Source organism: Ranitomeya variabilis, chromosome 7 (assembly GCF_051348905.1).
Source record: "Ranitomeya variabilis isolate aRanVar5 chromosome 7, aRanVar5.hap1, whole genome shotgun sequence".
Classification (NCBI taxonomy): domain Eukaryota; kingdom Metazoa; phylum Chordata; class Amphibia; order Anura; family Dendrobatidae; genus Ranitomeya; species Ranitomeya variabilis.
In genome coordinates, this window is record NC_135238.1 from 187,762,285 (window position 1) to 187,834,373 (window position 72,089).

At 43.9% G+C, this 72,089-nt stretch overlaps 1 long non-coding RNA gene across 1 annotated transcript; it reads right to left on the minus strand.

Annotated features, from left to right (window-relative positions):
* Positions 1–33,231: 33,231 nt before the first annotated feature.
* Positions 33,232–40,503, minus strand: LOC143785843 (uncharacterized). Its single transcript, XR_013218111.1, has 4 exons — positions 40,297–40,503; positions 37,266–37,288; positions 35,455–35,730; positions 33,232–33,547 (listed from the first exon to the last, which is right to left on the minus strand). It is a non-coding gene; the product is annotated as an uncharacterized LOC143785843 (long non-coding RNA).
* Positions 40,504–72,089: the final 31,586 nt, after the last annotated feature.

Here is a 72,089-nt window from a genome sequence, read left to right on the forward strand (position 1 = left end):
ATCAGAGGCTGGGTGTTTCCTATTTAGAAACTTCACCCTCTGTGTTGTGTCGGGTGGACGACACACACCTTAATGATTTTTCTGTAAAGTGGCTTCTCCCCTGATGACATTGCCACAAGGAAACGCGTTGGGAGAAAATATGAATGAGGGACAGAAGTAGCAAGTGGCTGAATTCATGCGAGTGAGGTTTGGAAAGGGCACCTAAGGAGCCACCTCATGTATATGGATTTCTTGGACCACTGCGTCTCTATGAAGCGATTTACATTCTGGGTGAGATTGTTCTGAAACGTATACAGCAATCATAATATCCCTGTTCTTGTATCTCTATGATGTACACTTGTTAGGGGCTCTATGACAGATGTTGCCTCTTATACAGTGTCTGTTTGTATAATAAGGTGGTGGGGTATTTCCACCGTGCTGGTTTTTTGGAGCATTACGTTGGGCTCATTAGTGTTAATTGCCAGCATTGATTAGAATGTTGTGATTCATGTTTTTTATGAGTCCGAGCGACTCTTTTTAGCAATATTTATTAAAAGTTATATTTTATCTTATTATATTATTTAACTACAGTCCTTCCTTGCTGATAATATATATATGTGTTTCCTATTTAACCTGGCTTTCCTGTCATTCCCTTGCCGGCTATCAATGTACTCAGATGTGCTCAGTTTGGTTCCTGACTACCTGCTCCCAGATCTCTCAGGATAAGCTAAGTTCTGTTTTTCAGTTGTTTGGTTTTTTGTCCAGCTTGCTAATTATGACTCTATGCTAGCTGGTAGCTCTAGTGGGCTGAGGTTCTCCCCATGTGCCATGAGTTGGCACATGGGTTCTTGTAATCTCAGGATGGTTTTTGATTAGGGTTTTTTGCTGACCGCTCAGACCCCTTTTGTATCATTCTGCTTTCTAGTTATAGCGGGCCTCATTTTGCTAAACCTATTTTCATCTCTATGTGCGTGCCTTCCTCTCATTTCACCGTCAATACATGTGGGGGGCAACTATACCTTTTGGGGTTCATTCCTCTGGAGGCAAGCTAGGTCTTTATTTCCTCTGCAGTGCTAGTTAGCTCTTAGGCTGGCGCGTGGCGTCTAGAATCAACGTAGGCACGCTCCCTGGCTATTTCTAGTTGTGTTTGTCAGGAGTAGGGCAGCGGTCAGCCCAGGTTCCATCACCCTAGAGCTCGTCCGTTATTTATGTTATTTTGCTTGTCCAGTGCGATCCCCAGCCATTGGGATCCATGACAGTATAGCCGGCCCACAAAGTGTTAATTGTTTGGGCTGAAGCAGGAGAAAAAGAAGTGTTTAAGGGAAATTTTTTTTTTTTTCCCCCTCAGAGTTTTGCTGCCTAGCCCTTAATTGCTGTCTAGCTGCTTCTTACCTCCTCTTAACCCTTGAATGGCTCTGACCTTAGCTGTTTAACATGGATGTCCAGAGTTTGGCTTCCAGCCTGAGTAATCTTGCTGCAAAAGTTCAAAACATGCAGGATTTTGTTGTTCACACTCCCATGTCTGAACCTAGAATTCCTATTCCAGAGTTTTTTTCTGGAGATAGATCTACCTTCCTGAATTTCAGGAACAATTGCAAATTGTTTCTTTCTTTGAAATCTCGCTCCTCTGGAGACCCTGCTCAGCAGGTTAAGATTGTAATATCTTTCCTGCGGGGCGACCCTCAAAATTGGGCATTTGCATTGGCACCAGGGGATCCTGCATTGCTCAGTGTGGATGCGTTTTTTCTGGCACTGGGATTGCTCTATGAGGAACCTAACCTGGAGATTCAGGCTGAAAAGGCTTTATTAGCCCTCTCTCAGGGGCAGGATGAAGCGGAAGTATATTGTCAAAAATTTCGGAAATGGTCGGTGCTTACTCAGTGGAATGAGTGCGCCCTGGCTGCAAACTTCAGAGATGGTCTTTCTGAGGCCATTAAGGATATTATGGTGGGGTTCCCTGCGCCTACAGGTCTGAATGAGTCTATGGCTATGGCCATTCAGATTGATCGGCGTTTACGGGAGCGCAAACCTGTGCACCAGTTGGCGGTGTCTTCTGAACAGGCACCTGAGACTATGCAATGTGATAGAATTCAGTCCAGAAGTGAACGGCAAAATTATAGGCGGAAAAATGGATTGTGTTTTTATTGTGGTGATTCAGCTCATGTTATATCAGCATGCTCTAAACGCACAAAAAAGGTTGATAAATCTTTTGCCATTAGTACTCTGCAGTCTAAGTTCATTTTGTCTGTAACTCTGATTTGTTCACTGTCTTCCATTTCCGTCGATGCCTATGTGGATTCGGGCGCTGCCTGAATCTTATGGATTGGTCATTTGCCAAACGCTGCGGTTTTAGTCTGGAGCCTCTGGAAGTTCCTATTCCTTTGAAGGGAATTGACTCTACACCATTGGCTATGAATAAACCGCAGTACTGGACACAAGTGACCATGCGCATGACTCCCGTTCATCAGGAGGTGATTCGCTTCCTTGTACTGTATAATTTACATGATGTACTAGTGCTTGGTCTGCCATGGTTACAAACTCATAATCCTGTCCTGGATTGGAAAACAATGTCTGTGTTAAGCTGGGGATGTCAGGGGGTTCATGATTATGCACCTCTGATTTCAATCGCTTCATCTACTCCTTCTGAGGTCCCTGCGTTTTTGTCTGACTATCGGGATGTTTTTGAGGAGCCTAAGCTCAATTCGCTCCCTCCTCATAGGGATTGTGACTGTGCTATAGAATTAATTCCTGGCAGTAAGTTCCCTAAGGGTCGTTTATTTAATCTGTCAGTGCCAGAGCATACTGCTATGCGGAATTATATTAAGGAGTCCTTGGAAAAGGGACATATTCGTCCATCTTCGTCCCCTCTGGGAGCAGGTTTTTTTTTCGTGGCAAAAAAAGATGGTTCCCTGAGGCCTTGTATAGATTATCGCCTTTCTGAATAAGATTACAGTCAAATATCAGTATCCATTGCCATTATTGACTGATTTGTTTGCTCGCATTAAGGGGGCTAGGTGGTTCACTAAGATAGATCTTCGCGGTGCGTATAATCTTGTGCGGATAAAACAGGGTGATGAGTGGAAAACCGCATTTAATACGCCTGAGGGCCATTTTGAGTATTTGGTAATGCCTTTTGGACTTTCTAATGCTCCTTCAGTCTTTCAGTCCTTTATGCACAATATTTTCCGTGAATATCTGGATAAGTTTATGATTGTGTATTTGGATGATATTTTGGTGTTTTCTGATGACTGGGAGTCTCATGTTCTACAGGTCAGGAAGGTGTTTCAAGTCCTGCGGGCCAATTCTCTGTTTGTGAAGGGCTCAAAATGTCTCTTCGGAGTCCAGAAAATTTCTTTTTTGGGGTACATTTTTTCTCCTTCTACTATTGAGATGGATCCCGTCAAGGTTCAGGCGATTTGTGACTGGACACAACCTACATCTGTTAAGAGTCTTCAGAAGTTCTTGGGTTTTGCTAATTTTTATCGTCGGTTCATTACTAATTTTTCCAGTGTTGTTAAACCTTTGACTGATTTGACTAAAAAGGGTGCTGATGTTGCTAATTGGTCTCCTACGGCTGTGGAGGCCTTTCAGGAACTTAAGCGCCGGTTTTCTTCTGCTTCTGTGTTATGTCAACCAGATGTTTCACTTCCTTTTCAGGTTGAGGTTGATGCTTCCGAGATTGGAGCGGGGGCGGTTTTGTCACAGAGAAGTTCCAATGGCTCGGTGATGAAGCCATGTGCGTTCTTTTCTAGAAAATTCTCGCCCGCCGAGCGCAATTATGATGTGGGTAATCGGGAGCTTTTGGCCATGAAGTGGGCATTTGAGGAGTGGCGTCATTGGCTTGAGGGTGCTAGACATCGTGTGGTGGTCTTGACTGATCACAAAAATCTGATTTACCTTGAGTCTGCCAGGCGTCTGAATCCTAGACAGGCTCGCTGGTCGTTGTTTTTTTCTCGTTTCAATTTTGTGGTTTCATACCTGCCAGGTTCAAAGAATGTGAAGGCAGATGCTCTTTCCAGGAGTTTTGTGCCTGACTCTCCTGGAGACTCTGGGCCTACTGGTATCCTTAGGGATGGGGTAATATTGTCCGCCGTCTCCCCAGACTTGCGACGTGCATTGCAGGAGTTTCAGGCGGATAAACCTGATCGTTGTCCACCAGAAAGACTGTTTGTTCCGGATGATTGGACCAGTAGAGTCATCTCTGAGGTCCATTCTTCTGTGTTGGCTGGTCATCCTGGAATATTTGGTACTAGAGACTTGGTGGCCAGGTCTTTTTGGTGGCCTTCCTTGTCAAGGGATGTGCGCACCTTTGTGCAGTCTTGTGAAGTGTGTGCTCGGGCTAAGCCTTGCTGTTCTCGGGCCAGTGGGTTGTTGTTATCCTTGCCTATCCCGATGAGGCCTTGGACGCACATTTCCATGGATTTTATTTCAGATCTCCCTGTCTCACAGAAAATGTCCGTTATCTGGGTTGTGTGTGACCGCTTTTCTAAGATGGTTCATTTGGTACCCTTGCCTAAGTTGCCTTCCTCCTCTGAGTTGGTCCCTTTATTTTTTCAGAACGTGGTTCGTTTGCATGGGATTCCGGAGAATATCGTTTCGGACAGGGGATCCCAGTTTGTGTCTAGATTTTGGCGGACGTTTTGTGCTAAGATGGGCATTAATTTGTCTTTCTCGTCTGCATTCCATCCTCAGACGAATAGCCAGACGGAGCGAACTAATCAGACCTTGGAAACTTATTTAAGGTGTTTTGTTTCTGCTGATCAAGATGACTGGGTTGCCTTTTTGCCACTGGCCGAATTTGCCCTTAATAATCGGGCTAGTTCTGCTACTTTGGTCTCTCCTTTCTTTTGTAATTCGGGGTTTCATCCTCGTTTTTCCTCTGGTCAGGTGGAGCCTTCGGATTGTCCTGGAGTGGACGTGGTGGTGGACAGGCTACGTCAGATTTGGAAACAGGTGGTGGACAATTTGAAGTTGTCTCAGGAGAAGACTCAGCAGTTTGCTAATCGCCGTCGCCGCGTGGGTCCCCGACTTCTTGTTGGGGACTTGGTGTGGTTGTCTTCTCGTTTTGTCCCTATGAAGGTCTCTTCTCCTAAGTTCAAGCCTCGGTTCATCGGTCCTTATAAGATCTTGGAGATTCTTAACCCTGTGTCTTTTCGTTTGGATCTCCCAGCATCGTTTGCTATTCATAATGTGTTCCATCGGTCGTTATTGCGGAGGTATGAGGTGCCCGTTGTTCCTTCGGTTGAGCCTCCTGCTCCGGTGCTGGTGGAGGGAGAATTGGAGTATGTTGTTGAGAAGATCTTGGATTCTCGTGTTTCCAGACGTAAACTCCAGTATTTGGTTAAGTGGAAGGGTTATGGTCAGGAGGATAATTCCTGGGTGGTCGCCTCTGATGTTCATGCGACTGATTTGGTCCGCGCCTTCCATAGAGCTCATCCTGATCGCCCTGGGGGTTCTCGTGAGGGTTCAGTGACCCCTCCTCAAGGGGGGGGGGTACTGTTGTGGATTCTGTTTTTGGGCTCCCTCTGGTGGTTACGGCTGGTACTGGGTGACTTTGGTGGGTTGCGGTCTCTGGTTTCCACCTGTCCATCAGAGGCTGGGTGTTTCCTATTTAACCTGGCTTTCCTGTCATTCCCTTGCCGGCTATCAATGTACTCAGATGTGCTCAGTTTGGTTCCTGACTACCTGCTCCCAGATCTCTCAGGATAAGCTAAGTTCTGTTTTTCAGTTGTTTGGTTTTTTGTCCAGCTTGCTAATTATGACTCTATGCTAGCTGGTAGCTCTAGTGGGCTGAGGTTCTCCCCATGTGCCATGAGTTGGCACATGGGTTCTTGTAATCTCAGGATGGTTTTTGATTAGGGTTTTTTGCTGACCGCTCAGACCCCTTTTGTATCATTCTGCTTTCTAGTTATAGCGGGCCTCATTTTGCTAAACCTATTTTCATCTCTATGTGCGTGCCTTCCTCTCATTTCACCGTCAATGTGGGGGGCAACTATACCTTTTGGGGTTCATTCCTCTGGAGGCAAGCTAGGTCTTTATTTCCTCTGCAGTGCTAGTTAGCTCTTAGGCTGGCGCGTGGCGTCTAGAATCAACGTAGGCACGCTCCCTGGCTATTTCTAGTTGTGTTTGTCAGGAGTAGGGCAGCGGTCAGCCCAGGTTCCATCACCCTAGAGCTCGTCCGTTATTTATGTTATTTTGCTTGTCCAGTGCGATCCCCAGCCATTGGGATCCATGACAACAGAGAGCCTGGTGTGGGTGGGGTTAGTTTTCTCAGCTACGCCCCATCCTGTGATAAGCACCTCACTGCCTATGGATTTTTTACACAGAGAGCCTGGTGTGGGCGGGGTTAGCTTTCTCAGCTCTGCTTCATTCTAAATGTAAAAGCTCTGATTGTGTCAGAACTGCTGCACCCAGTAATCTAAGTGACCCATCATTGGAATCGTGATCTCATTGCCTACATCATGCTGCTGTCAGATGAGGTAGCAAAAACCTGAAAACAGATTCCCTTTAACCCGCTAAATGCCGCTGTCAGTCACTGACAGCTGCATTTAAATTACGGTACATGTAGTGACAGTTTTCTCACGTACCGGAAACACTGACACACGTAGACCCATTCAAATGACTGGGTCTATGCACATGTCAGCGTGTTTTCACGGACCGTGTGTCCATGTGCAAAACATAGAGACATGTCTGTTTTTTGCCGGCAGCACGTACCATACATGTGCACACGGAGAACCAGCCTTAAGGTGAGTCGGGAATTAATGCCAGCATGCCTCATTTAGTCTGATCTGTCAACTATTACTAGCATCATTGAAAGGGTTAAAAGGCCCCTGTCAGCTTGGAAATGCAGGGCAAACCACCAGCAGCATGCCAGCAGCTGTTTTTGATAGTAGGTTAGGACTCGCAAGTTAATGAGGACCCTTGGCGTTGGGTTGCGAGCTTATCCATTTTGGCCAAAATAGTAACCAATACCTCATTTAATGTATTATATGCATTAATTAATTTTTTCATATTTTTTGCACTTTTTATCATTTTTTGCAGGGTGCAGCAGGGCCCCTTTATGTTGGCTTGGCTTTTGTGTGGCGCATTAGTGCTGGACGGCCCGCCTGCTAATACTATGGGCGTGATCAATAGGTTGTCCAGACACTGTGCATCACATCTATCTGTGTAAATATTGTCTTATGCAAGCCCTACCTGTGTGCATTTTTGCTACTAGGCAGCCAACCCCTCTATTATTTAGGTGAGTGAGTGGTTGTTCTCGTCAGTAGCTTGCACCTGTGCTGCTCCAGCCTTTATCAGTGGGGGCCTGCTGCACCCTGCTAGTGCATTTGTCATTTGACAAGGTTTTGGTGAGTCTCCTTTTCAAGATGTGTTTTCATGAAGCAGGGGGAACTGAACAGATTAATTTGGGAAGAGACCCAGTAAAACTTATTTTTTATTCAATGTAATCTCTGCTCTTTCTGTGCACTTGGGTCCAGTGGGCAGTTTCCATCAGTGATTGACAGCTATCTCTGCAGGCAGTTTTACAAAAGACAAACTGTCAATCACTGATAAGGATCGCCCACTGCACCTCCATGTGTAGAAAGAGCAGGGATTTCATTGAAGAAAATATAAGTTTTATTGAGTCTTTTTTTTTACAAAACTATATATTAATCTTCCACGCTCCCCCTGCTTTATAACATGATGCCTGCAGATTACACTGCATGTCAAGTTGACAGGTTTCCTTTAAGGCAAGCACATTCAGTGGTCTAAGGGCTGTCCCACACGTCCAGATAATTCCGGTACCGGAAAATTCGGTACCGGAGTTATCCGTGTCCGTGTGCCCCTACGTTTCTTGTGTACATCAGTGTGTCACACTTGCGGCACACGTGTGCCGCCCGTGTTCCCACTGGGTACCACACGCACCGTGCTGGGTACCACACGTAGGAGCATCTGGTGCTGAAGCTGCGATCCATATGTTCCCTGCCGCATCGTTTGCGGCAGAGAAGATATGAATAATAGTGTTTAAAATAAAGATCTATCTGTCCGCAGGCCCCCCACCCCCTGTGCGCCCCCCCCCCGCTCTTCAGAAAATACTTACCCGCTCCCTCGCTGCTTCCTGGTCTGGCCGCGGCTTCTAGTGTATGCGGTCACGTGGGGCCGATCATTTACAGTCATGAATATGTGGCTCCACCTCCCATAGGGGCGGAGCCGACTATTCATGATTGTAAATGATCGGCCCCACGTGACCGCATACAGTAGGAGGCGCGGGGCAGAGAGGAAGGAGTGACAGCCAACGTGGGAGCGGGTGAGTATTTTCAGGACAGCGGGGGGGGGGGGGCGCACAGGGGGTGGGGGGGCGGCGGACACCTAAATCTTTATTTTAAACACTATTATTCATATTTTCTCTGCCGCAAACGCTGCTACAGGGAAGATATGAATGGCGGCTTCAGCACCATGTGGGGGGGACAGCGCTTACTGTAGCGCTGTCTCCTGCACGCACACGGACCCCAGACGGAGAATGTCCGTGTGAGGTGCGTGTTTTACACGGACCCATTGACTCTATTGGGTCCGTGTAATACGTGCGCTCCCACGAACACTGACATGTCTCCGTGTTTTGCACACGGAGACACGGTCCGCAAAAAATCAATGACATCTGAACAGATGCATTGATTTTTATGGGTCTACGTGTGTCAGTGTCTCCGGTACGTGAGGAAACTGTCACCTCACGTACCGGAGCCACTGACGTGTGAAACCGGCCTATGACAGTAAAGGGTGATAGTAATATTCCTGGTGGTTCAGTGTATTCAAGAGGTCACTATTATAAATTACATCAAACTTGGTGGTTTGGAGTCGTAATGGAGTTAATATTAGCATCCCTCATAGTAAAAGGCTTAATCTCAATATTCTTGGTGGTTTACGGTAGTGAAGAGGTTAATTTATTCCTTTCTGTCTGGTGACCTAGTCAGAATAATCTGATCTTTCGACAGCATGAAAATTGCATATGTTACGTCTACCCAAGAGTGGACATGTCCAATTTCCAATCCGCCCAGTTGCACACATGCCCAGTAGGTAACAGACCCACTGTCACTGAAGAAAAATGCATCCTATTTATTAAGAGTCATGCACCTCTTAAAGATTTTTAGCGCATCTTTCATTTACAGTGCGACACTGTTGTAATTTACGCCACTTTTAAAACGTTGGCGAAGATGGCTGAGTGACAGAAAAATCCCAAAAGTTGCAATTTTTGGCGCAACTGTGAGTTGCACAAAAAATTTGTGACATTTCACATATTTTTTTCCAGAATATTGTTGAAAACTGCTTGATGAATTGGGGCAAAAATGTTTGTAGTTTACACTGATTAAAACTTCAGTCCCTGCGGGCCGCGACCTTTCATACTGTAGGTGTGGAAGCATATGAATTTTTCTTTCCACATATCATTTTATAGAACATGTCCTATGAGTCAGCTTAGAAATGTATGTAGGTGGCCCTGACGATTCTTAAGTTGTTTGTTCAACTTTGAAAACCTTCTTTACAGTTTTTCTATAAAACAAACCCGTGCAAAACATTGGTTATTTTTGTGAGTACATTGCTTTAATGAGGATTCAGATCATTCTATGTTCTCAATCTTTTATATGACACACAAGATAAAACAGCAGACTGGTAAAACAGACAAGCAATAGCAGACAGGAGTCCAAACTTCCATCTTTGAGACTCTGTTTGCCTCAATAAGTGAATGGATAATTCAGGGGCATGTGTGCATTCTTTATATTCAAATGTAACCTCATGGACTGAGAGTTCAATGAAGAAGATAGTGAGATGTGAACCCTCCATTATGTGAACCAGGGTGTGTGTGTTTTTTACTTTTTACTACTAGGTTAGTAATGGGGGTTGTCTGATAGACACCTCTCCACTACTAACACCAGGACTTGATGTCCGCTGTGTTTTTGGACAATTCACAGCTGACATGGCAAGAGGGAAGAGCAAAGGGCAAAGCACCAGAATTGCTGCACCTACTGTGATAAACCACTTATGAAGCAGCTGCAGGCTGTGTATTTTTAGGGAGGGGCACAATAACCATGCACCTTCCCAGCCTGATAATATCAACTCTCGGCTGTCTGCTTTACCTTTGCTGGATAAAACAAAATTGGGGGGCCCTGTGTACTTTTTTTCACTTATTTATTTATTCATAAAAAGTAGTGATGAGTGAGTATACTCGTTGCTCGGGTTTTCCCGAGCACGCTCGGGTGGTCTCTGAGTATTTATGACTGCTCGGAGATTTAGTTTTCTTCCCTGCAGCTGAATGATTTACAGCTACCAGTGAGCTTGATTACATGTGGGGATTCCCTAGCAACCAGGCAACCCCCACATGTACTCAGGCTCGCTAGCAGCCGTAAATCATTCAGCTGCTGCGATGAAAACTAAATTCTCAGAACACTAAGGCTGCCGTCACACTAGCAGTATTTGGTCAGTATTTTACACCAGTATTTATAAGCCAAAACCAGGAGTGGAACAAATAGAGGAAAAGTCTAATAGAAACATATGCACCACTTCTGCATTTATCACCCACTCCTGGTTTTGGCTTACAAATACTGATGTAAAATACTGACCAAATACTGCTAGTGTGACGGCAGCCTAACAAATACTCGGAGACCACCCGAGCGTGCTCGGGAAAACCCGAGCAACGAGTACACTCGCTCATCACTAATAAAAAGCTGTCTGATTGTGCAATTATATGTTTGTATGTCTGTCGCTCTATCTTTATGTTGTCTGTCTATATGTTTGTCTATATGTCTGTCTGTCTGTATGTACAGTGGGGGAAATAAGTATTTGATACATTGCCGATTTTGCAACTTTTCCCACCTACAATAATGGAGAGGTCTGCAATTTTTATCGTAGGTACACTTCAACTGTGAGAGGCAGAATCTAAAAAGGAAAACCAGAAAATCACATTGCATGATTTTTAAATAATTAAATTGCATTTTATTGCATGAAATAAGTATTTGATCACCTACCAACCGGCAAGAATTTTTGCTCTCACAGACCTGTTCGCTTTTCTTTAATAAGCCCTCCTACTCTGCTCTCCTTACCTGCATTAATAGCACCTGCTTTATCTCGTTATTAGAGATAGGCGAACCTCTGGATGTTCAGGTCCGGCGGATTTGGTCAAACAGTTAAAAAAAAGTTTAGTTTGGGTACCAGAACAGTACCTGAATTCGAACATGGGCCTAATTTCTTTGAATGGGAGGCCCGAACATCCAGTGTTTGCCACTCTGTCATATGCATGACAGTGTGGCAAACACTGCCTCTGAATGGCGGTAAAATCATTACCACCGGTCAGACAGTCACAGTTCCCATGCTGTCAAATTACAGCGTGAGCCAGCAGCTGTGATCAGAAAGGGGTCCAGTCCATTTCTGCTCTCACGGAAGAGCTAGAGGAAGGTGAGTTTCAATGTTCCTTTCATTTGGTAATGGTGTTGTGTGGCGGCCATGGTTGCTGTGTTTTGTGCTGGTGGGGTGGAACAGCACAGTCTGGAGTCATGGGGACTCAGTCTTGCAGCATGGGCACTGTGAGGCACCATGCCATCTGCCCTTCCAGTGCATTGTTGCTGCGGTGGTGGTCAGCCACGGCTCCTCTCCATTAGGGCGATAGGAACCCTCTAAGAGGTTTGCTGTGACGTGGCAGTGGACTTCATACAGTCTTATCAGAATGTTAAACTAAGAACCTCATGTTCAGTTATATATATTTTTGCCTAGCAGCTTTAGATCATTGTATGATTTTTGGAGGTGCTGTCCATTCTCTTTTTCAGCATATTGCTTTATTTTTGGGTTTTCTGATGACTGAGGAAGGTACAGCGAGGGTCCAGCAGCTTGTTGGTGATCTACGAGGTCTGGGCATGTCAACAGTGGAGACAAGAAGGGCTGGTACCAGGGGCAGAGAAATGCTGGTGGCTCCTTTGGCTGAATGCTATGGCGATCTAGCTTCCTGAAGAGAAGTTTATAGTTATGATCTACAGCTGTGACATGGGTTCATTTGTGAGTTTAGGACCAGTCATCCTGTCTACGTAGAGAAGTAGATGGTCGAGACAGAACACCTGGGTCAGAGATTGAACTCTGTCATGCCAGGTATGAGAGTAACCTTCTTTAAGATAGACGGCCCCCACGGATGGAATGTGGTTAGCGTAGTGCTTGAGAGCATGGCTGCTTTTGTGTGGTTCTGGAAACAAAGGGCCTGGGAAAGGACCACGGAGGCTGGCCAGCCTGAAGGTGCAGGGGGAAGGGAAGTGTCATCCAAACGCTTCTTAGAAACAAAACTTGGAGGAACCCCCCAGGATGTGTGAACCATGCTAAAGAGATTCCGGAGCTCAAAGAAGTCCACAAACTGCTTGCCGCACCCTCGTGTCTGGAGCACTTCCGAAGTTCCAGAAGGACCAAGTCCAGCAGACCTATAATCCAAAAGCCTGGGTCTCCAGTGACCTGATAGCCACTGATGACTGAAGTTGTTTACCCCCTCCAGTTTTGTTATGCTCATTGCATCTCCCTCTGCTGGATTGAAACATGTTGCAGATGCTGGAGGGTCGTACTCTCTCAGTTATAGACTAATCCCAAACCAGAATGGAATTTGCCTCTAAGGGAATGTGTGCATGTCTCGCGGACATGAGTGGAGCTAAAGGACTTTTACCCCCGTCCTAAGGACTGATGTGAGACAATGGAATGTGCCCTTGACATAAGGGGATAATAAGGAAAATGTAAGAAGATGGAAGTTCTGCCCACGTTCCCCCTTGAAGACACATGTATTGTTGCAATATGTTCTAATGTGTAATGTGATATGCATTATCAATGTCGGTGCTGTGTTCTGCCCGACAGTAGAGAGAGTTAGAGTTAATGATTTGGACTAACCCAGGGTGGGAGGGGATAAAGTGAAGAGACAGAGACAGTTTCCTGTCAAGAAGTTAGATAGGGCCTAGCGTGCAGTAAAAGCAGTTCTTTGGTCTGACTAGTCAGCAGAGTCGCACAACGTGGGTGTCCCTGATGTGAGTGGAGACCGAGGCAGTGGATAGCGTGATCTTCTGTAAAGAGAGAGAGAGGGAAAGAAAGAAGTGATTGAAGGAGAAAATGATTCACTGGAGACAGGTCCTGGGACCGGACACTTAGCAGTACCACCCTGAGTTTATAATTCAGAGAGGTAACGGGCCAGGACGGAACAGGGAACGTGAGATGAAGAGAGTGCCTCAGGTGGGAGTTCCAAGGTGTCAGCAAACTGAGAAGCGAAGTACTGGCTGTATTGACATACAAGTTCCATTAAAAGTTAAGAGGAAGCAGAACCGCAGGTTGAGGATAGAACTCTCAGTTACCGAACTGTAGTACTGTGCTGGGTAGTGGTGAACATGTAGAACTGAGTGAGGCAGAACCAAGCCACTCTGAGAAGAACAGGAACACCTGATCCTGGCCAGTTGAAGTCACCAGCATCATGCAGCCTGCAAGGGAGTAGAGCCCCCCATAGCACAAGTTCACACACCCAGCCAGAACCCCCACCTTCATGTAATGTGCCAGGCATAAGAGACGAGCACTTCGCCCACGACTACCGCCTGATGCCACATTACACTTTAACAGAATAAGCATTATGACTCAGCCTAGAAATGTCTGTAGGTGGCCCTGTCGATACTTAAATTGTTTGTTCAACTTTGAAAACCTTCTTTAGTTTCCCCATAAAACAAACTCGTGCAAAACATGAGTTATCTTTGTAAGTAAATTGCTGTAAGGAGGATTCCGATCACCCTATGCTCTCAATCTTATATGACGGACAAGATAACACAGCAGACTACAAAATAACAACAGCATATAGGAGTCAGAGTCCAAACTTCCATCTTTGAGACTCCGTTTGCCTCAATAAGTGAATAGATGTGTGTGCATTCTTTGTAATCGAATGTAACCCCAACGACTGAGAGCTCAGTGAAGAATACAACAAGATGTGAACCCTCCATTATGTGTCTTGCACTGATACTGCGAGTATATTAATATTTCTGCAGGTTTCCAAGTCTCTACATCAGAAAATAAACAGTAATTTAATTTATTTGTATCTAATTTACACCACTGAAGTATAGAAGGTCAATGAAAGGCTATATCTCTTGATATGTGTGTCTTCAGCTAGGGTCGCACAAGTGTATATTCTTTTATCCAAGGGGATTGGGTCGATTATGCAAATCACACTCTGATCAAACAGAGTTTGATAATAGTGTGATCCGATTCTCTCGAGTGAGGAGAAAATGGAGAAAAACATTTCTCTATCTTCTCCACTGCGTCAGTCCGTGGAAATCGGACTGTACTCCGATGTCAGTCCCATGTTTTCCATAGACTCATTGACTTGAATGGCTGGATAACACTGGGGCATTCTGCAATTTTTTCCCAGGGAAAAAAATTTGTCATGTGCACGGTCCCATAGTATAACACTGATCAAAGTGCAATTCGCTATTTTGTCGGACAGACTCGGATCAAAAGTACGAGCCCTTCTAGTTTCAGTACCTACCAGTAGATCTGTGATTGACACTTAAAGCTGAAGGTCAACATTTACTCTGCACAAGCGCTTGTTAAGCAATGCAAATGTTCATAAAGTAAGTCTACAAAAATTAAAATGGTGCTCAAAAAGGGAAACATACCCTTTGTGTGACTTGGATCATTTTGGTTCTTGAAGGTCAAAATTATATACACAAGTTTTTTTCTGCATTTGAATTTCACTCCAACAGGATTTGCAGTTAATGGAAAAAGGATCATTTATTTTCCAGTATCCTGACATCAAATTAATATGGCTAAGTTCACTCTTCTACCTTGCTTTCTGCTGAGCATAAGGGTTTCGGTTGGAATCCCCAAAAACAGGATTTTGACGCAAACTCCATCGAATAAAATCAACTGAGTCACTTTAGATACTGTCTGGCCTTGGCCCTGGCTGTATTTGTCCTTGTCAGTATTTTTTGGCATATCAGAATATCACTGATGGTAAAAAATGGACACCCTGACCAAAAACTGATGAAAATCTGATCCAGCAAACAGATAAAAATTTGGGGGCCGATTTTGAAAAAGCATCTGGCAAAACGGCGTCGTCAGGGGCATCTATACCGAAGAGCACTGGGCACTTTGTAAGTATGTTTACTCTTTGTGGCTTGATTTACCTAAAACTTTACACTCTGTAATGTATAATATTTAAATTTTTATACAATATGAAGGCTCTGTACAGGGGGCATTCATTCATTTTTTTTCTAAGTAAGCCACTATTGTTCTAACTGCTTGACCTTTTAATACTATTTTAATATGATTCATTAAAAAATACTTTTAAATGTATTTTGTGCAATGGATCCTCTCTTCCTCTTAAAATAGTTATTTATTTAGGGATGTGTTTGATATTATACTTATACATCCTGACTAGTGATGAGCGAGTATACTCATTACTCGAGATTTCCCGAGCAAGCTCAGGTGATTTCCGAGTATTTGGATGTGTTCGGAGATTTAGTTTCTGTCGCTGTAGCTGCATGATTTGCGGCTGCTAGCCAGCCTGAGAACATGTGGGGATTGCCTGTTTGTTAAGAAATCCCCACATGTATTCAGGCTGTCTAGCAGCCACAAATCATGCAGCTACGGAGACAGAAACTAAATCTCCGAGCATATCCAAATACTCGGAGATCACCCGAGCATGCTCAGGAAATCTCGAGTAATGAGTATACTCGCTCATCACTAGTCAGGATGATGTAAAATGACTATGCACTAGGCGGTCTTGTAATGATCTACCCTTTGTGTAGGTAATCTTTGGGTGTGGCGGTAAGAGTTCTCCAATATCTCAGTCGATTTTGAGTATTGGCCAGTGTCTATTGAAAATAGTTTTAAATTCATCAACGCCATTGTTAGGCTTCTTTCACACTAGCGTCGTACCGACGCTAGAGTTGTTTGCGCCGCACAACGGGGGCAGCAGATGCTGTTTTTCCACGCATCCGCTGCCCCATTGTGAGGTGCGGGGAGGTGGGGGTGGAGTTCCGGCCGCACATGTGCGGTCAGAAGTGGCAGACCGTCGGCACAAAAAAACGTTACATGTAGCCTTTTTTTGTGCCGACGGTCCGCCACAACACGACGCATCCGTTGCACGACGGATGCGACGTGTGGCAATCCGTCGGAATGCGTCGCTAATGCAAGTCAATGGTGAAAAAACGCATCCTGCAAGCACTTTTGCAGGATGCGTTTTTTCGCCAAAACGACGCATTGCGACAGATGCCAAAAAACGCTAGTGTGAAAGTAGCCTTAAATGTAGTTATGAAGCACAATCCTGCATTATTGTTGGGTCTTTTTCAGAATAGCAGAAAATCCATCAGTCCTGATTTTCGTCAGGGCTCCATGGTACACTTTTATTAAGATCTTATAGGGGTAACCCCTTTCAAGAATCTTTTACATAAATCTCTTGTTTGTCGCTTAAAATGTTTCATATCAGAACACTTTCTCTGCAATCTCAGGTACAGCCCCAGTTTATTGATATTCAATGCTTCAAAGAAACTTGAAAAACTCTCATTTACACCCCTCCAAATGACGAATAGGTCGTTATTATACCTTAAACAGATTAAGTAGCTATCACTGCCCATTACACTGTACTCACCAAAAGTTATAGTTTCCTCCCACAAGCCCAGGAGCAGATTAGCTTACGAGGGGGCAATAGGCCTCCCCATCTCAGTGCCCCTGAGCTAGTGGAAGTACTTACCATTAAAAATAAAGACATTTCTGGTGAGAAGGAATTTAAGCCCCTCCAGCACAAACTCATTATGTTTTATGAATTTACAAACTCTTCTTTTTAAGAAATACTCAACCGCCTCCAGGACTTTGGAGTGTGGGATGGAGGAATATAATGCTTCCACATCAATTCTAGCCAGGATAGAATCCTGTTCCAAGACTGGTCCTTCGGTTGTGTTCCGAGTATATACAGTGGGGGGAATAAGTATTTGATCCCTTGCTGATTTTGTAAGTTTGCCCACTGACAAAGACATGAACATTCTATAATTTTTAGGGTAGGTTAATTTTAACATTGAGAGAATATCAAAAATAAAATCCAGAAACTCACATTGTATAAATTATATAATTTTTTTTGCATTTTGCAGTGAGAAATAAGTATTTGCCCCAAAAATTAAAATTGTAGCCAGCTAACCCAGTCTATCATCTTAAGGAGGTCCGCTCAATGCCTGGAAGCAGCACAGAGTTGAAATGGGAGAGGCACACCCATGATGCAATAGCCACAAGAACCAAGAAGTAATTCCAGCGGATCTATCCTACTTGCCAGTTAAAATCCATTTTATTATTTCATCTTTGAAATAATCAATTTTGCAGAAATCCTTGATGCACACAGGGGGAACAAAGAAAGGGCACACTGCTGCTTTATGCGTGCAGACAACACGTTTCGACCTTCTTAGTTCTTCTTAGAGACCTAGAAGAAGACCTAAGAAGGTCGAAACGTGTTGTCTGCACGCATAAAGCAGCAGTGTGCCCTTTCTTTGATCCCCCTGTGTACATCAAGGATTTCTGCAAAATGGATTATTTTAAAGACGAAATAATAAAATGGATTTTAACTGCCAAGTAGGATAGATCCGCTGGACTTACTTGTAGAAATAAGTATTTGATCCCTCTGGCAAACAATTAATACTTTGTGACAAAACCCTTGTTTACAAGCACAGCAGTCAGACGTTTTTTGCAGTAGATGTTGAGGTTTGTGCACATGTCAGGAGGAATTTTGGTCCACTCCTCTTTGCAGATAATCTCTAAATCATTAAGATTTTGAGGCTGTCACTTGGCAACTCAGAGCTTCAACTCTCTCCATAAGTCTTCTATGGCCACTCCTTGACCTTAATGTGCTTCTTTTTGAGCTACTCCTTTGTTGCTTGGCTGTATGTTTTGGGTCATTGTCTTGCTGGAAGACCCAGCCACAACACATTTTTAATGTGGTAGCGGAGGGAAGGAGGTTGTCACTCAGCATTTTACGGTACATGGCTCCATCCATTCTCCCAGTGATGCGGTGAAGTAGTCCTGTGCCCTTAGCAGAGAAACACCCCCAAAACATAATGTTTCCACCTCCATGCTTGACAGTGAGGATGGTGTTCTTTAGGTCCTAGTCAGCATTTCTCTTCCTCCAAACACGGTGAGTTGTGTTAATGCCAAAGACCTAAATTTTTGTTTCATCTGACCACAGCACCTTCTCCCAATCACTCACAGAATCATCCAGGTGTTCATTGGCAAACTTGAGACCGGTCTGCACATGTGCCTTCTTTAGCAGGGGGACCTTGCAGGCACTGCAGGAGATTAAACCTTTATGGCGTAATGGTTTTCTTGCTGACTGTGGTCCCAGCTGCCTTGAGATCATTAACAAGTTCCCCCAATGTAGTATTAGGCTGATCTCTCACCTTCCTCATGATCAAGGATACCCCACGAGGTGAGATTTTGCATGGTGCCCCATATCGATGTTGATTGACAGTCATTTCGTATTTCTTCCATTTTCTTACTATTGCACCAACAGTTGTCTCCTTCTCACCCAGCATCTTACTTATGATTTTGTAGCCCATTCCACTGCATTATACTATACAGGCCTATGGGGAATGCATTATACTATACAGGCCTATGGGGAATGCATTATACTATACAGGCCTATGAGGAGTACATTATACTATACAGGCCTATGGGGAGTACATTATGCTATACAGGCCTATGAGGAGTACATTATACTATACAGGCCTATGGGGAGTACATTATGCTATACAGGCCTATGGGGAATGCATTATACTATACAGGCCTATGGGGAATGTATTATACTATATTGAAGACTATCTGGCACATTATACTATATGGAGGCTTTCTAGGGGGGCATCATAGAGTGTGGGGATTACAGTGAATGGGCCATCATACAGGTTGGGCCTATCATGTAGTTTGGGGGTTACTAAGGGGTCAGTATACTGTGTGGGGGTACATTACAGTGAGGAGGCATCATGTTATGTATAAGAGACCATCATGCTGTGTATAGGGGAGCTGTACAGGGGGAGACTTGGGACATTATTCAGTGTTAAGTGGGCACTTATTGTTATAGGGGAACTCAGGTTACTGTGTGTTAGGAGTCGAGTTCCCGCCGCTGCACAGGGGCATCTTGAACCATGTCTGCTGCGGTCTCTCATTCGGCATCAGCTGCAGTGGAGCCTGCTCAGCGGAGACGTCGGTCCCAGCGTCTCGCTCAGTCTGATTCTGTGCAAAGGGTTACTGCTGCCTTTCCAGGCTCTGCCATTGTAGCCTGTACTGAGCAGCGGCGAGCAGACGTCTCTGGGACTAAGTCCTGCTTTTCCTCTTCTGAGCATGCCAAAACGAAGACTTCTCAGTGGAGGTCTGGGGTCACATGCTCAGGTACTGCAGTAGCTCCTATTGGTCCTCTAGGAAGGTTCTGAAGCTGCTCAGTTACTGTAGCAGTTCTCATTGGTCCTCTAGGAAGGTCCTGAACTTGCTGCAGCTATGAAAGGTTTGGTAACAGAGACCCCAAATACATAATGTGAGATAGGAAGTGTGGCAGAAATTAACAGCCACCCTCAGATTCACTAAATCAGCTCCAAGAATATCATATTTGAAAAAAAGGAGGAAATACGGAGCATCGATGAATAGAATATCAAAATTTTATTCAATAACAAATTTTTTATTGAATAAAAAAAGGTTTGCATGGCCGCACGACCATGCGCTAGTATACACTTGTTTATGTGTGTGTGTTGTGAGTGAAAGTCGCTCTTTAATCATCCCCTTCCTTGTGTTTGAATGCTCGCATAAGGAGGATGATTGTAATCTAGCGCCCGACTTGTAACCAACACTGGTACACAAACAGCGTCTATTGCTGTGACCGCCAGTGCGGCGCCGTGCGCTATCACCGCGCTTTCCAAACCCAAGTCTGAGTGGTTAGTGGCATCCGCCAGTGCGGCATCGCTTGCACTCTCGTGCTATTCAATTATTATTTCTGTTACATGCGGTACTGCGGCCCTGTGACGCAACAAGGTTCGCTTCTTTCACGCAGGGTGAAGCTAACCCATGTATATCCTCATTGTACCGCCAAATAGTCTGTCATTGCTTAGCAGCAGGTTTCATCTCTGCACGGTGAACCCTGGGCTGCGAACGCACTTTATTCCTTTTCTCTAATTATTTGGTGCATTCTGCTAGCCCTAACATTATACTAGCGCCAGGCTCTGGCTAAGTAATGACGGACGAACAGCGATTGCAGGGGTACATCCAGCTGCTGGAGGGCCGGTTTGCGGCTCTCAAGCATGCAACCTCAGCGGTGGATGTTACCGCAATAGCTGTTCAGGCTGCTAGTGTGGCTGCGGCAGCTTTACCCACTGCCATCTCTGTTCTGACCTTATCTCACCTCCCGCTGCCAGAGAAATACTCTGGTGACAGTAAATCCTGTAGGGGTTTCGTGAGCCAGTGCGGTATACACTTCGAGCTCCTGGCTGCACGTTTTCCCACAGAGTGGGCAAAGGTGGGATTCATAATTTCTCTGCTGTCAGACAGGGCATTGGAGTGGGCTACGCCGCTGTGGGAGCGCGACGACCATGTGGTGCAGATTGCTCCTCGGTTTTTGAGCACTCTAAAACAGGTCTTTTTAGGACCCCAAGTCACCCATGATACGGTGCTCCAACTGCTGGCATTGACTCAGGGTTTGTCCATGGTCAGCCATTTTGCAGTCTACTTCCGGACATTAGCGTCTGAGCTGGAATAGTTGGATAAAGCCCTTATCCTGGTATTTTGGAGAGGGCTGGCTGACCATGTGAAGGACGCTTTGGCCCCTAGGGAGATTCCCGCCACACTGGAGGAGCTCATAGCTATATCAACCCGCATCGACCTTCGTTTTCACGAGCGAAGGTTGGAGTGAGCCCAGTGTAGGCAGAGGTTTCGGCTGGCTCCCACCTTCGCCTAACCTCAGGAATCTACGGTCACATGAGGCCATAGAGGCGTTGTGTGCGGGATCTAAGTCCCGGTCCGCTCGTGCACCTATGGTCTGTCATGTTTGCCGGCAGTCAGGACATCTTGCCTCCAAGTGTTCTCAGCGGTCGGGGGAACGTTGGCGTCTAGTGGTAGTTGGAGGAGGTACACTAGACACGGAGATGTTTTCCTCTAAATTGTCCTTCAAGGGGACAATAACCATAGGCCCATCCACTCTTATGGTAGAGCTTTGCCTGGACTCCGGGGCGGAAGGCAATTTCATGTCATCTGCTTTCGCCCAGCATCACGCAATACTCCTGGTGATGCTCGCCAAACCTGTGACCGTTCGAGTGGTAAATGGGTCGACACTACCCTCACAGATTACACTGTCATGATCTCAATGGCAAGAGAACATAGCATCAGCATATATAGGAACTAGCTCTTGGAAGCTGGGAACTGAGCTTGACCATGAACTAAACCTACCGCACAACTAGCAGTGGCCGGGTAGCATTCCTACGTTTTATCCCTAGATGCCCAGCGCCAGCCGGAGGACTAAATAATGCTAGCAGAGGAAAATATTAGTCCTAGCTCACCTCTAGAGAAATACCCCGAAAGGAGACAGAGGCCCCCCACATGTATTGGCGGTGAATTAAGATGAAATAACAAACGTAGTATGAAAATAGGTTTAGCAAATTTGAGGTCCACTTACTAGATAGCGGAAGACAGAAAGGACACTTTCATGGTCAGCTGAAAACCCTATCAAAATACCATCCAGAAATCACTTTAAGACTCGGGCATTAACTCATAACACCAGAGTGGCAATTCCTGTTCACAAGAGCTTTCCAGACACAGTAACAAAACTACAGCTGTGAACTGGAACAAAAATGCAAAAACAAACATGGACAAAAGTCCAACTTATCTAGTAGTTGTCTAGGAGCAGGAACAAGCACAGAGAGGCTTCTGATAACATTGTTGACCGGCAAGCAACTAACAGAGAAGCAAGGTTATATAGCGACTCCCACATCTTGATGGGAACAGGTGAACAGAGAAGATGAAGACACCAGTTCAATTCCACCAGTAGCCACCGGGGGAGCCCAGAATCCAAATTCACAACAGTACCCCCCCCTCAAGGAGGGGGCACCGAACCCTCACCAGAACCACCAGGGCGATCAGGATGGGCCCTATGAAAGGCACGAACCAGATCAGAGGCATGAACATCAGATGCATTCACCCAAGAATTATCCTCCTGGCCGTATCCCTTCCACTTGACCAGATACTGGAGTCTTCGTCTGGAAACACGGGAGTCTAAGATTTTCTCCACAACGTACTCCAACTCACCCTCAACCAACACCGGAGCAGGAGGCTCAACGGAAGGCACAACCGGTACCTCATACCTGCGCAATAATGACCGATGAAAAACGTTATGAATAGAAAAGGATGCAGGGAGGTCCAAACGGAAGGAAACAGGGTTAAGAATCTCCAAAATCTTATACGGGCCGATGAACCGAGGCTTAAACTTAGGAGAAGAGACCCTCATAGGGACAAAACGAGAAGACAACCACACCAAATCCCCAACACAAAGCCGAGGACCAACACGACGGTGGCGGTTGGCAAAAAGCTGAGTCTTCTCCTGGGACAACTTCAAATTGTCCACCACCTGCCCCCAGATCTGATGCAATCTCTCCACCACAGCATCCACTCCAGGACAATCCGAAGATTCCACCTGACCAGAGGAAAATCGAGGATGAAACCCCGAATTACAGAAAAACGGGGACACCAAAGTGGCAGAGCTGGCCCGATTATTGAGAGCGAACTCCGCCAATGGCAAAAAAGCAACCCAATCATCCTGGTCAGCAGACACAAAACACCTCAGATATGTCTCCAGGGTCTGATTAGTCCGCTCGGTCTGGCCATTAGTCTGAGGATGGAAAGCGGATGAAAAAGACAAATCTATGCCCATCCTAGCACAGAATGCCCGCCAAAATCTAGACACAAATTGGGTTCCTCTGTCAGAAACGATATTCTCAGGAATACCATGCAAACGAACAACATTTTGAAAAAACAGAGGAACCAACTCGGAAGAAGAAGGCAACTTGGGCAGAGGAACCAAATGGACCATCTTAGAGAAACGGTCACACACCACCCAGATGACAGACATTTTCTGAGAAACAGGCAGATCTGAAATAAAATCCATCGAGATGTGCGTCCAAGGCCTCTTAGGAATAGGCAAGGGCAACAATAATCCACTAGCCCGAGAACAACAAGGCTTGGCCCGAGCACAAACGTCACAAGACTGCACAAAGCCTCGCACATCTCGTGACAGGGAAGGCCACCAGAAGGACCTTGCCACCAAATCCCTGGTACCAAAGATTCCAGGATGACCTGCCAACGCAGAAGAATGAACCTCAGAGATGACTCTACTGGTCCAATCATCAGGGACAAACAGTTTATCAGGTGGGCAACGATCCGGTCTATCCGCCTGAAACTCCTGCAAGGCCCGCCGCAGGTCTGGAGAAACGGCTGACAATATCACTCCATCCTTAAGGATACCTGTGGGCTCAGAGTTACCAGGCGAGTCAGGTTCAAAACTCCTAGAAAGGGCATCCGCCTTAACATTCTTAGAACCCGGCAGGTATGACACCACAAAATTAAACCGAGAGAAAAATAATGACCAGCGCGCCTGTCTAGGATTCAGGCGCCTGGCGGTCTCAAGATAAATCAAATTTTTGTGGTCAGTCAATACCACCACCTGATGTCTGGCCCCCTCAAGCCAATGGCGCCACTCCTCAAAAGCCCACTTCATGGCCAAAAGCTCCCGATTCCCAACATCATAATTCCGCTCAGCGGGCGAAAATTTACGGGAAAAGAAGGCACAAGGCCTCATCACGGAGCAGTCGGAACTTTTCTGCGACAACACTGCCCCAGCTCCGATCTCAGAAGCGTCGACCTCAACCTGAAAAGGGAGAGCAACATCAGGCTGACGCAACACAGGGGCAGAGGAAAAACGGCGCTTAAGCTTCCGAAAGGCCTCCACAGCATCAGGGGACCAATCAGCAACATCAGCACCCTTCTTAGTCAAATCGGTCAATGGCTTAACAATATCCGAAAAACCAGCAATAAATCGACGATAAAAGTTAGCAAAGCCCAAAAATTTCTGAAGACTCTTAAGAGAAGAGGGCTGCGTCCAATCACAAATAGCTTGAACCTTGACAGGATCCATTTCAATGGAAGAGGGAGAAAAAATATATCCCAAAAAGGAAATCCTCTGTACCCCAAAAACACACTTAGAACCCTTCACACACAAAGAATTAGACCGCAAAACCTGAAAAACCCTCCTGACTTGCTGGACATGAGAGTCCCAGTCATCCGAAAAAATCAGAATATCATCCAGATACACAATCATAAATTTGTCCAAATAATTGCGAAAAATATCATGCATAAAGGACTGGAAAACTGACGGAGCATTTGAAAGACCAAAAGGCATCACCAAATACTCAAAGTGGCCCTCGGGCGTATTAAATGCGGTTTTCCACTCATCCCCCTGCCTGATACGCACCAAATTATACGCCCCACGAAGGTCAATCTTAGAGAACCACTTGGCCCCCTTTATGCGAGCAAACAAATCAGTCAGCAACGGCAATGGGTATTGATATTTAACAGTGATTTTATTCAAAAGCCGATAATCAATACATGGTCTCAAAGAGCCGTCTTTTTTTGACACAAAGAAAAAACCCGCTCCTAAGGGAGATGACGATGGACGAATATGTCCCTTTTCCAAGGACTCCTTTATATATTCTCGCATAGCAGCATGTTCAGGCACAGACAGATTAAATAAACGACCCTTTGGGTATTTACTACCCGGAATTAAATCTATGGCACAATCGCACTCTCGGTGCGGAGGTAACGAACCAAGCTTGGGTTCTTCAAAGACGTCACGATAGTCAGACAGGAACTCAGGAATTTCAGAGGGAATAGATGATGAAATGGAAACCAAAGGTACCTCCCCATGAGCCCCCTTACATCCCCAGCTCAACACAGACATAGCTCTCCAGTCAAGGACTGGGTTGTGAGATTGCAGCCATGGCAATCCTAGCACCAAATCATCATGTAGATTATACAGCACCAGAAAGCGAACAATCTCCTGGTGATCTGGATTAATACGCATAGTTACTTGTGTCCAGTATTGTGGTTTATTATTAGCCAATGGGGTGGAGTCAATCCCCTTCAGAGGAATAGGAGTCTCCAAAGGCTCTAAATCATACCCACAGCGTTTGGCAAAGGACCAATCCATAAGACTCAAAGCCGCGCCAGAGTCGACATAGGCGTCCGTGGTAATAGATGACAAAGAGCAAATCAGGGTCACAGATAGAATAAACTTAGACTGTAAAGTGCAAATGGAACCAGATTTATCAAGCTTTTTAGTGCGCTTAGAGCATGCTGATATAACATGAGTAGAATCACCACAATAGAAACACAACCCGTTTTTCCGTCTAAAATTCTGCCGCTCGCTTCTGGACAGAATTCTATCACACTGCATACTCTCTGGCGTCTTCTCAGTGGACACCGCCAGATGGTGCACTGGTTTGCGCTCCCGCAAACGCCGATCGATCTGAATAGCCATTGTCATGGACTCATTCAGACCCGCAGGCACAGGGAACCCCACCATAATATCCTTAATGGCATCAGAGAGACCCTCTCTGAAGGTCGCCGCCAGGGCGCACTCATTCCACTGAGTAAGCACAGACCATTTACGAAATCTTTGGCAGTAAATTTCAGCTTCATCTTGCCCCTGAGAAAGGGACATCAAAGTTTTTTCTGCCTGAAGCTCCAAATGAGGTTCGTCATAAAGCAACCCCAAGGCCAGAAAAAACGCATCCACATTGAGCAACGCAGGATCCCCTGGTGCCAATGCAAAAGCCCAATCTTGAGGGTCGCCCCGGAGCAAGGAAATCACAATCCTGACCTGCTGTGCAGGGTCTCCGGCAGAGCGAAACTTCAGGGACAAAAATAATTTGCAATTATTTCGAAAATTCTGAAACCCAGATCTATTCCCCGAGAAAAATTCCGGCAAAGGAATTTTCGGCTCAGATACAGGTGCCTGACAAACAAAATCTTGCAAATTTTGTACTTTCGTGGCGAGATTATTCAAACCTGCAGTTACACTCTGAAGATCCATTACAAACAGGTGGACACAGAGCCATTCAAAGATTAGAAGGAGAGAAAGAGAAAAAAAAAAAAAAGACTGCAGCATAGACAGACTGGCAAGAGGTCCAATTAAGAGCACACTCAAGAGGAAAAAAAAAAAAAAATCTCAGCAGACTTCTTATTTCTCTCCTTTCTCAGCCAAGGATTTTAACCCTTTAGTGGGCCGGTCAAACTGTCATGATCTCAATGGCAAGAGAACATAGCATCAGCATATATAGGAACTAGCTCTTGGAAGCTGGGAACTGAGCTTGACCATGAACTAAACCTACCGCACAACTAGCAGTGGCCGGGTAGCATTCCTACGTTTTATCCCTAGATGCCCAGCGCCAGCCGGAGGACTAAATAATGCTAGCAGAGGAAAATATTAGTCCTAGCTCACCTCTAGAGAAATACCCCGAAAGGAGACAGAGGCCCCCCACATGTATTGGCGGTGAATTAAGATGAAATAACAAACGTAGTATGAAAATAGGTTTAGCAAATTTGAGGTCCACTTACTAGATAGCAGAAGACAGAAAGGACACTTTCATGGTCAGCTGAAAACCCTATCAAAATACCATCCAGAAATCACTTTAAGACTCTGGCATTAACTCATAACACCAGAGTGGCAATTCCTGTTCACAAGAGCTTTCCAGACACAGTAACAAAACTACAGCTGTGAACTGGAACAAAAATGCAAAAACAAACATGGACAAAAGTCCAACTTATCTAGTAGTTGTCTAGGAGCAGGAACAAGCACAGAGAGGCTTCTGATAACATTGTTGACCGGCAAGCAACTAACAGAGAAGCAAGGTTATATAGCGACTCCCACATCTTGATGGGAACAGGTGAACAGAGAAGATGAAGACACCAGTTCAATTCCACCAGTAGCCACCGGGGGAGCCCAGAATCCAAATTCACAACATTACACATCAGACCATTCCATTCACTCTTTCTATGTCTCCATCACATCAGGAGATTATCTCCCTATTAGTCATTCCTGAGGGAATTGATGAGGTCCTGTTGGGGATACCATGGCTTCGCTATCATTCTCCTCATATAGAGTGGTCCTCAGGGAAAATTTTGGGATGAAGTAAATCATGTGAGGGTAGATGTGAGAGGGAGTGCATTCAGGTTGCTTCTACAGACGTACCCGCAGATCTTTCCTCTCTCCCCAAGCACTATTGGTCCTATGCGGACGTGTTCTCCAAAAGGGCTGCGGAGACCCTTCCTCCTCACTGCCCCTATGACTGTCCTATTGACCTCTTGCCTGGTGCAGAGCCTCCCCGGGGTCGAGTCTATCCATTATCTCTCCCGGAGACAGAGGCAATGTCCCAGTACATTCAAGAGAATCTGGCAAGTAGATACATTAGGAAGTCAGTGTCACCTGCAGGGGCTGGGTTCTTCTTCATGCAGAAGAATGGAGAACTATGTCCATGCATAGACTACAGGGGTCTTAACGCCATCACCGTTAAGAATAAATACCCACTACCCCTGGTATCTGAGCTTTTTGATAGGCTACAGGGAGCAAGGGTATTTACTAAGTTAGATCTGCGGGGTGCTTACAACCTGATTCGCATCCGTGAGCGGGAAGAATGGAAGATGGCTTTTAACACTAGGGATGGGCACTATGAATATCTGGTGATGCCCTTCGGGCTCTGTAATGCCCCAGCCATTTTCCAAGACTTTGTGAACGACATCTTCCGGGAGATGCTCACCACCTTGGTCGCAGTCTATCTGGATGATATTCTCATCTACTCTTCAGATATTGACTCCCATCGGAGAGATGTTCGCAAAGTTTTTGACCTCTTATGAGCAAACTCCCTCTACGCCAAGTTGGAGAAGTGTGTGTTTGAGCAGGAGTCCTTGCCTTTCCTTGGCTATATCATCTCTGCCCAGGGATTGGCTATGGATCCTGCCAAGCTACAGGCTGTGATGGACTAGCAAGAACATCATTCTCTTAAAGCGGTTCAGCACTTTATGGGGTTCATTAATTACTATCGCCAGTTCATCCCACTTTTCTCAACTTTGGTAGCTCCCTTGGTTGCCCTCACCAAGAAGGGAGCAAATCCCAAGTTGTGGTTGGAGGAGGTCTCCAAGGTCTTTCTCTTGATTAAGTCACACTTCGCTAGCGCTCCCATCCTACATTGCCTCTATGTAGATAAGCCATTTATTACGGAGGTGGATGCCTCATCCGTTGGTGCTGGAGCAGTCCTCTTCCAAAAGGATGCTCAAGGTCAGAAGTATCCTTGCTTCTTCTTCTCCAAGACCTTTTCACCAGCGGAGAGGAATTATTCCATCGGGGACAGGGAGTTGCTAGTCATGAAGTTGGCTTTCTCAGAGTGGAGACACCTCTTGGAGGGAGCTCTCTTTCTCTTCCAAGTGTTAACAGACCACAAGAACTTGGTGTACTTACAGACGGCCCAGCGGCTGAATTCTCGCCAGGCTAGATGGTCCCTGTTCTTCTCTCGGTTCCATTTTACTCTCCATTTGCTCTCTGGGGAGAAGAACATTCGTGCCGACGCTCTCTCTCTCTCGCTCCGTAGTGTCATCTGAGGAGGAGGAGCCTCGGCTTATTGTCCCTTCTGAGAGCCTGAGAACTGTGGCTCCGGTTTCGCTAGAGTCTGTGCCCCCAGGCAAGACTTTCGTTCCATCTAATTTGCAACCGGAGGTTCTCTCTTGGGCTCACCTATCCAGGGTGGCTGGACATTTTGTGACCAAGAGGACATCTGAGCTTTTGGCGAGGACGTACTGGTGGCCGCATATGGCCCGTGACGTCGGGGACTATATTCGGGCGTGTGTCTCTTGCGCCAAGACTCAGTCTCTTCGGCAACGGCCTGCTGGGCAACTTTACCCCCTGCCGGTGGCAGACAGGCCATGGGAGATGGTTGGGATGGACGTCGTGGTGGGCTTACCCAAGTCTCATAACTGCACCGTTATCTGGGTTGTCACTGATCATTTCTCTAAGATGGTGCACTTGGTGCCGCTTCCACGGTTACCTTCTGCAGGGGCCTTGGCGGCATTGTTCATTAAACATATTTTCCGTTTACATGGCATGCCTGATAAAATTGTCAGTGACTGGGATCCCCAGTTCGCATCTCGGTTTTGGAGAGAGCTCTGTCGTTTACTCAGCATAGAACTAAATCTCTCCTCTGCATACCCCCCCGAGACAAATGGGTTGGTAGAGAGTGCCAACCAGACTCTGGTGACATATTTGCGACATTTTGTCTCTGCTAGGCAGGATGACTGGGGATCTTTGCTACCTTGGGCAGAATTTGCTCTGAACAACGCCGTAGCCGATTCCACTGGGCAGACTCCTTTTCTCCTTAATTACGGCCAGCATCCGCGTGTCCCTGTGCCCATGCCCGTGTCTTCCACTGATTCCAGGGTGGCAGACTGGGCAGTGGAGGCACGTGAAATTTGGGACCGCACACAGGATGCCATTCGGGCTTCCAAGGAGAGAATGAGGGTTTCTGCCGATGCTCACCGACACCCCGCTCTGACTTTCACTCCTGGTGACTTAGTGTGGCTCTCCACCCATAACTTCAGGCTGCGAGTTGAGTCCACTAAGTTTGCGCCTCGCGACATTGGTTCTTTCAAGGTTCTGGAACAGGTTAACCCTGTGGTCTACCGTTTGGCCATTCCTCCGCGCCTAGGTATCACCAACACCTTCCACGTTTCCCTCTTAAAGCCCGTCTATATGTCCCGGTTTTCTGAGTCATCTGCTGGGACATCGGGTTCGTCCACGGATGAGTACGAGGTGAATGCTATCATGGGGTGCAAGGTTGTACGTGGCAAAAAATACTATCTGGTGGACTGGAAGGGCCACGGCCCTGAGGACAGAACCTGGGAACCTGTAGAGCACATTTGAGCTCTGCTGCTCATTGCAGCCTTTGAGCGTGGTGAGGCCCAAGGAGGGGGGGGGCCATGTTAGGAATCGAGTTCCCGCCGCTGCACAGAGGGAATCTTGAACCATGTCTGCTCCGGTCTCTCATTCTGCATCAGCCGCAGTTGAGCCTGCTCAGCGGAGATGTCGGTCCCAGCGTCTTGCTCAGTCTGATTCGGTGCAAAGGGTTACTGCTGCCTTTCCAGGCTCTGCCATTGTAGCCTGTACTGATCAGCGGCGAGCAGACATCTCTGGGACTAAGTCCTGCTTTTCCCCTTCTGAGCATGCTGAAAGGAAGACCTCTCAGTGGAGGTCTGGGGTCACATGCTCAGGTACTGCAGTAGCTCCTATTGGTCCTCTAGGAAGGTCCTGAAGCTGCTCAGTTACTGTAGCAGTTCTCATTGGTCCTCTAGGAAGGTCCTGAACTTGCTGCATCTATAAAAGGTTCGCATGGCCTCACGGCCATGCGCTAGTATACACTTGTTTATGTGTGTGTTGTGAGTGAAAGTTGCTCTTTAATCATCCCCTCCCTTGTGTTTGAATGCTCGCGTAAGGAGGATGATTGTAATTTAGCGCTCGACTTGTAACCAACACTGGTACACAAACAGCGTCTATTGCTGTGACCCCCAGTACGGTGCCGTGCGCTATCACCGCGCTTTCCAAACCCAAGTCTGGGTGGTTAGTGGCGTCCGCCAGTGCGGCATCGCATGCACTCTTGTGCTATTTAATTATTATTTGTGTTACGTGCGGTGCTGCGGCCCTGTGACTCAACAGGGTTTGCTTCTTCCACACAGGGTGAAGCTAACCGGTGTGTATCCTCATTGTACCGCCATATAGTCCGTCATTGCTTAGCAGCAGGTTCCATCTCTGCACGGTGGACCCCGGGCTGCGACCGCACCTTATTCCTTTTCTCTATTTATTTGGTGCGTTCCGCTAGCCCTAACAATGTGACTATTAAAGTGGTACACAGAGGGCCTTATTGCTTTCTAGGGAGCAAAATGTGGGCACTGTTTTCTAGAGCATTTGCACCCGGCATTACTATATTCTAGAGGGTTGCTTTAGAATTTAGAGGGCACATAGCACCACACAGTAGGTGCAGTAATAGGGACACATACGGCAGTAGCATTGGGGTATTAGCAGGATGAGACGTTTGTGCAGGTTGGAAATAGATGGTACTAGTGATGAGCGAATATACTCGTTACTCGAGATTTCCCGAGCACGCTTGGGTGTCTTCCGAGTATTTTTTAGTGCTCGGAGATTTAGTTTTTCTTGCCGCAACTGAATGATTTACATCTGTTAGCCAGCATAAGTACATGTGGGGGTTGTCTGGTTGCTAGGGAATCCCCACATGTAATCAAGCTGGCTAACAGATGTAAATCATTCAGCTGCGACGCTGAAAACTAAATCTCCGAGTACTTACAAATACTCGGAGGACACCCGAAAGTGCTCGGGAAATCTCGAGTAACGAGTATATTCACTCATCACTAATGGTGACGTGCTGAAAATATGAGAAGTGAAATGTGTCTTTGTTGTAATCTCTGCAGACAAATCCTGGGTGGAAGAAGTTATGTCGGTCTGGTTCAGATGGAAAAGACCGGAAAAGTGAACGATTCCATCAGAAAGAACGTCAGCGGTAAGTCACCATCTGTAACTGTGCTGTGATCTCTTATATGTTCTGTTGGACTGGTATCTACTAGTGATGAGAAAATATACTCATTACTAGAGCATGCTCGGGGGTCCTCCGAGTATTTTTTAGTGCTCAGAGAGTTTGTTTTTCTTGCTGCAGCTGAATGATTTACATCTGCTAGCCAGCATAAGTACATGTGGTGAATCCCTAGCAACCAGACAACCCCCCCATGTAAGGTTATATAGTAGCCAATAGGCCTATGGTGTACCAAAAGAAAATTAGACAGTTATATAGTAATTATATGTATATGTCTCCCAAATTAACTAAAAATTGAAACGTTAAAGGATAAAAAAGTATCCCATAATAGGGTTAAAAAGGAAAGTGACAAAAGTGCAAAGTGCAAACGTGCAATATAGGTTGGTGTAAATCACTCACAAATCTATCAAGTGCATTGCACACAAAAGACAATAAATTGGCCAATATAAAATATGGAGGACATATACCTGATGGTAACACCGTATCCAACAAGACGCACCCCGACGCGCGTTTCGGATACACGATCCTTCGTCAGGATGCACTTGATAGATTTGTGAGTGATTTACACCAACCTATATTGCACGTTTGCACTTTGCACTTTTGTCACTTTCCTTTTTAACCCTATTATGGGATACTTTTTTATCCTTTAACGTTTCACGATTTCATGAATTTTTAGTTAATTTGGGAGACATATACATATAATTACTATATAACTGTCTAATTTTCTTTTGGTACACCGTAGGCCTATTGGCTACTATATAACCTTTGGAGATTCAATTTTATTTATTTTATCCAACATGTGCACTTTTATTTATATGTATCATTACCATTAATAAAGATTTATATACATTAATACATATACCCTGCTCTATTTTCCTTTTTCTGGGACTGGTATCCAGGCTTTAGGTGTTTGTTTCTTTTTCTCCATGTTATGAGTGGATTCCACTCACGTTTTGTTGTTTTCACTGGGGTCATTATAATATCTTATATAATAATTTATTACCCCTTTTGTGGTTACAATTTTTTTCTTCATAAAATGTGCAGCATTTTACAGTACCAGCATAATCAATGAGATTTCTGAATTGTTAAGCATTTTCAGTTTTTTTTCTGTACAGTTTTTGAATCCTGCTACGTTTTTTCCATGACGCAGCGCACCAATTCTTTCAGTGTTTTTGCAGTGCCTTTCATCCATTCACGTGAATGGGTAAGAAACGCAAGTACGCAAGTAAAAACACTGTTAGGCCACGTGCACACGTTGAGTATTTGGTGAGGTTTTTTTACCTCAGTATTTGTAAGCCAAAATCAGGAGTGAGTAAAGGATACATTTAAACAATGAGTTTTGGATGAGTTTTTTACTCTGTGCATTTAAAAAAAAAGGCAAGTACTGGTAACCTATTTTACTTAATAGATGCAGAAATGGTGCAGAAAATCTGCAAAATCAAAAACTTACCAATAGCTCATGGTAAGAACCTAGCCTAAAAAAGCATATAAAAAGTGACCAAAAAAGAGTGCATTATACAAAATGTGTGAATATACCCCAAGTACAGATTGTCTCTGCATAGTTGTATGATTATTATTATGGACAGGAAAGTTTCTTTATTGTTTGAATGAAATACAGAAAGAATAAAACTAAATTGTAACTAACGAGAACTCATTACATGATATAAAGGCTTTGAGCACGTGCAGTCTGACAAGCTTTATTTCCATAAATTACAGTATGTGAGACACTTTAAGCTTCCAGATAAGCAAAGCAAATGACAATTCATTTACCGTAGTTTACCGCAAGTGAAACCGGAATAGTAAGCAAATGCATTAACATAGTTATAGAAAGGAAATTTGTACAGGAAATGAAATAATTTTTCTTCCTACTATGAAGATTCGTCGCGTCGCATGATCTAAAACAGAGAAAAATGGAAATGAGTTTATATAAAATATGAACTACTTGTTGAGTAATCCCAGAAATTTATTTTATGGAAGATAGAATTGTGAAAAAAATGAGCTCAAAATAGTAAAATAAAAAATGGTTATTTGAAAAGCAGCTTTGACTCACATTGTGACTCTTCTAAGCATACCGCATTACTTGTGAACTCATAAATTAGGCCTTAGCAACATTGATATTTATTGGATTGTCCAGTCAGGCACCAATTTGTAGATTATAAAGGGCTGGGAACAAGGTAAATGGATTGCCTACTGCTAGGACAACCACTTCTAACATTTTATATTCCCATTTGTAACATAAAACTTCCCAATGAAAATTGTCTCTTCAGAGAGAAAGAGGCCTTGAACTCTAGTACCACCTATTAAAAGTAGCGCTCCTACAGATCATTATCAACTTAGTCAATAATGGCTTGTAGGATTACTATTTCCTATAGGTGGCACTAGAGTTCAAGGCCTCTTCCTCTCTGAAGAGACAATTTGCATATTTAATTTCCCAGAGGAGCATGCAAGGCATTTAAGTCTCCTCATACAGACATGCCAGAGCTGGCATGTCACTCTCCAAAAGGAGAAACCTTATCTCTTAGATAAAAATACCCTACACTCACGTCATATACCGACACCATTCCAGTGGTAGAGCGCAATATTAGCTACCACTGATTGGCTGCAGAGCTCACGGGGCATAACAATCAGTGGTCGCTAATGTTGCAGCAGGAAGTGGATGAACAGCAGCTCCATTGTGGCTGCTGATTGGCTGCAGGGCTCACTCATATGGCAAGACAAAACTATATCATGGGAGCATCAAAAGACTGCGTCGACAATTTGGATTGGTGCCAGTGACAGAGGTGAGTATAGGGTAGTTTTATTTTATGGCTGGGGTCACAATTGCGTGTGTAATGCGAGAAATTCGAGTGAGTCTCATCAATACCTGGCACTCAGGACTGGAGCGTTCAGCTGTGTGTATTTCTATGCAGCCGCACGCTTCGGTCCCTAGTGCCGGCAGCAGCCCCTAGCGCCGGGTATTGATGCGATAGACTCGCGCAAGTTTCCTGCATTGCACTCGCAAGTGTGACCCGGCCTATAAGAGAGAATATAGTAATTAAGAAGGATTTGTCCTAGTAGTAAAAATCCCTTTTTAAAAAGCAATAAATAAATATATATACATACATATATATATATATATATATATATATATATATATATATATACACTCACTCGAACCTCACATATTTTTCAGTCTGGTCCCCAGTGCGGTTTTCACAGGGCCATCTTTATTAACTGCACAGGTCAATGGACCAAAGAAGTTGACTGGGTGCATTGCACGGTGAAACAGGTGAGGGCCAGGTGAACAAAATTTTTTTATTTCTTTTTTCAGATTTGCTAATAATGCTCTGTGGGCTGAACAGATATCAGACTTTACTTTAATTTACATAAATTCAATACAAATCATTTTTCCCTGCCAAACTTCAGCCAGTCTCCTTCTAATCATCATAAGAGGACTAAGATGTCAGTGACGAGAGCCTTCAGCAGGCCAGGTTAACTCATTGGCTCTCCATAGTTGCATTATGCTGGGGCCAATGTGAGTAATCCTCGCAATTATGCTATTTAAATACTGCTGTCAGTGATTGACAGTGGCATCTAAATGGTTAACAGCAATGATCAGAGTTTACTCCAGTCGCTGCTGTTACAGAGAGATGCCAGCTTATGTAACACAGCCAGCATCTGCCGTGCATAAAGTGGGATTAGGTCGCTAAGCAGTTAAGGTGTAGATGTGCAACAGCAATGTATTAGGAATTATAGGAAAGATTACACCTTACAGCAGATATATACCATTGGCTTTGCTGTGATATAATACATTTAAACCCACCCTTGCTGTGGCAAAGTCTTACAGGCTAGTATCCTCCATGGTGTCCATTAGACCAGTTGGGCCTGGGAGGTCCATTATAACTAGGTGGATGATGAACATTGCTCCAGCTGGGTCCATGATGCGGAGGAGGTGGTTGGTAATGTCCATGATGGGGAGGTGGTGGTTTGTAATGTCCAGGATGGGGATGTGGTGGTTTGTAATGTCCAGGATGGGGAGGTGGTGGTTTGTAATGTCCAGGATTATAGTTGGGTTGGGGGTGATTCACGGGGTAGTTCCCTGTAAAATGAATATTACAGTTTGTTCATAAACAATAGATTATTACTAGAATCACAACTATGATATGCATCACTTATTACACTAAGGCTAGCTTCACACTAGCATTCGGCAGAGCTGCAGACGGCAGCCTGCTTCCCTCGTGAAGCCCTGCCTACTGCCACGCCTCTTCCTTCAGCTCCGCCTATGCCTGCATGCGTTCTGCATACCCTAACTTTAACATTGGGTACGCAGGCCATGCGGATGTATGTGGATGCCTCCGCATGTGGCGTTTTGAAGCTGCGCCGACCGCAACAAAATCCTACATGTTGCATTTGATGCAGATCATCGCAAGCAATCAATTCCACCCCTGGACGAAGCTTTCCTCAGCAAAACGCGCGTCGGGTGTCGTGGGTCCCTGGCTGGTGGCTGACATTGGGTAATATGTTCCTTCTTTTTGCTATACTGTGACCTTGTTATATTGTTATTATATGGTACATTCCTGAACGCTGTGGCTGGTGGTGATTCTGCACCTCTTATATACTTATTTTATCTTTTTTATTATGCGATTTTGCACATATATTATATACTAATTTATGTCACGATATATATATATTGTATTATGTGGTGCATGATCATCAACGGCCGCCGCGTTGAGTGAATTGTTAGTTATATTTACATTACCTTTCAATAGGTGGTTAGATTTTCCTAATACGATTGTTAATTTGAGGGTAACTTTATATGTACTAGTACCACTTTACCAGCCATACCTGCCAGTTGCTCCTGCATCTTGTGTTTTTCTCTACTTTTATATATCATATATATGTTTTTATCCTTGTTATAAATAAAATTCATTTATTTTACTGGTTCCCAGCCTAGCGCTTATTTGGTGTTTATTAAAATTTTGTTGTGCGACAGTTGTTGCAGCCAAAGCCACCATGTATCCCCAACCTTATACATTTATGACATAACCTAAATGTATATGAATGGGTTAGCCATTTAAGATTCATTTGCTTCCGTTCAGAAACATAGTTTATAAAGTCTGCTATTGCAGGCATAAAACAGAGCTAGTAACATGTCCTTAAAGATTAATTTCTAACATTTGCATCTAAACTTTTTTCCATCAAACTGGGGAGCAGTGAGCGATGAGCACGATGAGAGATTTCACCACAATATTGCGGCTATGGAGAAAAGATATCAAGGAAAATGGAATCCATCAATGCTTGCAGATTACTGTTGGACAACTGTAAGAGATGATCTGATGCAGGAGTACAAGAGACAAGTAAAAATGAGTTGTCACTGAATGAGGACCAATTTTTTTAGTGCAATTTATGTAACTGTTTATAATTCACAATAGTAAACATGTTTTAGTTATTTGATTGTTGCTACGTTTTCTCTGAATGAATATCAGGCAAGTGGTATAACAAAATATTCTGCATTAATAGTTTATTTTATAAATTGAAGAACAAATGGAACAAATAATATAAAAAGATGGAGTTTCTAAGGTTTTATTGGATAGGAGAATATGTGAGAGGTCAAAAGATCTGTTAGTCACCTACCGTAATAAGACATGGTGGAGCACCTATAACAAAAAAAAAACACTTTATTAATTTATTTGGATATACTTTTGTTATAAGAATAAAGCTGGCCATACAGGTTCGATTGTTGTCAGACGAATATCAGTTGTCCCGACAGCTATCCCAACTCCCCCATACACAGGCCGCGTGCTGCGGGTTATCTCTGTGCAGAGGAGAAGGATCAACTGTTGAAATTTAACAGGTTGGATCCTTCATCCCCAACATAATCTGTCGGAGGAGAGTCTGGAGGTTTCCATACACATTAGACTGTCAGTCAACTGTGACGTTAGGTTCGGCAGACTTGAGTCTAATGTGTATGGGGGCAGAAGTCACATGTAATGAAAACAATGCACATGTCTGCATTTGTTCTACATAATTTTGTGCGTAGGTTAACTAGATTTTTGAAGGGCACGTCAGAAACACATGGTTAACCCTACAGATAAGTTTGCATAATATGATAACTTTACTAGAAATTCCACACCTACATGGATGAGTCATTCCTATTTATACTGTATATTATCATAAAATGTCATCAATGACTCCTGAATGCACATAATACATTTTAAAGGCTTAGACTTATTGTATATACAATTGTGTTATGTTTATCTGTGAATACTTGGGTAAGGGTTTGTTAACAATTTGTGAGTAATGGTGTAAGTCCAAGTCACGCCATAACCTGAGCATGTAAGCTGTAGCTAAAATAGTGGTTTTCTGTAAAGGGTTGTCCAGTACTTAGACCGTGATGAGTTATCCTTAGGATAGGTCATCCATGGTCAGACATACTATTGGTGCAACCTGTGCTGTCATGCAGGGGTCCAAGAGATAAGAGGGCGCACTACAACCTCCAAAGCAGGTGGGATTGTGCATTATGATGAGTTATTGGACTGCAAAGGGCCCATATATTGCTCTTGCATAGAGTCCTACTTATGTCTGCATCTGTTCCTGAGGTCATCAATATGTTGGTGGTTGTGTGACACCCAGTACTCCCGCCGATCAACTCCTGTGGGGGCCAGATGTAAAGTGAATGAGATGATAGCTGAGTACCCGGCCACTACACAGAGTATGGAGCTGTGCTGGTCTAGTTCTATACACTGATTACATTTGGCACCTGAGGAACCTACAAACAGCTGATAAGTGTGAATGTCCCCACAAATCTTATATTGATGAGCTATTCTGATAAAAGGTCATCAATAATTAAGTTCTCAACAGCTCCTCTAACGTCTTCCCAATGTAGGATGTACATGTGTGTCCTGCTTTGGGTGCAGGTGTATGGAGCAGGATCAGGAGCTGAGCCCGTCCAATACATAGTGGGTGTCAACTGTGTTGTACAGCCAGCACCGGTCTCTAACAGCAGCAACTGGAGCTAACTCCGATCTTAGCTGTTTAACCATTGAAATGCTGCAGTCAATCTCTGACAGAGGCATTTAAATAATTGTGCTCGGTGTGTGGCGAGATTTTGGGGTGCCAATGAATTACTATGGCAGCCGTGGACTACTGAAAGCCACCGTTACCACCATCTTTGTAATCTTATCAAGCCCAGCCTGCGACTTTATATGAGATAATTTAATTAATTACATATATGTAGCATTGCAGTATATAGTGCAAGTATATAGTTCAAGTTCACTAGGGGGCATAAGAGAAAAAAGGGAAAATCAATAAAACAAAGTTTTTAATAAATATGAAAACAAATAAAAAGTAGAAAAGGTTGAATCATCCTTCTTTTCCCAATATAAAAATAAAGATGAAAAGACCTAAATAAACATGCACGATATGACAGCATCCAAAAAAAAATCTGATTTATTAAAATAAATGTAACCTATATGGCAAAAGCCATAAATTGTTGTTTTTTGGTCATTGAGCATCACCAAATAAAACGGAATAAAAAGTGATCCTAATATTGGATATACACCAAAATGATGCCAGTAAAAAGCTTACAACACAAAAATCAAGCCCTTCAACTCCATAAATGAAGAAAATTAAAAAGTTACATTTCGGAAAATAGTGACATAAGCCAATTTTTCATTTTTTAACCATTAATTAAGATATACTTATAGAAATGTGGTATTGCCGTAGTCTGACCTGAAGAATCATATTACCATGTCATAGTTACCACATAATAAACGCTGCAAAAATTATAAAAAAAAAATTGGTATAACTGCAATTTTTCATAAATTTCCCTTATTTGGAATTATTTTCTGTACATTACATCATTCTGTACATCGGTACATTACTGTGTATGGCAAAATGAATGGTGTCATTCAAAACCACAACTTGTCCTACGAAACATATACCTTCATATGGCTATATTAACAGAAACATAAAATAGTTACGGCTCTTAGAAAAAAATTAAAGCGCAACAATGAAAATTGGCTTTAACGGGAAGGAGTTAAAGAAACTGGGGCAGAATCTATTCCCAGAACTGCTTCTTGTAAAATTGGAACAACAGCTTCAATAAAAAGTGTTTTATCATCAGGAGATTATCACTACAGGACTAGGTGTCTCCTGCCTCCTAGTCTAACTGCTCAGTAAAACCCCACCCACACCACTAACTGGCAGCTCTCTGCCAACATACAGTGTACACAAAAACCTGCCAATCAAAGGTGTGGGTGGGGTTATAGAGAGCTCAACATTCAGAGAACTGCAAGATCAGCAACCGAGAAAACTGTGATTGTATAAAAATGTTGACAGCAAGCAGCCCAGTAAGTGATACATCACTGGAATCAATGTCTCTGCTCTCGTATTAAATCGAAAAAACCTGCTGACCTATTTCCATTAAATATCAGAAAAGCTAAGATTTGGATATGCATTAAACCACACTGTATAGTAATAAAATTTCTAGCAATACTATACAATCTGAAATCAAGGTGTTGCTAGTTAAGTTATTTATATAAATCTTCCTTAAAGTATCACCTAAGATAGCTGAAACTTGAGGGAATGCATTCTCAAGACATAAAAAATATATTATAGATTCTAGTAACTGCTTATAGTTTGTTTTATTTTAATAAGTACTTACCTAGAACAGGAACTTTGGAAGAAATAGAATGTGTGTGTATTGCTGAGAAAGAGGCGGGCTACTTATAGAGCTGTGATAAGGCTGGGTGGAAGCAAGCATCATGCCTGGCACACAATGGGCATGGAGATCCCAATCTGCGTACCTAATTAGACTTAATTAACCTTTTCATGTGTCACTGGCAATGTGAAGACATTCTTCTTTTCTGGGGCACCTGTAAGACAATCACTGCTATAAATTACCTGTGATACCGTATGACAGGCAGGTGTTGCAATTTACAAGATTGTGCTCTACATAAAACTCTGTTCACACTTTTATCAGTTATCTCTATAATGATAAGTATGACTGATCTAGAAATGAATCCATTCCCAATTTATCGTATTGGATTAAAAAGCCATGTAATTACATATAATGGGGTCTTTCATGGTGCTGCCAGGGTTACATGTTTTTTTCAATTGGCACCCTACACAGTGCCAATGTGAACAGAGCCTAAAATTCCATTTACACTGGCTGATTTCTGCACAATGGCTGATACAAACTGTAAGGGGAAGAACAATTGTTAATATGATCGTTCTGTCCCAATTTAGCATTCTTGTTTAGCGATAGTGTGGCTTTTGTTTGTTTTTTTTTTCAACATTTTCACTACAAAAACTTTGCAAAAAAATGCATCAAATACTGCAATAAAATGCTTCAAAGAAAAGCAAAAACGTAGCCCTCAGCAAACCCATAGGCGGAGGGACCCATGACTTGGTTTGTAGGGTAAGCAGGGGTTGAAAAATAAATATGGGTAGAAGCATGGGCTTTGTGGGATCAAAAGTTTAGATGGTTTGGACAGTAAGGGGGATGTTTACATTTGAGAAGGGTTTATCTGTCAGAGAAAGGGTGGGTGCTAGCAGTCAGCACCAAGAGCAAAGGTTCCACCCTCCTGCCCCTTAATTTAGGGGTTCAAGTAAGGTTCAATATGTTGGATGATGATGTCATTGGGTCATTGGGCGAGCAGAGGTGAGGGGGTTCTTAGAGTTGGTGGAAAAATTGTGGTGGGGCGTTGTATATCAGGTGGATGCTAACCTCCCCTTTATGTTTGGGTTTTGGTTAATTGCCTGGTGGATTTTGGGACTCTACAGGGTGGGATCCTTGGGAGTTGGTGTTATAGAATAGGTTTTCCGGCAGAAAATACACCCTAGGGGCTCGTGTAGACAACCACATTTTCAATTCGAGTGCAATCCAACAAGACATTGCATTGCGCTCAATCCAATGTTGTTCTATGGGGCCGTGTTAATGTCCAATTTTTTTTTCCCATTGTCCTGCATGGCCGAGTGCATCTGATTATCGGATCACACTTGACCATTCAAGTCAATGAGTGTGTGGATAACATCCTACTGCACTCAGATGACATGATTTTCATGGACTGACAGATTAGAGAAGATGGAGAATTTTTTTTCCATTTTCTCCTCATCCAAAAAAATTGGATCACACCATGAGCATACTCTGGTCAGAGTGTGATTAGCATAATTGGCCAGATTCTCAGTTGAGAGAAAATACGGTGGTGTGACCCTAGACTTAGGGTGAATAATGGCGCATGTCAATGTACCCAAATAGAAGACAGCCCAAGCAAATGTTTACTACAGTCAGGTCCCCACCATAAAGCCCAATAAATAGACCATAACCATCAAAGCAAAGCTTCACTTGACAGATTTATACTCTGGGTATCTGTTTCCTACAAGCTCTGGACAAACTTATGTTGTTGCAGAAACAACCATATTGACGTCTGTTCTAGACACTCATGATGTAAAAACTCCCAGTCCAAGACAACCATCAGGCATTTTAATATAAAACTTTAATTACTAATAATATGCAATATGATAATTAGGCTTGCTGACTTGTACCTTATATATTTAGGCACAATTAACTAAAGAGATTCCACATATTTAAATAGATGTAAACTAGCAGGAAACAGTAGGATTTAATTTGATGGGATAACAAAGGAGCGCCTAGAAACGTAACTTGTCATAGCTTTGATTAAAATATTGAACAACCACGTAATGCCTCACGCCAGGTTTTTAAGGTCATTTGGCAAAGGAACATCAGAAGAATTCAGAAGAGAGTAAAAAAGGGGTATGGTTTAGTGTTCCACCCAAACCCCTCCTTCACAGTGGTGCTTAAAAGTTTGTAAACCCTTCAGAATTTTTCATATTTCTGCAAAAATTTGACTTAGAACTACATCAGATTTTTACACAAGTCATAAAAGTAGATAATGAGAACCAAATCCTACAAAGAAAGGCAAAATATTAGGCTGTCATTTTTTAAATGAGGAAAATGATCCAATATATCTGTGAGTGGCAAAAGTATGTGAACCTTTGCTTTTAGTATCTAGTGTGACCCGTTTAGGCCGGTTTCACACGTCCTGACATTTCCAGTACCGGAAAAACCGGTACCTGAGATATTCGTGCCCGTGTGTCCGTGTGTGTAATATGTGTGGCACATAAGTGGCAACCATGTGCCGCCCGTGTGCCGCATCAGTACCACATGGAAGGCCGCCAGGGAAGAAGCGCTGCAGTAAGCGCTGTTTCCAGGCAGCTGGTGCTGAAGCCAGCTCTCATCATTCTCCCCTGCTCTGCCAGCGATTGGCGCAAGCAGAGGAGAATGATGAGAGTTATCTTAAGGTCCGAACGATGACAGCAGGTCCCCGGGGGCTTTTGGGACTCTTATCCCCATCATCTGACACCTGCTGCCACTAATAACAATGACAGCAGGAACGGATGATTGGGGTATTCCACAGCCGCCGCCTGCGATCTAACAAAATAAATGAATGAAAAACCCTACGTGGGTTCCCCTCTATATTCTTGACCCAACCAGGCAAAACTGCAAGGTTGGTTATCAAAAAATAGAGGGGTCCCCATGCTGTTTTTTTAATTATTTAAGCAAATAATTTAAAAAAAATGGTGTGGGGTCCCCCCATTTTTCACAACCAGCCTTGCTAAAACTCACAGCTGGTATTCTTATGCTGGTAAGGGGCCATTGATATAGGCCCCCCGCCTAACAACAGCAGCCCGCAGCTGCCCAGAAGAGGCGCATCTATTAGATGCACCTATTATGGCGCTTTGGCCTGCTCTTCCCACTTGCCCTGTAGCGGTGGCAAGTGGGGTTTATATTTGTGGGGTTGATGTCACCTCTGTAATGTCAGGTGACATCAAGCCCACAGCTTAATAATGGAGAGGTGTCTATAAAATACCCATCCATTACTAATCCTATAGTTGTATTGTTTGTAAATAAGGACACAGCCAAAATAAAATCCTTTATTTGAAAAAAAATACACAGAATCCTTTAATATTCTAAATTAAACCATACTTATTGCAACACCTAATTCCCCAACGCCCTCGATCTCCTGTAATAAAAGTAAAATACAAAAACAACAACATACCATACCTGTCCATCATTGTGTCCCATGCTGTAATCCATGTCTAGTGGCTAAATAGTTTTCAACCTGGACGGTGCTATTATGCGACCATCCCAGTTGAAAACCACTGGTGAATGAGCTGCTGAGAGTGCAGCATCATTCACCAGTGGTGACATCATCACCAGAATTTTCCCATGGTCCTGAGGTCACCGCAGTTCAGCCTGGCCTTGATGATGTCACAGTTCACCTGGGTGTGCTGATGACTTCCAATTACTGACCTGTTTTCTCAGGGTGCCAAATGCAAAAAGAAGGTGATAGGGAAGCACAGGGCAGCCACAGCATTTGATGGTGGCACAGCACTGCTGCCTGCTTAAAACAACAGCCTAGGAATCGAAATATTAAAGAAACTTTTCAGGATATGAGTGTTTCCATTTGAGTATTTGCCCATAACAAAAGAACTTGTATTAGGACATAAGAGATGAAACATAAGTTACAATACAGTTGAAGTATAAAAAAGAGACAGAGAAAAGCAGTAAACACAAAATAAGGATCAGATGAGGCTATATAAGTACGCCGGGTTTGGTGTTAACATTTCGTGGGATGCCTGCCAAAGTAGAGACAGAAATACAGTAACTAAGCGTAAGACACTGACTGCAATTTTAAATATAGATTTGAAAGTATCCTGATGATGATGGGCTTTTGCATACGTCTACTCTTTAATCTCTATGGGTCCTCTACCAGGTCAAAAGTTTCTGCTCAAAAAGAGAAAAAGAAACTGTCATGATATGTATTTTGCCCTGTCCTGTATTTGATTAATATGCCATTTGATGTATGTAACTGTTCTCTGGTTTCTATTAGCTGTAATTTATGTATTTTCTTGTGCTGGGAGTTCACCTGTAACAATATGTTTCATTCCCCCAATACTTGCAGCCCTAAGCTATAATGTAATTAAGCTTTGTCAACTAGTGAAGAATAGCCATTCTTCCTCACAGGAGGTGGCTAGTCAAATGTACATACTGGATAGACTAAGCGGAGCCGACAAGTCTGGAATCTTCTGGTGGACCCAGCCATTGAATAGAAGGTGAGACCCCTACCCCCTTCATGGGCAGATCCCAGGAGCACAGACAAGAGACCCATGTGTGATCTAGCCAGTTGTGTGTTGGATACTGGAAGAGAAGGAACCGAAGCTGTCTGAGGAAGCAATCGGTATCCGTGTGATTGTGGTGGATCTGTTGGACTCATGGAAGGACGATTGTTTCGTTTATCGGGTGCGGGATTACTGGAAAGATCTGTTTCTTTACTTGGACTTATTGTGGACTTCTCGTGGACTTGAAGGACATTATGGATATTTGATGTTGTATGCTCCCTGCTTTAATAAATCTCATTGGATCGTCCCTCGGCCTGTTGTCCCTTCTTGCTCTGCCATACACCCCATCACAAACTGGTTGGCAGCAGAGGGATCAGAGCAGAAGGAATGGAGGACAATGGCCCAACATCGAGAACCAGCACCGCAGAGTACAAGAACTGTACTTTGGGGAGCCTACAATCAAAGGCCCGTGAAGTAGGAGTCCGTTTTAAAGGACTCTCCAAGGAGCAGCTAATTGAGGCTTTGGAAGGAGTTCGCCTGCAAGATGACGCTGAGGAAGGATCCTCACAGCAAATGGAGGAAAGACTGCAGCCGGAGGTAAATATCCAAAAAAGTCAGTGGGCTGTGTGGTACGAGGAGGAGATGGCATTGCTGGGAGAAGAGGCCACCATAGACGATAAGAGGGAGGCCATTCACAGAGCTCAGGAGAGGGAGGCCATTCACAGAGCCGAGGAGAGGGAGGCCATTCACAGAGCTGAGGACAGGGAGAGGGAGGCCATTCACAGAGCTCAGGAGATGGCATTGCTGGAGAGGCAGATCGCTTTGGAAGCAGCTAGAAGCTCCAGACAGACTGTGACCCCAGCACCCACCATGAGGGAACTCCCCAGAGTGTCCCGCAAAGACTTTAAGCCCTTTAATGAGGCTGCAGGCGACATTGAGGGCTTCTTCCAGGACTTTGAGCATCAGTGTCGATTAATGGAAGTCCCGGAAAGGGAGTGAGTCCGACATCTTGTGGGGCTCTTAGAGGGTGGAGTTGCCGAAGCCTATAGAGCTATGGACCCTCGAGGGAACCGTGAGTATGCGGAGATTAAGCAGACTATTCTAGAACATTATGCTGTGATGTCAGACACTTACAGGACTCAGTTCCGTACTTTGGCCTGTGATGGGGAAGTGTCTTTTAAGATATATGCTCATAGACTCAAACAAATATGTCATCGCTGGCTGGAGGCAGAGGAGGCCTTAACATGGAACACCTTTCTCCAGGTTATCCTAAAAGAACAATTCTTTGCCCAGTGCCCCGTTAAGATCAGGGAATGGGTGCGTGAGAGGAGACCAGCGACAGTGGAAGAAGCTGCATCTCTCGCTGATGAGGCTCTCATCATCAAGCCTCAGTGGAGGGTTCTGTTAGAGGATCGAGAGAGGCCTACCAGCTCCATAACACTGGTGGCCCCCAGTTCTTCTGTCCCCATTGTTCCCCGTTCCTCTAAGCCACCACCTCATGCTGATACCGGTGTAAATGTGCCTTCAGTTGCTTCTACTGCGTTTTCTGGAATACGACAAGGAGAGGAAGTAGCAGAGCACAGGTGTTATGGTTGTAGGCATCCGGGGCATCTGCAGGCCTCATGCCCAGCCAGCCCATGGAGGAGTCATCCTCAAACCCCTACAGCACCTTCAGGTGGGAGCTGGCCTCCAGGTTCCCTTACCCCTCGCCCAAGAGGATGCCTTGGATGGAGTGAGACCCAGCATAGATGCTATCGATGTGGGCAGCCAGGGCATCTGCAAGCCTCCTGCCCAGCTGTTCAAATGAGGATTGATCCTGTACCCAGTTGTATTATTAATTATGTACAGCCAAGTGCCATGGAGGAAGACGTGTCACCACTACGTGAGGACTGGCCTAGTGCCTCACCCACCCATGTTGCACCACTAGGAGTTTATGGTGTGCAACCTGCAGCTATGACGACTTCTGCTCATCGAGGTAAGCACTTGCAGGAGGTCATGCTGGATGGACAGAGACTTATTGGATTTTGTGACTCAGGGGCTTTCCTCACACTGGCTGATCCCCGAGTGGTTCGGCCTGAGGCAATCCATTGAGGACCTGGGATTGTCATTGAACTGGCTGGTGGACAATGGAGGACTATTCCCACAGCCACTGTGGATCTGAACTTTGGTTTTTGGGTCAGGCGATGTGTGGTTGGGGTGATGGGTGGTCTGCCTGCAGATGTTCTCCTGGGCAATGATGTGGGAGAGCTACGATGCCAATTCGTGGCTGCATGAAGCCACATGTAAGTTACGCTCTGCCTGTGTGTACTTAACCAGCGACCTGTAGAGGTCCCTAGTACGTACACAAATTGGGAGGGGAAGGGATTGTCATGATATGTATTTTTGCCCTGTCCTGTATTTGAATAATATGCCATTTGATGTATGTAACTGTTCTCTGGTTTCTATTAGCTGTAATTTATGTATTTTCTTGTGCTGGAGTTCACCTGTAACAATATGTCTCCTTCCCCCAATACTTGCAGCCCTAAGCTATAATGTAATTAAGCTTTGTCAACTAGTGAAGAATAGCCATTCTTCCTCACAGCAGGTGGCTGGTCAAATGTACATACTGGATAGACTAAGCGGAGCCAACAAGTCTGGAATCTTCTGGTGGACCCAGCCATTGAATAGAAGGTGTAACCCCTACCCCCCTTCATGGGCGGATCCCAGGAGCACAGACAAGAGACCCATGTGTGATCTAGCCAGTTGTGTGTTGGATACTGGAAGAGAAGGAACCGAAGCTGTCTGAGGAAGCAATCGGTATCCGTGTGATTGTGGTGGATGTGTTGGACTCATGGAAGGACTATTGTTTCGTTTATCGGGTGCGGGATTACTGGAAAGCACCTCCAGATCTGTTTCTTTACTTGGACTTATTGTGGACTTCTCGTGGACTTGAAGGACATTATGGATATTTGATGTTGTATGCTCCCTCCTTTAATAAATCTCGTTGGATCGTCCCTCGGCCTGTTGTCCCTTCTTGCTCTGCCATACACCCCGTCACAGAAACCAGCTCACCTGCAGTGGCATATGGCCTGCTGAAGCACGGAACTCGTGTGATCACTCGTGTATGTCAAAAAAGGAAAAAACGTTCCAGCTTCTTCAAAGTCCAAAAAAGTTTATTTAGAAAATATTGTTAAAATTCATGGCAAAAGTTGGTTACCATACATGTCCTTGTGAACCAATTTTTGCCATGAATTTTAACAATGATTGGGGTGCTGGAGAGAGCAATGAAGGGGGTGGTGGAGAGGGCAATGATGAGGGTGGTGGAGAGGGCAATGATGGGAGTGGTGGAGAGGGCAATGATGAAGGTGGTGGAGAGGGCAATGATGAGGGTGGTGGAGAGGGCAATAGTGAGGGTGGTGGAGAGGGCAATTATGGGGTGGTGGAGAGTGCAGTGATGGAGGTGGTGGGAGAGGACAATGATTGATGTGGTGGAGAGGGTATTGATGGGGTGGTGGAGAGGGCAATGATGGGGTGGATTAGAGAGCAATGATGGGGTGGTAGAGAGTGCAATGATGAGGTGGTGGAGAGGACAATGGTGGAGGTGGTGGAGAGCGCATTGATGGTGGTGATGGAGAGGACAATGATGGGTTGATTAAGAGGGCAATGATGGGACTGGTGGAGAGGGCAATGATGAAGGTGGTGGAGAGTGCAATTATGGAGGTGCTGGAGAGAGCAATGATGGAGGTGGTGGAGAGGCCAATGATGGGGTGGGGAAGAGGGCAATGATGGAGGTGGAGGAGAGGAAATGGATGGAGGTAGGAGAGAGGACAATGATGGGATGCAGGGGAAGGTCAATGAGGGATGTGGGGGATTGGAATGGAGGAATGGGGGTGGAGGAGGGTCCTAAGCCCATGAGAGTGTCCTCCACCATCTCTACGCAAATTGCCTCTTCTGAGAAAAAGAGGACTTAACTCTATAGCGCCACCTGTTGGAAGTAGAGATCCTACAAGTCACAATCAACCCTTTAACAAGTCGTGCAATATGACAGGATAAAAGCCAAATCAGTATCTCAATTTGCAGACACCATGTTTCGGGCTGTTGGCCCTCGTTAGTGCGAAGCATGAGAACTGATTTGGCTAGGTGAGAGGCTCTGGACTGGGGTCTAAGGGGTAATGTTTCTCCTTATGGAGAGTGACATACCAGCTGGCTTGTCAAGGTAAGGAGGCTTATTCGCCGTGCAATGCTCCTCTTGGAAATTAAATATGCAAATTGCCTCTTCTGAGAAAAAGATGACTTAACTCTATAGCGCCACCTGTTGGAAGAAGCGATCCTACAAGTCACAGTTAAGTCCTCTTTTTCTCAGAAGAGGAAATTTGCATATTTAATTTCCCAGAGGAGCATTGCACGGCGAATAAGCTTGGAATAATAGGAGGAATGAGGTGAACAACCCAATGGTTGATTCTATCAAGATAACAGTGGAGAAGACCCTGGTGGACCTATCTAGGCTTGTACAAGATCGATCTTCCTACAGATCGTTCATCCATCATGTCGCAATGGTTCGAGACTGAGCCAAAGGTCATTAAATAAAGAAAAAATAATTCCCTGCAACATTTTATGGTCTTTTCTAAGGGATGTACCTGACAGAGAAATAATGCAGAGCCACCTAAAAACACGCCCAGGAGGATCTGTGAGTAACGTCCCAATAGTATTGCATGGTGGATTTAAAAAAAAAAAAAGTAATACTCAGAGGAGCAATAGGAATAAAATAAGAGCAAAAGTCGCATTTTTAACCTGGTGACAGGTCTTCTTTACTTATGTACATCGGGAGATTTTCAATTTATACTGTACACCAACGCTCCATCAAAAGCATGCTGTGAATTGAGTTTAGCACTAGCAGTATATCATATGCATCGGCAACAAACTAATAATTACCAAAGGCAGTTAGAGAAAAAGGAGGCAAACTTATAATTGCCCATAAAAAATGGAATGCAAGCAGTTTATCTATAAACTACAAGCCACAAAAACAGTGCGATGAGTCAATTAATTGTGTGTTAAATATAACATTACAAGACCAAGCAATCATTTAGTAATAATTATTGCTAAGCTGCCGTATTGCAAAATCAATTAAATAAGCTGAAATTGTCCTATTGTAAGAAACATTTTCGCGATGATAAAGTTCTGATGTAACTTTTCTTAACCTAATATTCGATCTCCGCAAGGAGAAACGATACTTCTTGCATAACGGTCTGACGCCTCTCACCCAGCCAAACCAGATCTCCTCTTTGCACTGATGAGGGGTTGTACCCCGAAATACAATGTCTGCAAATTGAGATTCTGGCTCGGCTATTATCAGTTGCAGGTAGATCGCGATTCCACCCGTGGCTGTTAGGGGCACATGTCAGCTGTTGAAATCTGCTGTATTATAGTCAGTGGCTGTAATCACGTCCTTGCCCTATGACTGACAGCTCGTACTGCACCAATGTGCATGCTGATCATGATTCCCCAACACCTCATGTGTACATAAGGAGTGATCTGTCAATCACCTCAAGCAGCACAGGGAACATCTAGCAGGGGCGTAGCCAAATAACTTGGTCTCCAGTTGTGTTTCCAGGCGAGATCTCGAAAGTACAAGTCTTCTGACATGCTGAAGTTTTTCAGAGAATAATAAACCTGGCCCCATTCGTACAGCCAGCCTGTGGTTGTGAGTGCCTGTGGTTTGGGCAGCATGAATGTTCTGATAAGTTCCCTTAATTTCTGAAGACGATTTACTAACACTTCTATTTTTTTAAATCATTAGCGCTTTCTTACTTTTACAGCATTCAAATAAGCCAGTGACACATATGTAGTGCACAGTGTCTGGCTTAGAGCCCATTAACCATGCCCCTCAATTAGATTCGGCAACTGAGCAGCACCCCACTGGGACAGGCACCATAACAAGGCTAACCGTTACAAGGCTAACATTATACAGCACTGGGCAGCCCGCCAAATCTAATTAGTATGGGCGTCGTTAATAGGCTGTAAGCAAGGCACTGTGCATTACATCTGTGTGACTGGCGCACTATACAAGCCTTATCCACAAAAATGAAGGCAGCACTCCAATAGAAAAAAATAAAAGTGATTTATTGGCCCATGTGCTACATTTCAGTCCAGGATGTGGACCTTTCTCAAGCTTGAGAAAGGTCCACATCCTGGACTGAAACGTCGCACATGGGCCAATAAATCACTTTTATTTTTCTCTATTGGAGTGCTGCCTTCATTTTTCTGGATAATAGCATGAGGTTTGGTATATACCTGGAAGGATTTTTTGCACCCTTTGTTTTCTTTTGGTGCTGCTTTTTGTTTTCTTTTTCTATACAAGTCTTATCCGTGTGTAATTCTATAACTAGGTGACCACTCCGATGTGAGAGTGGTTGGTTCATCAGCATTTTGCACCTACTGTATATTGCCTCCACCTTTATGAAGGGGGGCTGCTACATTCTGTAAGTCCATTAGTTTTCTGACATATGTTGGTAAATCCGGCTGCCTCTTTTCCCCCCGCTGTTTTTTTAATTTATGTCCTTTTGCTGTGTTTTAGTACATAAATCACTAACTGAACAAAGTTACAGCTTTTTTAAAATGTTTTTATTCTATTTTGGACAAATAAAAAAAAAACAAAAAACACTGACTCTACTAATACACCTGGAAGCCTATCATGCGGCAGCCGCAGACAGGAGTCGGGGATGAGTGCACCTGTACGCACACTGTGTGTATACCCACACTGACACTTTGTGAGCGTCACTGGTGATAACAAGCATTACAGGTGTAACCTGGTTAATGTATTGTTACTATAAGGCCGGGGTCACACTTGTGAGTGCAATGCGAGAAACTCGCGCATCAATACCTGGCTCTCGGGACCGGAGTGTGCGGCTGCATGTATTTCTATGCAGCTGAACGCTCCAGTCCCAAATGCCGGCGGCAGTTCCGGGTATTGATGCGAGAGACTCACACGAGTTTCTCGCATTGCACTCACAAGTGTGACGCCGGCCTTACAGGCATATAGTGCGGTAGGAATACAGCAAGTGTGAAATCTAAGATAAGTGATATAATACATATGTTAAGTTGTAGGCCATAAGGTAGTAACCATAGGATAACACAAACTTTGGTCTAAATGTGATATGTTCAATATACACAAATGCCATGCATAATGTTGTACTGTAAAGGTGTATCTGGCAGGTACAGACATAGAGACATACATAGTTATGCTAGCATAGTATGAACATCCCTTGTTTGGTAGAAAACAAACACTTTGAACAAGAATAATGCATTTATTACTATACACTTTTATACAACGACTACTGTAGCTAGAAAAGCCAATCTGTTTGTAACTCATATTTGCCATAGCAGAAAAGTATTTTTTAATTAAACGACAAGATACAAAATCCAAGTAATTCACACAGTTCACGTTTGTCAAATATTAAAATTAGTTTCGTTTCATAGTGCCGTATGCTGGCATTTTTAGTATAATCCTATATTCACTGCCATCGTGTCCTCTCTGCCCCCATGGCAAGACCACAATATCCTGTCATGAGATTATAGAGTATAATATAATAATAATAATAATAATAATAATAATGATTTGTATTTCTATAGCGCCAACATATTCCGTAGCACTTTACAAATCAGAGGGTGTTATGTAGGATCCAGCCATCAACTTAATAAATGAGAGCAATCACATATTGCTGCATGAATTGGCCATCAGCCAGTATCTGAATAAGTATAGATTGAAAGTTCTATTGAGTGTGTGAAGGGTGAGGAAACAGATGATAAAAGGGAACAGATTCCCAGGAAAAGTTAGGAAAGGAGAAAAGGGAAAGGATAAATGAGTGAGGTTATTGGTCAATGATCACACTTATATCTGAGGATGCTGGGGAAAACGCTGGCTTCACTCTCCTCTCCTTCGGACAAATCAAGAGCTGATGTTCTCTCATGTCTTCCGGTTGTCAATTACATCCATAGGAGGGGAGAGTGAAACCAGTGCTGATTGGTAGCGGGGGTCACGTGACATAACAATGTCATGGGAGCCTCGGCAGAACCAGTGGTGACCCTGGAGATGAGCACAAGTGTTGTTATTTTACTGGGGAAAGACATAGGGATACAGAAGGGGTTATCGGAATAGTGGACGATCCTTTTAGTGTTCGGCATAAACAAAGTATAATTTCATTTTGTGTCCACACCCTTAAGGTACCGTCACATTTAGCGACGCTGCAGCGATCTAGACAACGATCCCGATCGCTGCAGCGTCGCTGTGTGGTCGCTGGAGAGCTGTCACACAGACAGCTCTCCAGCGACCAACTATGCGAAGTCCCCTGGTAACCAGGGTAAACATCGGGTTACTGAGCGCTGGGCCACGCTTAGTAACCCGATGTTTACCCTGGTTACCAGCGTAAACGTAAAATAAAACAATAAAACAAACACTACATACTTACATTCCGGTGTCTGTCCCCCGGCGCTGTGCTTCTCTGCACTGTGTAAGCGCCAGCCGGAAAGCACAGCGGTGACGTCACCACTGTGCTCTGCTTTCCGGCCGGCTGGACCTTACACAGTGCAGAGAAGCACAGCGCCAGGGGACAGACACCGGAATTTAAGTATGTAGTGTTTGGGGTTTTTTTTACGTTTACGCTGGTAACCAGGGTAAACATCGGGTTACTAAGCGCGGCCCTGACAACCTTCCCCTGATGAAGACGCTCCAGTAGCGTCGATACGCGTGGGGCCTTGGTCCCCCCCTATGGACTTTTTTTGGTAATCTCTATTTGCACTTTAGCTTTGGAATTTGCACAGTTTGGATACTTTCATGGTCATGCCTATCCACACCAGGATCAGGGATAAGCCTTTATATGCATTAGGATTGGGGCAGACCTGAGATACGCTATAGGGTCTAGGACTCTTTTTTCACCCTTATATTTATTTTTTGATATAGGGTTGGTTACTGATAAGTATGTTGACTATTTATTATCATCTATACAAACTGGCAGTTCAAGGCTGAGGTTGGCTGGCAGTATAGGCTGTTAATAATTTTTTGATATTTATGTACTATTTATATACACCTGTATTTATCTTGTATATACCTATACTGGTCCGGTGTTTTGTTATTCAAGATTATCTAGGGGGGACCTGGGTTGGTCTTTTCTTTTAATTGTTTTTATACTATGTGTCCTTGTTGCTGTCCTTTGTGATTTCATGTTCAATAAAAGTTAATATTGATGGTTGATCCCACTGTTGTGCATATCTTTGTTCTTTGCGTAGTTTTCATATGTTGTTATATGCACGTGGTTGATCCCTGACCTACCATTTTTGTGCGGTGCCCGCCATTTCTCTTTTCTTGCCGATGTTTACCCTGGTTACCAGTGAAGACATCACTGGATCGGTGTCACACACACCGATTCAGCGATGTCTACGGGAGATCCAGCGATGAAATAAAGTTCTGGCCTTTCTGCTCCGACCAACGATGGCACAGCAGGATCCTGATCGCTGCTGCCTGTCAAACTCAACGATATCGCTATCCAGGACGCTGCAACGTCACGGATCGCTAGCGATATCGTTCAGTGTGAAGGTACCTTTACACTTAATAAGTATGAATCAAGTCTTACCTTATGTTTAAGCCTCTGGGTTGGCAGGTATTCAAAATAAAGACCCAGAAAAATTCTTGAATCTGCATTAAACAATTTTAATTTCTGGTAACCCCCTCTAACTGGTTGGGAAGCCAATAAATCCAACACTAGATACGTGCAGCCGTTATGTACCTTGAGTAGTAAATGAAAAATGAGTACAACTGAATTTGAAATCAATAGACGATCTTTCATCCTTTTGTTTATAGCACCCAAACACACATCAATGTGTAGCAAATTCACTATATGCAGCACATATTCCGCTGTTGGATCTAGCCCATGGGGTCACTCATTCTGCGTGGGGGCTATGGAGGCCCTCCTTCTGTGTGGGGGCCCTCAATCTCTGTGGAGCCATCATACTAAGAGGGGGCAACATACTGAAAGCCCATGATACTGTGTGTCGGTCATGATACTGTGTGTGTAGGGGGTGACTTTTGTGATATAATTCTATAGGAGGGAGCATTTTAGGGTCACCGTGCTGCGGGGGTGTTTGTGGCACTGTGGGGACATTATACTTTACTGGAGGCACTGTGAAGTCATCGTACAGTACGTGTGGCATGAAACTGTGCGTGGGGGAGAGGATTCACTGTGCGATACCATACTCATTGTGTGTGTGGGGCATTTTTGGAAAATCATACTCTATAATGGCCATAAAAGGGGTATCGCTGGTGAGAAAATTATGGGGCTTCAACAGAGACATAATTACTGGGTACGTGCCATAACACGTCATTTTCCCTGGTTTGTAAAAGTTGGGAGATATGACTCAAACATAGAGAATTTTTTTTAATTGGTGTGGTGATCTCTATGTATGCAAATGAACATTGTGTGTGTGCACGATACATGTGTATATGTATATAAGTGTGTGTATAGAAAGGGGGGACATAGTTGAATGGGATATTTCCTGTTTGGCGTATTTACAATTCAATTTTTTTTAACCCCTTAGTGACAGAGCCAATTTGGTACTTAATGACCGAGCCAATTTTTACAATTCTGACCACTGTCACTTTATGAGGTTATAACTCTGGAACGCTTTATCGGATCCCGCTGATTCTGAGACTGTTTTTTCGAGACATATTGTACTTCAAGTTAGTGGTAACATTTCTTCGATATTACTTGCAATTATTTATGAAAAAAACGGAAATATGGCGAAAATTTTTAAAATTTTGCAATTTTCAAACTTTGTATTTTTATGCCCTTAAATAAGAGAGATATGTCACGAAAAATAGTTAATAAATAACATTTCCCACATGTCCACTTTACATCAGCACAATTTTGGAAACAAATTTTTTTTTTGTTAGGGAGTTATAAGGGTTAAAAGTTGACCAGCAATTTCTCATTTTTACAACACCATGTTTTTTTTAGGGACCACATCACCTTTGAAGTCATTTTGAGGGGTCTATATGATAGAAAATAACCAAGTGTGACACCATTCTAAAAACTGCACCCCTCAAGCTGCTCAAAACCACATTCAAGAAGTTTATTAACCCTTTACGTACTTCACAGGAACTGAAACAATGTGGGAGAAAAAAATGAACATTTAACTTTTTTTTGCAAACATTTTACTTCAGAACCATTTTTTTTAATTTTCACAAGTGTAAAAACAGAAATTTAACCACAAATTTTGTTGTTCAATTTCTCCTGAATACGCCGATACCCCATATGTGGAGGTAAACCACTGTTTGGGCGCACCGCAGAGCTTGGAAGTGAAGGAGCGCCGTTTGACTGTTTCAATGCAGAATTGGCTGGAATTGAGATCGGACGCCATGTCGCGTTTGGAGAGCCCCTAATGTGCCTAAACAGTGGAAACCCCCCACAAGTGTCACCATTTTGGAAACTAGACCCCTTAAGGAACTTATCTAGATGTGTGGTGAGCACTTTGAACCCCCAAGTGCTTCACAGAAGTTTATAACGTAGAGCCGTGAAAATAAAAAATCGCATTTGTTTTCACAAAAATGATTTTGCGCCCACAAATTCTTATTTTCACAAGGGTAACAGGAGAAATTAGACCACAAAAGTTGTTGTGCAATTTCTCCTGAGTACGTCGATACCCCATATGTGGGGGTAAACCACTGTTTGGGCGCAGCGCAGAGCTTGGAAGTGAAGGAGCACCGTTTGACTTTTTCAATGCAGAATTGGCTGGAATTGAGATAGGATGCCATGTCGTGTTTGGAGAGCCCCTGATGTGCCTAAACAGTGGAAACCCCCCACAAGTGATACCATTTTGGAAACAAGACCCCTTAAGGAACTTATCTAGATGTGTGGTGAGCACTTTGAACCCCCAAGTGCTTCACAGAAGTTTATAACGTAGAGCCGTGAAAATAAAAAAATCGCATTTTTTCTACAAAAATGATCTTTTTGCCCCCAAATTTTTATTTTCACAAGGGTAACAGGAGAAATTAGACCACAAAAGTTGTTGTGCAATTTCTCCTGAGTACGTCGATACCCCATATGTGGGGGTAAACCACTGTTTGGGCGCATGGCTGAGCTCGGAAGCAAAGGAGCGCCATTTGACTTTTCAATGCAAAATTGACTGGAATTGAGATCGGACGCCATGTCGCGTTTGGAGAGCCCCTGATGTGCCTAAACAGTAGAAACCCCCCCAAAGTAACCCCATTTTGGAAACTAGACCCCCCATGGAACTTATCTAGATGTGTAGTGAGAACTTTGAATGCCCAAATGCATCACAGAAGTTTATAATGCAGAGTCGTGAAAATAAAAAATATTTTTTTTTTTAATAAAAAAGATATTTTAGCCCCCAAGTTTTTATTTTGACAAGGGTAACAAGAGAAATAGGACCGCAAAAGTTGTTGTCCAATTTGTCCTGAGTATGCTGGTACCCCATATGTGGGGGTAAACCACTGTTTGGGTGCATGGCTGAGCTCGGAAGGGAAGGAGCGCCGTTTTGGAATGCAGACTTTGATAGAATTGTCTGCTGGCGTTATATTGGGTTTGCAGACCCCTAATGTACCTAAACAGTAGAAACCCCCAACAAGTGACCCCATTTTGGAAAATAGACCCCCAAGGATCTTATCTAGATATGTGGTGAGAACTTTGAATGCCCAAGTGCTTCACAGAAGTTTATAATGCAGAGTAGTGAAAATAAAAAATATATTTTTTTTCCCACAAAAAAGATTTTTTAGCCCCCAAATTTTTATTTTCACAAGGGTAACAAGAGAAATTGGACCCCAAAAGTTGTTGTCCAATTTGTCCTGAGTATGCTGGTACCCCATATGTGGGGGTAAACCACTGTTTGGGCGCATGGCTGAGCTCGGAAGGGAAGGAGCGCCGTTTTGGAATGCAGACTTTGATAGAATGGTCTGCGGGCGTTATGTTGTGTTTGCAGAGCCACTGATGTACCTAAACAGTAGAAACCCCCCACAAGTGACCCCATTTTGGAAACTAGACCCCCCAAGGAACTTATCTAGATATGTGGTGAGAACTTTGAATGCCCAAGTGCTTCACAGAAGTTTATAATGCAGAGTAGTGAAAATAGAAAATATTTTTTTTTTCCACAAAAAAGATTTTTTAGCCCCCAAGTTTTTATTTTCACAAGGGTAACAAGAGAAATTGGACACCAATATTTGTTCTCCAATTTGTCCTGAGTATGCTGGTACCCCATATGTGTGGGTAAACCTCTGTTTGGGCACACAGGGCAGAGCTCGGAAGAGAAGGAGCACCATTTTGGAATTCAGACTTTGATAGAATTGTCTGTGGGTGTTATGTTGCGTTTGCAGAGCCCCTGATGTACCTAAACAGTAGAAACCCCCCACAAGTGACCACATTTTGGAAACTAGACCCCCTAAGGAACTTATCTAGATATGTGGTGAGAACTTTGAATGCTCAAGTGCTTCACAGAAGTTTATAATGCAGAGTAGTGAAAATAAAAAAATATTTTTTTCTCACAAAAAAGATTTTTAGCCCCCAAGTTTTTATTTTCACAAGGGTAACAGGAGAAATTGGACCCCAAAAGTTGTTGTCCAATTTATCCCGAGTACGCTGATGCCCCATATGTGGGGGTAAACCACTGTTTGGGCGCACGGCAGACTCAGAAGGGAGGGAGCACCATTTGACTTTTTTAGCTTTTTTTTGAAGACGCTCCAGTAGCGTCGATACGCGTGGGGCCTTGGTCCCCCCCTATGGACTTTTTTTGGTAATCTCTATTTGCACTTTAGCTTTGGAATTTGCACAGTTTGGATACTTTCATGGTCATGCCTATCCACACCAGAATCAGGGATAAGCCTTTATATGCATTAGGATTGGGGCAGACCTGAGATACGCTATAGGGTCTAGGACTCTTTTTTCACCCTTATATTTATTTTTTGATATAGGGTTGGTTACTGATAAGTATGTTGACTATTTATTATCATCTATGCAAACTGGCAGTTCAAGGCTGAGGTTGGCTGGCAGTATAGGCTGTTAATAATTTTTTGATATTTATGTACTATTTATATACACCTGTATTTATCTTGTATATACCTATACTGGTCCGGTGTTTTGTTATTCAAGATTATCTAGGGGGGACCTGGGTTGGTCTTTTCTTTTAATTGTTTTTATACTATGTGTCCTTGTTGCTGTCCTTTGTGATTTCATGTTCAATAAAAGTTAATATTGATGGTTGATCCCACTGTTGTGCATATCTTTGTTCTTTGCGTAGTTTTCATATGTTGTTATATGCACGTGGTTGATCCCTGACCTACCATTTTTGTGCGGTGCCCGCCATTTCTCTTTTCTTGCCGATGTTTACCCTGGTTACCAGTGAAGACATCACTGGATCGGTGTCACACACACCGATTCAGCGATGTCTACGGGAGATCCAGCGATGAAATAAAGTTCTGGCCTTTCTGCTCCGACCAACGATGGCACAGCAGGATCCTGATCGCTGCTGCCTGTCAAACTCAACGATATCGCTATCCAGGACGCTGCAACGTCACGGATCGCTAGCGATATCGTTCAGTGTGAAGGTACCTTTACACTTAATAAGTATGAATCAAGTCTTACCTTATGTTTAAGCCTCTGGGTTGGCAGGTATTCAAAATAAAGACCCAGAAAAATTCTTGAATCTGCATTAAACAATTTTAATTTCTGGTAACCCCCTCTAACTGGTTGGGAAGCCAATAAATCCAACACTAGATACTGTTGAGTCCTTATCAGTCCCTGGCTTCTTAATTGTAGGAAATCCAAGTAAATAACACACAGCACAAGAGTTGTGTATTCATATGCAGGGATCGCCCTCTGGAGCACGACTGACCCACTGAGGCTCACCCCTCCTTTTTATATAGGAAAGAGTAAGACATTTACAGACATGCGTACAAGCGCTTATATTTCACATTCCTTTACAAGCAGATCTATACTATGATGAGGTATTCTTTCTAGTATGTAGGTAAAAGGTTACACTATCAAAGGAATGCGTCCATAAAAAGGAAATGTCAACATTGCTCTAGTTTCTTGCTGATAAGCCAGACGTCTCAGCAGAAAGACACAATGGATTCTTTCAGTCTAATCTCTACAATTCCCCCCTTTGACATATTCCTTTTATTTATTACCACAGGGCCAAAGACAAAGCCTTTATTTTTGGTATTACACATGTACATGCTTATATTATTAATAAGAGAATCAAATCTAGTATTAATTATTCTATTGCAAATTATTTTCTTCTTTAGCAGTATACTAAAATATAAAAACAAAAATTAGTACAGTAATATTAATTAGAATCACTAGAGGATAACATAAGAATAAAGAAAAAAAAAAAAACAAAAAAACTTTATACTCTTGCATCTATTACACAAAGTTTATCTGTGCATACTGAGATACCCTTGAGCACAATCTGGAATAGTACGTATATGACTACAATAATCATAACTATATGTATTATGCTCTGCATTATCCCAGCAACCCACCCACCGATCCCTCTGAACCAGTTGGCTGGGTTAAGAAAAGAAAAGGTATCTGACCACCAGCTATCCTTATTCTGGTCATTATCTTTGTCATACTGATCTCTGAGTCGTTGTACGTCCCCTAATTTAAATGTCATACTCATAGTACTATTCGGGTCTATACAATGACAGCAGGTGGGTCCGATGATTTGACACATACCCCCTTGTGAGGCAGTTAGGTAATCCAATACCAGAGTATGTTGGTTGATGACTATTATAAGCTGATTCTGTACAGCTATACTAGTGTTTAGTATATCCAATATATCCCAAATCTGATCATCTAGATAATCCGTGGCTCTAACTAATTTATCCCACATCTGTGTTAACATTATTAACATCAATATCATGAGTTTTGTACTGCTTTTTTGCAGTGGCTTGCATGTATCCATGATGCCTTTCCTTCAAGCTTGACTGATGTAGGTGTTGTCAACAGGACTTGGAAGGGTCCGTCAAATCTTGGTTCAAGAGCCTTTCTGGTGTGTCTTTTTACATAGACTTGATCACCTGGTTCCAACTTGTGACTTCCTTCAGTGTTGTCAGGATCTGGAAGAGAAGCAAAAACTTGTGCATGCACCTTAGTTAATTGTTTCTGGAGGTTTTGCACATAAGAAGTCAATGACTCAATATTTAACACAAGTTGCTGTGGAAAATAACATCCTAAATTGGCAGTCCTGCCAAACAAAATTTCATATGGAGACAGTTTAGTCTTACCCCTTGGGGTATTGCGTATTGAGTAAAGGGCCAGTGGAAGGCATTCTGTCCAAGGCTTTCCTGTTTCAGCCATGGCTTTCTGTATTTTTAATTTTAAAGTTCCATTCATGCGTTCCACCTTACCAGAACTTTGAGGATGGTATGGAGTGTGTAACTGACTTTCAACACCCAACATTTTCAGTACATTTTGAAATATTTCTCCAGTGAAATGAGTACCCCTATCTGACTCGATCACTTCAGGGAGACCGTAACGGGGTATCAGTTCGGCAACTAGCTTTACAGCAGTGTTTTTAGCTGAAGCCTTCCGAACTGGATAGGCCTCTGGCCACCCTGAGAACATGTCCACACACACCAACACATACTCATACCCATTACTTTTTGGCAGCTGGATAAAGTCTATTTGTAATCGCTGAAACGGATAGAGAGGTCGGACGTGGTGCTTCATAGGGGTCTTTGTCGTCTGTCCGGGATTATGTGCCAGGCATATAACGCATGCAGCACAATAGTCTCTTCCGTAGTTGCCAAAACCTGGAGCCAACCAGACTTGCTTTGCCAGTAGTGTCATTGCATTTGCAGACACATGAGTAGGGTGGTGCAGTCCACCAACTACAATCGGGTACCAGGCTCTAGGTAGACATATTAGTCCATCTTTCTTCCAAATTCCTGCTTGTTCTTCTGCCCCTTCCTTTTTCCACCTGTCCCTCTCCTCTTCTCCTGCATCTTCCTGTGCTTGTCTCAGTCTATCTTCAGTATTTTCTGTGAGGTTTACAGTATGAACCTGTCGTAAGGGTTTGACTGCCGCTGCTTTGGCTGCTTTGTCAGCCCTATCATTTCCCCTAGATTCCCTAGTGTCGAGTCTCACATGTGCAGCTACCTTAATTACTGCTACTTCTTTTGTTTCTTGTGCAGCCTCTAAGATCTGTTTGATCAGAGAAGCATGTTTTACAGGTTGGCCTGACGCTGTCATGTAACCTCTAGCTCTCCAGATTACTCCAAAGTCAAACACAATACCATGTGCATACCTAGAATCAGTGTATATATTAGCTGTCTGATTCTCAGCTATTTTTAGCGCTTCAATCAATGCTGTTAGTTCTGCTTCTTGTGCAGACTGTTTCGGTGGAAGAGGTTCTGCTTTGAGAGTTTCAGATTCTGACACAACTGCATACCCTGTATGAAAGTTACCTGTGTCATCTGCAAACCTACTACCATCTATAAACAGCTCTAAATCTGGATTTTGAAGTGGTGTTTCGAATACATTGGGTAAGCCTGCTGTTTCTTGTAAAATGAGCTCTGTACAATCATGTGTGTCTGTAGGGAAAAAATTTGCGTGTGGATCAGTGTCCTTATTCCCCCCTTCAGACTTGAGAGGTAGCAGTGTTGCTAAATTAAGAGTCTGAAGCCTTGCAAATGTGATAGTAGAGGGGAGCAGCAAAGAACACTGTAGCCGCAAATGTCTGGCCATGGAAATGTGTTTTGGTTGGACCTGGTTTAATATCCCATAAACATCATGTGTGGTTTGAACTGTGAGTGGATGCTCTAGGACAATTTCTGATGCTTTGTCCAACAATAGTGAGACAGCAACAACCACACGTACACAGGTTGGCGCTGCCTTAGCCACTGGATCTAACCTTGCTGAAAGATATGCAATTGGTCTTTGTTTCCCTGCATGCTTCTGGGTAAGAACTCCTGTAGCATGAGAATCAACTTCTGCAGCCATAAGCTGAAATGGTTTGGTGTAGTCTGGTAGCCCTAACGCTGGAGCTGAAACAAGGGCATCTTTTAATTGTTGGAACGAAATCTGACCTTCTTTTGTCAACAAATAAGGTTCACTTTTTACACAGTCATACAGTGATTGCATTAGTTGACTGGCATGTATAATCCATTGTCTACAATGAGACACTATTCCTAAAAATGCTCGTAGCTGTTTATGATTTCTAGGCTCATTCATCTGTCTTATTGCTTCAGTTCTTTGAGGTGTAAGATGCTTTTTACCTTGAGAAATGCAATGACCTAGAAAGACCACTTTGGTCTGACTAACTTGTACCTTTTGTCTATTCACTTTACACCCTTCTTTTTCTAGAAAACATAGTAAACTTACAGTGGACCTCTCTGCGGTTTCTAGATCTGGGCAACAGAGTAGTATGTCATCCACATACTGTAAAATTACTACCTGTGGTTCGGGTTCAAACCTCTGAAGGACTGTTTGTAGGGCATTTGAATAAAGAGTAGGGGAGTGTATCATTCCCTGTGGAAGGCGTGTCCACGCCAACTGTTTGCCCTTGAATGTAAATGCAAACAAATGCCAACTATCTTGGTGTAAAGGAACCGAGAAAAATGCATTTGAAAGATCTATTACAGTAAATACTTGAGAACTGGCTGGTATCTGTGATAGTAACGTATGAGGATTGGGTACAACTGGGGTGATTGGATCTAGAACTTTGTTTATTTCTCTTAGATCATGTACCATACGATATTTGGGCATAGAACTCTTATCAAGAGTTCTCTTCTTGACTGGATACAGAGGAGTGTTAGCAGGTGATTGTATCTCTACCAAAACTCCTTTCTCTCTGTATTCCTCTATCTGTTTTGTAATTGCTAGTTCCTGCTGGGCACTCACAGGGTATTGTCTGAGCTGTGGGAGAACAGTTCCTGGTTGCACAGATAGTTTTACAGGAGAGATATGCAATAATCCCACATCAGTGTCACCCTGTGCCCACAGTGTTTCTGGGACCATTGAGAGGTCTAGATCTGTGGTGTACTCTTTTTCTTCAATACAATCCTCAAAAGCCTGAATTCTGACATATTGTTCTAATGTTTCTGCATCATCAGGGATAGTCAGCATAACTGTGCCATCTTCCCTAAAATTGATGTTAGCTTCTAATTTCTTTAGGACGTCAGTTCCTAACAAACATGTTGGAGCACCTCTGGCATACAAAAATCTGGATGCAAAACATTTAGGTCCTAACGAGACCTCTAAGGGTACAGTATATGGCAGTGTTCGAATTACCCCATCATAACCCTCAGCAAAAGTCGTTTGTTGTGAAATATCTTCCGGGTTTGGAAGAAAATCTTGATTCAAAATTGAGGAAGTTGCACCTGTATCTATCAAAAATGGAATCTCTCTCCCCCCCACATTCACCTGTATCATAGGTCTTCTAGCTGGTAGGGAAGTTTGTAATACATCGAGTCAATCTGAATCTGATATGGGACCATCTACGATGGTAGATTTCTGCTGGTTATCCGTTTGGGGAGGGTTATTTCTGGGAACAAATTTGCCTGACTTTATGTCTGCCAACTTTTTCCTACACTCTTTTTGGAAATGACCTGGCTTTTTACAGTAGTGGCAAGGAAGATTATGTCTCGCTCTTCCTCCTGTATTAGCTTGTGCTATTCTAACAGGCTTGCGATTCTCTCTCATATCCATGGCTATTCCTAAACATCGTTGTTTCACAATATTTGGTTGTTCTAACGTTCTCCAGTCTGGAGTAGCAGCTTTGAATTTTCCTTTAAGTATTGGCTCTAACCCTTCTATCAGTTGTTTTGTGTAGAGCCGCAAGACACCTTGGTCTGTCATATCTAATCCTTCATCTCGGAAATTATTTTCCAATTCTCGACTATAGTCCTCAACTCCTTGCCCTGGTTTCTGCATAATCACACCCGTGGATCCCCTCTCTCTCTGTTTTCCCCTCATAAAAAGTATAAGCTGATTCACAAACTGAGTTCCTGATTCTACTGTCTGTAAGGCACCTCCTTCGACCGGCGGTCTATTTGGTTGTAAGTGTGCCAATAATTCCTGAAAAAGTCCTGGTGTCATTTTCATTCGACACAACTCTTCACCATCAGCCCAAACTCCAGCATGAGTTTGCACAATTTGTTGTATGTACTGCGCAAACCTTATGGGGTATTGAGTGGGATCTGGTGCATTATGCAAGAGTGACATACCCTCAGCAGGGGACCAAGGAAAGTATTGTCTGGTCTGATGATATCTGGTGTTCATTACTCCTCTTTCACCAGCTTCTCTAAAAGGTCTTGGCACTATCCTAACAGGGGCGAGAACAGCGCCATGTCTGGGTGCACCACAGGCTTGGCAATCATTTCTCCAATCTGGATTTTGTTGTCCACAGTGTGAACATACCCATCCTCCTGGTCCGCTAAGCCTAGGATATAACGATGGAATCTGTTTTTCCCCTTCTGCTGGTGTAAATGGTGGAGCATTTGGATCTAGGTAAGGAGGTGGAATACATCCTTTCCTTCCTATTGACCATTTGGAAGTGTCTGGGTCATATCTCCAATTTTCCTCTCTTGCTGTTTTTGAGACTTTTATCATGCAATGCACAATATCTTCCCACCCATTATCTTTAACTATTCCTCCTCTTTATTTACTCTTTCCCATTCTGTGCTGAACATAAGTGCTTCTGAAATTCCCAATTTTTCTCTTACCCTTCTAATCTGCCTTCTGATTGTCCTTCCACATCTTTCTTGTATGATATCTGCTGCTTCCACTTGTCCTAGGACGGTTTTTGTCTGTTTATTTCCCATTTTAGCTATTTCTACCCCAGGTGACGTTTGGACAATCACTGTGGTGATGTCTCGTTGCCTTCTCTCCTAGGGAGCTAAAATATCCTTTTAATATTTGCTATTTCTACCCCAGGTGACGTTTGGACAATCACTTACTCTGTGGTGATGTCTCGTTGCCTTCTCTCCTAGGGAGCTAAAATATTGAAAGACTTGTCTGCTCTGTTCTTCCTAACATGCAGAACGTACTTAAGTGCTATTATGCACGCAAACAGACCCAGCAACACCATACAGATCACAAAACTCTCAGTCTCTGTTATCATACTTGTCCCAGGCTCATGAAACCGCGTCCTGGGCTCATTCTATCAAACCTTATCCAGAAATGAAGGAGGTTAAGCACTTAATGAGAGTCAAGCATGGGCGGAGGTCTCCTCGAAAGGACACAACCACATGACCCAGTTAGGCTGACTTCCGTGTATAAGGCTTATACCCCAACTATTTTGGCTTATTTTTCTACGTACTTTTGCTCTTCTTTCACAACATGCCACAACCTTCACACTGTTCACACACTGCCAGGGACAGGACTTATAAATCTATACAATATGGTAACCCGAGTTTTATAGGTATCTACTCACTACTAGACTAACCCAGCGTGACACGGCTCGTAGAGATCTTTCGGATAATACAGGGCAGATAAAAGAGAACTAATAATGTCTCTTACCTGGCCAGGTTTTTCAGTTCATTTGCCGTCCATTATCCCAGATCTCCGTTGTCCGTATCCGCAGGTGAATCTCGAGCAAATACTCTCGCCTCGGGTCCCTGTGTTCGGGCGCCAAGAAATGTTGAGTCCTTCTCCGTCCCTGGCTTCCTGGATGGGATCCAAATAAATAACACGCAGCACAAAGGTTGTGTGTTCATAAACGGGGATAGCCCTGGAGCACGCCTGCCTCACTGGGCTCTCCCCCTTCTTTATATAGTAAAAAGTTAGACATTTACTGACATGCGCACAAGCGCTCATATTTCACAATCACTTACAAAGCAAATCTATTTTAGTGAAAAGTTACAACAACTGGTATGTGGATAAAGGCTACAATATCAAGGAGAAATGTGCGCGTGATTACTTTCATAAAAGGAAATGTCAAGTTTGCAAAAAATGTTTTCTGCTGTAAGTCAGATTTCTCAGGAGGAAAAACAAAATGGATTCTTTGGTTCAGTCTGATCTCCACACCGGCCATCAATGTAACCAGAAGCCTTTCTGTTGCATGTTCCTGCTCCTAGACTACTACCAGCTAAGTTGGACCTTAGTCCTTAGTTTGTTTTTGCATTTTTGTTCCAGTTCACAGTAATTGGTTATTTCTGTGCCTGGAAGCTCTTGTGAGCTGAAATTGCCACTCTGGTGTCATGAGTTGATATTAGAGTCTTAAAGTAATTTCAGGATGGTATTTTGAAAGGGTTTTCAGCTGACCGTGAAGTTCCCTTTCTGTCTTCCTGCTATCTAGTAAGCGGACCTCCATTTTGCTAAACCTATCTTCATACTACGTATGTCAATTTCCTCTGAAATCACCGTCAATATTTGTGGGGGGCTTCTGTCTGCCTTTCGGGGAAATTTCTCTAGAGGTAAGCCAGGTCTGTATTTTCCTCTGCTAGGGTTAGTTAGACCTTCGGCTGGCGCTGGGCGTCTAGGGATAAAAACGTAGGCACGCTACCCGGCCACTGTTAGTTGTGCAGCAGGTTTAGCTCATGGTCAGCTCGAGATTCCATCTTCCAAGAGCTAGTCCTTATTTATGCTTGGCTACGTTCTCTTGCCATTGAGAACCATGACAGGGTTCCCTCTGGTGGCTGAAAGTGGAGCTGCCGGTCTTGAAGTGACTTCCTCACCTGCATCGTTTAGGACTGGGCTGGTTCCTCTATTTAACTCTGCTCAGATCGTTACTTGATGCCAGCTGTCAATGTATCAGTACTGGTTCAGATCTCACTTGGATCTCCTGATGACCTGTCTACTTCAACAGAAGCTAAGTCCCTGCTAAGCTCATTTGTTGTTCATTTGTGTGCTGAATATATTTCTGAGTACCTGCTAAGTTTCTGTCCAGCTGGCTATCATGATATTGTCTCGCTAGCTGGAAGCTCTGGGTTGCAAAGTGGCACCTACCACACCGTGAGTCGGTGCGGGGTTTTTTTTGCTCACTCTGCGTGGCGTTTTGTAGTTTTTGTGCTGACCGCAAAGATCCCTTTATCTATCTTCTGTCTATTTAGTAAGTCTGGCCTCCTTTGCTGAAACCTGTCTCATTCCTGTGTTTGTGCCTTCCTCTTAACTCACAGTCAATATATGTGGGGGGCTGCCCTTTTCCTTTGGGGAATTTCTCTGAGGCAAGGTGAGGCTATATTTTTCTTTAGGGGTAGTTACCTCTCAGGCTGTGAAGAGTCGTCTAGGCAGAGTCAGGCACGATCCACGGCTAATTCTAGTGTGTGTGATAATAGGATTAGGGTTGCGGTCAGCAGAGCTCCCACTTCCCAGAGCTCGCTCTATTCTGGCAGTTTGACTAGCAGGTCATTCCAGGTGCTCCTAACCACCAGGTCCATAACAGTACAGCTGGCCACATACTGTTAATGCATCTCAATAGAGGGATAAGAGAAGTCCTGAGACCATTTTTTTTTTTCTGCAGTGTGTTTTGCCTTTCTTTACCCCTAAACCTCTGGGTGGTTCAGGACTCAGGTGTAGATATGGACATTCAAGGTCTGTCCTCTTGTGTGGATCATCTCACTGCAAGGGTACAAAGCATTCAGGATTATGTAGTTCAGAATCCTATGTTAGAGCCTAAAATCCCAATTCCTGATTTGTTTTCTGGGGTTAGATCTAAGTTTCTGAATTTCAAGAATAATTGTAAACTGTTTCTTGCTCTGAAACCTCGCTCCTCTGGTGACCCTAGTCAGCAAGTAAAAATCATTATTTCCTTGTTGCGTGATGACCCTCAAGACTGGGCATTTTCCCTTGCGCCAGGAGATCCTGCATTGCTTAATGTAGATGCGTTTTTTCTGGCGCTTGGATTGCTCTATGACGAACAAAATTCTGTGGATCAAGCAGAGAAAATCTTGCTGGCTCTATGTCAGGGTCAGGATGATGCTGAAATGTATTGTCAGAACTTTAGAAAGTGGTCTGTGCTTACTCAATGGAATGAGTGTGCCCTGGCAGCAATTTTCAGAAAGGGTCTTTCTGCGGGCCTTAAGGATGTTATGGTGGGGTTCCCCATGCCTGCTGGTCTGACTGAATCAATGTCCTTGGCTATTCAGATCGATCGGCGTTTGCGGGAGCGGAAAGTTGTGCACCATATGGCGGTGTCCTCTGAGCAGATGCCTGAGCCTATGCAATGTGATAGGACTTTGACCAGAGCTGAACGGCAAGAACACAGACGTCAGAATGGGCTGTGTTTTTACTGTGGTGACTCCACTCATGCTATTTCTGATTGTCCTAAGCGCACTAAGCGGTCCGCTAGGTCTGTCACCATTGGTACTATACAGCCTAAATTTCTTTTGTCCGTTACTTTGATTTGCTCTTTGTCATCCTACTCTGTTATGGCGTTTGTGGATTCAGGCGCAGCCCTGAATTTGATGGACTTAGAGTATGCCAGGCACTGTGGTTTTTTCTTGGAGCCCTTGCAGCATCCTATTCCATTAAGGGGAATTGATGCTACGCCTTTGGCCAAGAATAAGCCTCAGTACTGGACCCAGTTGACCATGTGCATGGCTCCTGCACATCGGGAAGATATTCGCTTTTTGGTGTTGCATAATTTGCATGATGTGGTCGTGTCGGGTTTGCCATGGCTACATGTTGTGAATTCTGCTTGTGGGCTCCCCCGGTGGTGTTTTATGGTAGTGCCTCTTATGTGCCTTCTTCTATCCCTGATCACCTGTTGCCACCCATTAGGGGAGTTTCCTATTTAAGGCTGCTTGGCTGTTAGCCCTATGCCGGCCAACAATGTATCAGTAGCATTCTGTTGCATTCTCCTGCCTCAAGTTCCAGTTCAGCTAAGTTGAATTTTGTTTCTAGTTAATGCTATTTTCTGTCCAGCTTTCTGCAATGTGACTCTCTTTAGCTGGAAGCTCTTGTGGACTGAAATTGCCACTCCAGTGGCATGAGTTGTCACTGGAGTTTAAAGTAATTTCAGGATGGTGTTTTTTGAGTAGTGTTTTGAAGTTGACCGTGAAGTAACTCTTTCCTATCCTTCTGCTATCTAGAAAGCGGACCTCACTGTGCTAAATCTGCTGTTCATCCTACGTATGTCTTTTCCTCTTAACTCACCGTCAATATCTGTGGGGGGCTGCTATTTCCTTTTGGGGTTCATCTCTGGAGGTAAGGCAGGCCTGTATATTCCTCTGATAGGGGTAGTTAGATCTCCGGCTGGCGCGTGGTGTCTAGGGCATCGTAGGAACATCCCCTGGCTACTTCCAGTGTTGTGTCAGGTTCAGGTCACGGTCAACTTTAGTTTCCATCACCCGAGAGCTAGTCTGTTTTGTTATTTTTATTCCCCTGCCATTGGGGTAATCATAACAGCTACAGGTCCATAATCCAGTATTGGACTGGAAATCAATGTCTGTGTCCAGTTGGTGTTGTCAAGGGGCCCATGGTGATGTTCCAGCATTGTCAATTTCTTCTTCCACTCCTTCTGAAGTACCTGAGTTTTTGTCAGATTACCAGGATGTATTTGATGGGCCCAAGTCCAGTGCCCTGCCTCCTCATAGGGATTGTGATTGTGCTATTAATTTGATTCCTGGTAGTAATTTCCCTGTTATGATCCTAATGGCAGAGGATCTCAGGAGTACCAGCTAAGTCTGCAAACACAAAAAAACAGCTCATAGGGAAGTGGTAACTTGACTGACCGTATACCTGATCCTAGCACAAACAACTAGCAGCAGCCGGGGAACGTACCTACGTTGGTTCTAGACGTCTCGCGCCAGCCGGAGAACTAACTAACCCTTTCAGAGAAAATAAGACCTCTCTTGCCTCAAGAGAAAGGACCCCAAAGTTATAATACAAGCCCCCAACAAATAATAACGGTGAGGTAAGAAGAAATGACAAACGTAAGAATGAACTAGATTTAGCAAAGAGAGGCCCACTGACTAATAGCAGAAAATAGAAAGATGACTTATACGGTCAGCAAAAAACCCTACAAAATATCCACGCTGAATATCCAAGAACCCCCGCACCGACTAACGGTGTGGGGGGAGGATAACAGCCCCCCTTGAGCTTCCAGAAAAATCAGGAATCACATTTTAAACAAAGCTGGAACAAAATAAGGGAAATTCAAATGCACAAAAATAAGAAAGCAAGGCTTATCTTGCAAAATCAGGAGACAGGAGAAAACAGACAAGGTCTGATAACAACGAATCCAGGCACAATACAGAGAATCCAGGAAGTTTATATAGGCACACCCAAGCCAAACGAAGCAGGTGAGTGCCAACCTGGGGAAAGACACTCCAAGTGCCATACCGCTAATGACCACAAGAGGGAGCAAAGAACTATAGTTCACAACAGTTCCCTAAAGGCCGACTTTTCAATTTATCTGTGCCAGAACACGCCGCTATGCGGAGCTATATAAAGGAGTCCTTGGAGAAAGGGCATATTCGCCCGTCGTCATCACCGTTAGGAGCAGGGTTCTTTTTTGTGGCCAAGAGTGTTGTGAACTCCGTTTTCAGGCTCCCTCTTGTGGTCACAGATGGTATTGTGTGACTTTGGTTTTTTGGCTCCCCCTGGTGGTTTGGTTTATTATCCTGCGGGTCTGCTGGATCAGCTGCCTCGTTATTCACCAGGGAGGCTCCTATTTAGCTCTGCTTCACTTCCACGTGTTGCCGGCTGTCAATGTATTCAGTGCTATTCTGATTACTCCTGATTATCTCGTTTTCTGCCTCTTCAGGATAAGCTAAGTTCTGTGTGAATATTTTTTGCTCATCTGCCTGCAATATGGTTTCTGTGTATGATCAGTCTAGTCCAGCTTGCTAACATGTGATTTCTTTTTGCTGGTAAGCTCTGGGGTACGGAGTTGCTTTCCCCGCACCGTTAGTTGGTGCGGGGGCTCGAGCAATCTCTGCGTGGATATTTTGAATAGGGTTTTTTATTGACCGCACAGTTTCCTTCCTATTTTCTGCTATCTAGTATTAGCGGGCCTCATTTGCTAAATCTGATTTCATCTCTGCGTTTGTGCTTTCCCCTTAACTCACCGTTAATATTTGTGGGGGGCTATTCTATATCTTTGGGGTCTTCCACTGAGGCAAGTGAGGACTTACTTTCCCTCCAGGAATAGTCAGTTTCTCAGGCCGTGACGAGACGTCTAGGATTTTTAGGTAACGTTCCACGGCTGCCTATAGTTGTTTGCGGATAGGATCAGGTTGCGGTCAATCTAGTTACCACTTCCCCAGAGCTAGTAGTCTGTTCAGTTACTTAGCTAGTCCGACCTGCAATCCTTGCCACTAGGATCATAACAGTACAGCCGGCCCATAAAGTGTTAACTGCATGGCAGAAGCAGGAGAAAAGAAGC